This window comes from Eutrema salsugineum, unplaced genomic scaffold, assembly GCF_000478725.1.
Source record: "Eutrema salsugineum unplaced genomic scaffold, Eutsalg1_0 scaffold_7, whole genome shotgun sequence".
NCBI classification, from domain to species: Eukaryota; Viridiplantae; Streptophyta; class Magnoliopsida; order Brassicales; family Brassicaceae; genus Eutrema; species Eutrema salsugineum.
This window is the reverse complement of record NW_006256486.1, coordinates 13,686,744-13,758,832: the sequence shown is the minus strand read 5'-3', so window position 1 is coordinate 13,758,832 and position 72,089 is coordinate 13,686,744. Positions and strand designations below refer to the sequence as shown.

General features: G+C 33.9%; 4 protein-coding genes, 1 long non-coding RNA gene and 1 other non-coding gene across 6 annotated transcripts in view; 3 read left to right on the top strand and 3 right to left on the bottom strand.

Annotated features, from left to right (window-relative positions):
* LOC112083139 overlaps positions 1-165 on the top strand; it is a 961-nt gene extending 796 nt beyond the window's left edge. Inside the window, exon 4 of the mRNA XM_024150871.1 lies at positions 145-165. Coding sequence (XP_024006639.1) covers positions 145-165 — 21 coding nt within the window. The remainder of the gene's footprint in view (positions 1-144) is intronic.
* Positions 166-6,762: 6,597 nt separating this feature from the next.
* LOC112082901 lies at positions 6,763-8,407 on the bottom strand. Its single transcript, XM_024150581.1, has 8 exons — positions 8,397-8,407; positions 8,202-8,279; positions 8,024-8,110; positions 7,782-7,918; positions 7,528-7,706; positions 7,324-7,447; positions 7,068-7,241; positions 6,763-6,993 (listed from the first exon to the last, which is right to left on the bottom strand). Exons 4-8 carry the CDS (start codon positions 7,842-7,844, stop codon positions 6,979-6,981), a joined length of 555 nt encoding a protein of 184 aa, XP_024006349.1. The 5' UTR covers positions 7,845-7,918; positions 8,024-8,110; positions 8,202-8,279; positions 8,397-8,407; the 3' UTR covers positions 6,763-6,978.
* Positions 8,408-18,536: 10,129 nt separating this feature from the next.
* Positions 18,537-18,643, bottom strand: LOC112083212. The gene has a single exon (XR_002897509.1). It is a non-coding gene; the product is annotated as a small nucleolar RNA R71 (small nucleolar RNA).
* Positions 18,644-26,131: 7,488 nt separating this feature from the next.
* Positions 26,132-30,295, bottom strand: LOC18011109. Its single transcript, XR_002897429.1, has 4 exons — positions 29,717-30,295; positions 29,415-29,534; positions 29,072-29,305; positions 26,132-26,842 (listed from the first exon to the last, which is right to left on the bottom strand). It is a non-coding gene; the product is annotated as an uncharacterized LOC18011109 (long non-coding RNA).
* A 1,232-nt stretch (positions 30,296-31,527) lies between these two features.
* LOC18010947 (neurofilament medium polypeptide) lies at positions 31,528-34,458 on the top strand. The gene is given in 6 exon segments (XM_024150582.1): positions 31,528-31,818; positions 32,022-32,107; positions 32,246-33,508; positions 33,581-33,805; positions 33,913-34,040; positions 34,151-34,458. Coding segments are annotated over 6 exon segments (1,767 nt in total). The 5' UTR covers positions 31,528-31,815; the 3' UTR covers positions 34,213-34,458.
* A 24,395-nt stretch (positions 34,459-58,853) lies between these two features.
* Positions 58,854-64,097, top strand: LOC18010946 (serine carboxypeptidase-like 44). Its single transcript, XM_006393707.2, has 9 exons — positions 58,854-59,131; positions 59,670-59,777; positions 59,848-59,940; positions 60,049-60,230; positions 60,315-60,593; positions 62,905-63,038; positions 63,122-63,214; positions 63,321-63,438; positions 63,832-64,097. The coding sequence occupies exons 1-9, from the start codon at positions 58,867-58,869 to the stop codon at positions 63,997-63,999; spliced, it is 1,440 nt and encodes a 479-aa protein (XP_006393769.1). The 5' UTR covers positions 58,854-58,866; the 3' UTR covers positions 64,000-64,097.
* The last annotated feature ends 7,992 nt before the right edge of the window (positions 64,098-72,089 follow it).

The following is a 72,089-nucleotide window of genomic DNA, read 5'->3' as shown; positions in this document are numbered from 1 at the left end:
CAAGCAATTAAGTTTCAAAAGAAGGGTTTACCGCATGCACATATAGGCGAGGAAAGAGTTTATTTAACAATACAATATATGTTAACACGTCTTCCTACTTAGATTTTGAATATCTCAAAACTCTCTAATTGTCTAATTCTATAGGCGAGGAAAGAGTTTATTTAAGCGCTGTGATAACACCGTATTTTGACCACTTTTATGGATCGTTTTGAAATACTTTTTCTATGTTTTTAATTGCTTTTACGTACTTTTATTATGTTTTTCTAGTATTTGTAGTTCCAAGACTCTTTTCAGGTCACTTAGGGAAAAGCTTAACAAAATGGATAGAAAACCAGATTTCAGCTCAGAGTCAAACCGTCAGAAGTTCACCCCTGATTGAAGGCCTTCTCACCGTCTGATCCAGCTCAAATTTGGAGACCTTAAAGATGGAAGTATCAGCTTTCCAGCTTGGCAATCCAACGGTTCAATCAAAAGATACGCGAAGACCAAGATGTCCCGTAAACCAGCCGGCAAGCATTTCCACCCGCGGCCAACAAGCAATTTCCCGCGGTCAGGAGCATCCCGACCGCGGCAAACCACCCATTCCCCGCGGTCAGAGCACTCCCGACCGCGGCCATCAACCTCCGAGCCCAAAAGCCCATTTCTGAAGCCCACAATGATTCCTTCATTTGGAGAAACCCTAAGTGACGTCCAGAGAGGTCTTGAGCACTATAAATACATGTCTTAGGAACCCTAATCGATCATCATCTATCTTTCTTATTGTTTTAGAATAATTTTTTGCTTTAGCTTTTAGGGAGAGAGAGATTTGTTCTCTTGAACCCTTGTTCTTTCTTTTTCAATTTCGGTTTCTATTCTACTTCTTAATACTATGTCTTTGATTTCGTTCATTATGTCTGAGTAGTTTTATTGTTGGGATTAAGGGATTTTTGATGGGGATTTATATGTTCGATGAGGATTCCATTGGCTATTGAGCTGAATCTTAGAACTTTTTCTTCTGAATTCGTTTTTACTGCATGAGAGTAGCGTCATGAACTACAATCTGATCCAGATGCTTTGTGACATGAAAGTGTTCATCAGGTATCAAATCTAGTTTGTGAGAGCAAAACAAACATAGGAGTGGAAACCTACCTATGGCGATTTGTGAATTAGGACGAGTCTTAAACATAATGCATCTCTTCTCTTCCAGGGCCAGAGTGGAAACCTACTGGTCAGGGTTGAGAGAGATAGTTGTCTATGATCACGACAGTAGCGTATTCATACGTCCGTGACTCCAGTTCGAAAAGTTTAAGCTAAGATCTTACCAATTTACTCTCTAACAATTTTTTGAATCGTTCGTACCCCTGAGAAAACCTGAAGCCCCATTGATTTACATTGATTTTCTTTAAAGTTTTAGTTCAATATTGCCTTTCCTTTTTGGTTCATTTTCATTTAAGCATTAGAATATCCATTTTTATCATTTTTAGTTATTTTCGTTAAGTTTAGTTATTACGTCATTTAATTCCCGTATTCTCTTTTAATATTTTGTCTTTAGATTTTAAACACACTACCAAACCCCTACACAACCGTTTTTGTTCTATACTTCCTTACTTTAACTTATTTCAAAGGCTTTTTGCAGGAAAATATCCTCCTTCCCTGTGGATTCGATCCCTAAGTACTACAATTGATCAGCTGTGCACTTGCGGCTATTGATTTCAATTAGGGTAAAACTTGACACCCACACTCAACACCACATCACGCTGATATTATTGACCCATCGGAAAGAGTGGTAATTCCAGAAGATGATATAGATACTTTGGACAAAGATTTTCCAAAAGATATTGTCTACACACAAGAACTCTTGAACAGCATCAAAATTTCAGGCTTGCCTAATCATACACTGGTTCTGAAGATCGGAGCTCCTATTTTTTGCTTAGAAACATTGATCCAAAAAGAGGATTGTGCAATGGCACACGGCTTATTGTCACTCAGTTAGCAAATCACATTATCGAAGCAAGAGTGATTACAATAAAATCTAACAGTGAAGTAGACGAGAAAGATTTAATCCCAAGAATATTTGTTACTCCAGCCGATGCAAGATTCCCTTTCAAGATGTACAGAAGACAATTTTCAGTATCGCTTGCTTTTGTAATGATGATAAACAAAAGTCAATGTCAGACTTTGGAGAAGGTAGGATTGTATTTGCCAAAACCAGCTTTCTCTCATGGTCAACTTTACATTGCACTTTTAAGAGTCACACCGAGAAAGGACTTAAAGATATTGATCACTGACAACAAAGAAACACCACACAAAACCATAAAAAATATCGTCTACAAGGAGATTTTTGCCAACATATAGACTATATTTTTTAAATAATGCAAATATTATTTAGAGTAAGATATCAAACTGCATTGAAAGATTATTTCATTATTATTTACAAAGTTATTTAAAACGATTTTATGATTAAATTTAAAATTAATTTTGATTTTATATTTATCTCAGAATCAATTATTCACAATACACAAACTAAAAATTACTCTGTTTTAGTTCAATACTTTTTATTAATATGCTTAACTTCATTATTATCTAGGAGTGCTATACTATATATTATCTTTCATTTGATTAAAAATAGGCTACAAAAAATTATAAAAACAACTATGCACAACAATAGAGATACAATAACAAAGAAAAAAAACATCCAAAAGTTTAAAAAGACACATAATACTCCCTACCATTATCCTATGACAAAAAAAAAAAAAATACCTAAAACACCAAACATAATACATAACAAAAGATTTTAAACTCAAAAAAATAAACTCTGAATAACACAAACAAACCATGTCTAAAATAAGTAGAATAATAACCAAAAGATTTTGAAACAATTTAAACAAATTTTTTTTATATTAACATGCATTTTTCTACTCATTTTTAATCATTTAAACAATTTAAAAAATCGTCTACAAACAATAAAATGCATACTCAATAAAAAAGAAAAATCAAACTACTACTATATTTTCAAAAACTCAAATAAAAAATTAAATCATTCCGCCCTAGGAGCGGACAAGTTAACTAGTATTTCTTTATTGTTATGACTGTCTATTCTAGTTATTATAAGGGGACAGTTTTTTATTATTACAAGAGTTTGACCTATGCCTTATATTTATAGAAATTTTACTGTATATAAATTATCTGTTGAAAATGTTTTCTATTAGTAATTTTTTGTTTTATGAAATTTTTTTATGCTTAGCTAGTAACCTAGTACTTATAGTGAATAGATGATATAAAAGAGACTACGCAACTAAAGTATCATTCATAGCGACATACTGTATGTGTCTGCAATGTTAGTCTAAAAATCAAAAACTATGCTAATAATGTGAGAATCTGATCGCTCTGTCAACCATCTAATGTATCTTCGAGACCTTGAATTCCCAGGTATGTCCATGCGTTTATTGTGGCGGTTGTTGCTTCTTATCCTGCAGGTTCGCTGCTGGTTCATTGCCCTCTCCCACTTGCTCCTTCTCAACTCGCTGTCTCTAGGAGGGTGGTGGTACAAGTTCATGTCCAGCAATCATTAGTGTGAGAATCTGATCGGCATTACTATTAATCTGAGCCAAACGGCTATTAATCTGAGCCAAATGGCTATTAATCTGAGCCAAATGGCTATTAATCTGAGCCAATTGGCTATTAATCTGAGCCAAAGTAGTCAAAAGGTCGTTCCAAAAATCGGTTGCTATAAGAAGTCAAACACAGACAAAACAAAGAACACACGGTTTGAGATTAACGGAAGGCAAAAAGATAGAAACAGAGGGAAAATTAAAGTGAATAGATTTATTACTGGGAGAATTTGGTCGTGGGGCATTAGCAGAATCAGGAGTAGCAGAGAATTGTCCTTGAGGAAATTGTGATTATGATGGAGCAGCATCAGCATCTCTTTGGATATTTGCAGGAGTCCCCATTGCTAAAAGAAGCAAAAAAACAATGTCAACAAACAAATTCTTCAATTTGTATTAGGTACACACAGTGATAAACTGAAGGAACAAGGAAAGTTTATTTACAGAGACGAGAACGTTGTTGATCTTGCTTTTTTGCCCTCTTATCAGTGAATCTCTCTTGTATTATTGATCTTGTACTAGCCGTTCTTGGTGTCAAAGCTGTTAGCATTTTCATTCGTTATATTAATATAGATTCGTGATAATCTAAGATTTGTGATAATCTAAGATTTGTGATTATCTAAAATAAATTCTCTCTTATGTTCTCTTCTATATGGTATTTATTTTACTTTAGTAAAACTTTACCGTATAATCTATATTAGGTGGATAGCCTGCGACTCGCGCAGGAGGAGTGTTTTCTTTAAATTAAGGACGTATTAAATTAGTTCTTACATTTTGGAACATATACATTTCCTATGCAATATAGCCCACACTTATGTTATTGTATGTCAATAGATTCCGGATCCGGAAAAGGTTTAACTTGAGTTAAACTTCTTTTGTCAGTTGGATTTCATCCTTAAACTTTGTATGTTGTATGTAAAACAATTTGAACTCTGTGTAGTTTGGTTTATGTGTGTCGTCCACGTTAATATTTTAAGTATTTTATGAATTTATTATCAATACTTTTAAGTATTTATTATCCGTGATTATTCTTCCTGGTTGAAGTTACGATGAGTAAATCCTTTCTGAATCGAGTTAAACTTTGTCTGGATCGAGCTTAACCAAAAAAACCCTTCCCCGTTCGAGTAAAACTCTGTCCGGATCGAGTTTATCCGTGAAAATCTTTTCCGCGTTGAGTAAATCTCTGTCTTGTACGAGTTTATCCGAGAAAATCCTTCCTGGATCGAGTTAGACTTTGTCCGGATAAAGTTTATCCTAGTAAATCCTTCCCTGATCTAGTTAAACTTTGTTCGGACCTAGTTTGTATGAGAAGTACTTCCCGGTTGAAGTTACGATAAGAAAATTCTTCCCTGATCGAGTTTAACTTTGTCGGGATCGAGTTTATTCCAGAAAATCATTCCCGATAGGATCGAGTTTATCCGAGAAAATCCTTCCTGTATTGAGTAAAACTCTATCCGGATCGAGTTTATCCGAAAAAATTCTTCACAGATTGAGTTAAACTTTGTCCGGATCAAGCTTATCCTAGAAAATCCTTCCCAGATTGAGTTTTACTTTGTTTGGACCGAGTTTATTCGAGCAAACCCTTCCCGGATGAAGTTAAACTTTGTCCGGATCAAGTTTATCCAAGAAAATCCTTCTCGGTTTGAGTAAATCTCTGTCCGGATTGAGTAAAACTCTGTCCTGTTCGAGTTTATTCGAGAATATTCTTCCCGGATCGAGTTAGACTTTGTCGAGATCAAGTTTATCATTGAAAATCCTTCCCTGATCAATATACTTTTAAACTCAGATATGCGTGTAGTTGTCATTTTTAATATTACTGCAACTTGCATTAACCCGTGAAAACTAAAAATGGGTTTGTGTTTAACATTTTAAGTCTCATAAATCGGCTGAACAATTTCATATATATTCTCACATGGAATCGTGCTTAATTCTAGAACAAAAGAAGATACCATGGTTCTCTCAGTGAACACTATAATGTATCTGTTATCCGAAATCAGATATGAACTACGGTTATTATGAACGCCAAAATTCATAACCTCTATAATGTTTCCTTCACTTAAACAGCTTCCAAACATTGGTAGTAAGGACCCATGGACCATGGCTTGAATAGTATTCTCATGTGTATATGGTTAACAACATCATTATATAACCTCAATTTTTTTGAATCGTAAATAATATGAATAAACAGTGTCCCACTACTTTATAATGAAAGAAGGTAAAACGGTACCTTGTGATCGATTAGAAGCAAATTATTTCCCTTTGAGCGATTTTCATTAATAGGGCATGTTGATTCCCACTTTCTTAATACCCTAACAATGATACGACGACAGGACCGTTTGGTATTAATATGATCAAGAGTCAGATAATAATCCATGATGATGTTTGGAGCTAAATGCATACTTGAAATGCATATATAGGATTTGGCAGCTTAAATAATTCTGCATTAATAGTTCGCCGCAAGTTAAACTTTTTAAGTAGATAAGATTTGAAGATTTAAGGAATCTTTTATATATCATCATCAAAGGTAGATATAAATTTTCTTTGATATATTTGTTTTTTTTTTTTAATTTAGTTTAGGTAGATAATGATAATAACTGTTTTATAGATTACATATTGCACCGGTTTGTAAACGTATGATTAAATACCATAGAATATTCAACCTAAGGTTTGCAATTATTTGGATATATATATATATATATATATATATATATTTCAAATATTTTTCAATCCGATGTACAGTTAATGTAGATATTTCGTTATTCTCCTAAAATAAGTCGTAACAAATAAATAGGGGTCCGTTACGCAAGAGAATTTACCCTAACTATGGCTACTGATATTTTCGACATCATGTCTATAAATTTTTTTCTAATATAATCTCTAGTGTTTAGCTCCTTATGTTTTCGTGGTGCTTTCGCTTTTTGTATTTACCCAAATGCATCTACTTATTTATGCTCAACAGCCATTATACCCAAAGAATAGCTGTAAAACTTCCGCATACGTAATAAGAGAATATAATTATCTTGTAATGTGTGATCACAAATATCGTTTGTTTAATGATTTGTCCAATTCAAAAGTAATAAATCAATGTCACTTATCGAAGAACAGCGAAACTAAAGTAAAACTTCCAAAACCTGAAGAATGTAATAATTGTAAAGAATTTAAAACCCTAATTTTTTAAAATCTAAACTAAATCCAAAACACCTTTTTAAAAATTAAAACGCTTGAAAAATTCACTTCTGAATAGTAGTTATCCTTCCCCGCTTATCACTCCCATCCTTCTCATTAGTTTCGGGTGTTTGAATATCCAAATCAGAGTCCCTCTTCCAACCAACGGTGGCGTCATGACCGGACCATCATTTGATATTTGTAGTTCATCAACAACTTTCACCGGCTAAATACAGAAAATCTGTAAAAGGTTGAATCATTTTGTTTTAATAAATTACATTTGAATATATAATGAAAGTACTATTGATAACATACCGCTGGTAAAGAATAATCATCAAACTCTGCAAGCATGTCCTCATCATCAATAATTATCTCGACTCTGTAAGATGCTTTGGTGCTCTTCAGGTTGTTAGGAGATATACCAGTTTTAAAAAGAACACGTTTTCCGACCAGAGCGGCTAGAGCTTGAGGCAAAACGGAGGGTGGTTGCTGTTAAAAACATAAGGCATAAAAACTTATTAAACTTATAAAAATTCTTGAAAATGTAAAAGTATGTAAAAGTGTAAATTACCCCAGCAACTTCATTAGCTAACATATCGGCGGAGTTACGTAAAAAGGCACTTGCAACTGGTTCAAAGAATATAAACCTCAATTGTTCTTCCGAGTCATCAATAACACGAAGGACAAGCTTATATCTACAGAAACATTAGTAGGATCATATAAAGCTATAATTTTTTTTTAATTTTGAATAACTTTTGAAGTAAAAAATACGTACCTAGCTATAGCAGAAACAAGCTTATCACACTTACTACAATCAAACAGAGGAGGACTCCCATCGTCAGATTCGTTTTCAACTGGATGTACTGTTTTATTGCAGGTTGGGCAAGCAATATAATACCATTGGGGATTATACTCGACACTTTCCACCTTCGCAGGAAGGACACACTTAATGGCCTAAATAGAATTATTTTAAAACTAACAATTAACGTTTTTCAATCCTTAATACTATAACAAATGAACAAATAGTACCTCAGTGGCATAGATATTTCTATGAATGGTTTTTCTTGGATTTTTTTGCAAAGAACTCATCATGCCAAGAGTCGGTATTGGTTATCGTTGAGGGCGAACTTTGATTACTATTGATTAACAAATTGTCTTGAGGCAACCTAAATATATATATAAATATCATCAAATTTTATAATTAACCAATAAAATAGTTTTACAGAAATTAGATGAACTGTATAAACACAAGGTGAACCAATAAAACTCACACAAGGATCTGAAATCCTGACACTGTTGGGATAGTGGATCTAGGAGAAATTTTGTTGCGTTAAAGGCGTTTGATATACTGTAAACACCTGTACAACATTTTTTAAATTTGTATTCCATTATAAAGATGAAAAACCCTAAAAATTGACGATGTAAAAAAACAATATAAGGCTAGTATACCTTGCCATTTCGAAACACATCCCAATATGACGACACAAATAACCACAGATGAACTGTTTTTGGCAACATATTCTGAAACTGGATCCCCGAAATATCCCCATAGAGAACAAGTTAAGTGTCGATCAATGTGGTGGGAAATTCTGTCAAACAAACTATCATAAGGTTTTCCCAAAATTAAAATATTATGAAACTTACACAGGATCACGTAACACCACATCCAACTTTTTAGTTTTTTTGCCTTTAGCCAAAACATCTGAAGAGGTAAGACTAACAATTTGACCTACGACGTCTGAATACAAATAAAAAAGTATCAATATTACAGATTCATATTTTTCTTTTTTAAAATTTAAAGGAAGATTAAATATCAAACAGTAACCTATGAGAACAGTTTTATCGTATTTTCCGTTTTGAATACTTGGGAAATCTTTCAAATATTTGAAGGGCAAGTAACAATGAATAACTCAATTAGCACTAAATAGCACTAAATAAGGTGGAATACACAAAAGGAATAACATATGGTCCTAAATAACTCAAGCACTAAATAAGATGGAATTCATAAAAGGAAACTGAATATAACATATGGTCCTAAATAACTCAAGCACTAAATAATATGGAATTCAATGAACTTTATAGTCTAAGGGAATGTTTTAAAAATCAGAGATTGGGTCGCCACTTCCTTTGCTTTGGATCCCAAAGCCACTTTGAAGGAAATTCAGGATCTGTCAATCTCCTTCCTTCGTGATAAAGCTGATTGCATTCCATCCAAGTTTGTAATTTGCTTTTATGCCTACGTAAAGCAAGAGACCTCCATGCCGATTCGCAGGCTGATATATGCCTTTGTTTAAGTAATAAGAGTTAGAAAATATGTTGTAACCCTAAATCATATATAATATAATGAAAGAGAGGATAATTAAACCGATAATCTATATTATAATATGGTAATCTATATCACAAAATCAAACACATATCTGGAGATCTCATTAGAAGAGTCTAACTACACAATCAAATTTTGATGCCAACAAACAAGCACACCCCTATAATTTTTTCAAAGAAACTAATTAGTTCCATATCGAATGTGTAAAAAAGGGAGAGGATAAAAAAGCAAGAACAAGAGCTAAACCTAATACGTTAGTACTCAGGAAAAAAGTAGGAGGTTGTTGTCAATGTATGTGGTATATATATAGGCTAATGATATAACAAAATTCAGATTCAGATAAAATCGTGAATTTTAGAATTTTTTTACTATTACAACTTATATTTAATTGTGATTTTAGATTTTAGATTTAAACAATTTTTTTCTATTTTTTACTTTAAAAAAATTAAACAAATTTAAGATGAAGTAAAGGGTAACTAGCCACCCTGAGATTGAATGAGAGAGTTTTAAATCAAAATTTTACTTCGTTTATAATATATATGACTAGATTCTATCATGTGTATCTGCACGGAAACTATTTATAATTTATCAAATTTTGTAATATAATTTGTATTTTTTTTTTGTTTATAGATAATTTTCTAAGAAGTGATATATTCATTTTTCTGTTTATATATAATTTGTTTCTATTAGTTTATTTTTTGTAGTATATATATGACCGTGATTAAAAAAAAATTATTCTAACCTGTCTATTCATATTAATTCGAAAGTACAATGATTATAAAAACGTCATTATAACATGTTTTACAGATTTATTTCAACTCAATACAGTGCTAAGATCAAGACCTTGCGGACTGACAATGGAGGTGAATACACCCGTAATGAGTTCAAAGCCTTCGCAGCTAAACATGGGATCGTTGATGTGGTGTGTGTTGAGGGTTGTCAAGTTTTACCCTAAATGAAATCAATAGCCACAAGTGCACAGTTGATCGATTGTACTATTTAGGGATCGAATCCACAGGGAAGGAGGATCTTTTCCTGCAAAAGCCTTTGAAAGAAATATAAAGTAAGGAAGTTTAGAACCAAACGGTTTTGTGGGGGTTTTGGTGGTGTGTTTAAAATGTAAAAACGAAATCTAAAAAGAAACTACGGGAATTAAATGGCCTAATAACTAAACTTAACGAAAATGAATAAAAATGAGAAAAATGGATATTCTAATTGCTTAAATGAAAATTAACTAAAAAGGAATGAGAATATTGAACTAAAGCTTGAAATAAAAACGGTGTGAATCTATAGGAAAGAGGGCGTTGGGCTTCAGGGAAGTTTTCTCAGGGGTACGAACGATTCAAAACATTGCTAGAGAGTAAATTTGATAAGATCTTAGCTTAAACTTTTCGAACTGGAGTCACGGACGTATGAATACGCCACTGTCATGATCATAGACAACTATCTCTCAACCCTGACCAGTAGGTTTCCACTCTGGCCCTGGAAGAGAAGAGATGCATTATGTTTAAGACTCGTCAGCATTCACAAATCGCCCATAGGTAGGTTTCAACTCTTATGGTTGTTTTGCTCTCCCAAACTAGATCTGACACCGGATGAACACTTTCGTGTCACCAAGCATCTGGATCAGATTGTAGTTCATGACGCTACTCTCATGCAGTAAAAACGAATTCAGAAGAAAAAGTTCTAAGATTCGGCTCAAAAGCTCATGGAATCCTCATCGAACATATAAATCCCCATCAAAAAATCTCTTAATCCCAACAATAAAACTACTCAGACATGATGAACGAAATCAAAGACATAGTATTAAGAAGTAGAATAGAAACCGAAATTGAGAAAGAAAGAACAAGGGTTCAAGAGACAAATCTCTCTCTCCCTAAAAGCTAAAGCAAAAACAATAAAAGTATGAAGTAATAATTCGGTTCTTTTTTCTGAGATCATCGATTAGGGTTCCTAAAACATGTATTTATAGTGCTTAGGAAGTCACTTAGGGTTTCTCCAAATGAGGGAATCATTGTGGGCTTCAGAAATGGGCTTTTCGGCTCGGAGTTGGCTTGCCGCGGTCGAGAGGACTGTGACTGCGGGGAATGGACTGCTGGCCGCGGTCGGGATGCTTCTGACCGCGGGAGATGGCATGTTGGCCGCGGGTGGAATTGCTTGCCGGCTGGTTTACGGGACATCTTGCTCTTCGCGTATCTTTTGATTGAACAGTTGGATTGCCAAGCTGTAAAGTGTGCTGGAAAGCTGATACTTCCATCTTTAAGATCTCTAAATTTGAGCTGGATCAGACGGTGAGAAGGCCTTCAATCAAGGGTGAACTTCTGACGGTTTGACTCTGAGCTGAAATCTGGTTTTCTATCCATTTTGTTAAGCTTTTCTCTAAGTTACCTGAAAAGAGTTTTGGAACTAAAAATACTAGAAAAACGTGATAAAAGTACTTAAAAGCAATTAAAAACATAGAAAAAATATTTCTAAACGATCCATAAAAGTGGTCAAAATACGGTGTTATCAATCGTGCACCAGACTTCTTGTCCTTACACTCCCCAACAGAATGGTGTAGCTGCGCGCAAAAACCGTCTTCTGATGGAAGTAGCAAGGACTATGATGTTCCACAAAAATGTTCCAAAACACTTCTGGGGTGATGCTGTTTCAACCGCCTGTTATCTAATCAATCGTCTTCCAACCAAATGTCTTAAGGACATTTCACCATATGAAGTACTCAACAAAATTAAACCACCTGTTGATTTTCTAAAAGTTTTTGGTTATGTTTGTTATGTTCATGTTCCAGATGATCAAAGAAACAAACTTCAGCCAAAAAGCATAAAGTGCATATTTGTTGGTACTCCACAACTCAGAAAGGCTACAAATGTTAGAGCATCTCCAATGCTAAACCCCTTCATGGGGTTCATAGGAATATTATAATATTTTTTTTTTGAGTAATGAATAGTTTAGAACTCTATTCTTTTTTCTTCCTCCAATGCTGAACCTCTTCATGATTTATTTTGTTCACTATTTGATTCTTATTTGACAAAAAAGTAAAACCAACGTAAACAATTTATTACTCAAGCTTGTAAAACCCTTACATGAATCCGTAGCCAAAGACCGACATGTTTAAAAAAAAAAAATACAAGAGCATATCTGCATGTCCTGTATTTAAAGCTTGGTCACTTGCAATCACTGAAGCAAAACAAACAAAAAAGAACATTTGGATCATTAAGCTCGTCATAAAAGTGAAAGGAGTAGCTGTTTTGCAAGAACTAATGATGTAATGTTTGCCATGGTTTAACACAATGACTTGAGAGGTTTCGCACCTTGGTTTGGAGGGAAGATGAAACTCTGCTCAGAGACTTTTTCCTACAAGCCTGCTTAAAGGAAACGATGTTTCCATGAGAAGATGATGAAGGAGAGGGTTTAGGAGATCATAATGTTGAGAAACATTTGAGATTAAAACTCTTAAGTCTATGGATTAGAGGTTGAAAACATCTATTAAAATAATGGATGTGGTGTACCACTACTGCAAGAGACAATAGCTAAGACAAAAAAAAAAATCCAATGTAATATCTAAAACGGGATTTTAAGGGTTGAATAAGTACCTTACCTTCTACTTCTTTGTCCCAAGGCTCTTTCGTTCTCCTCTCTTCTCCTAAGCTGGAGACTGCTAACATGAGCCACCTTGAAGTCTTTCAATAACTGCTTAATCATGGCGCTTTTAACTGCGAGCTGGTTTGGATATTCTACAGAACCGATGGCTACCTGCAGAGAAGTTCTTGATCGTGAATCACGAAAGTGCAAGAACAAGAACTAAATAGGGACCAAAAAGCTGCAGAGAGCTGCATTATTGATAACAAAACAGCTGGATAATCCATTGCCAAGGAGATTACAATTAAATTACCACAGTTGTCTCTTTTACAACAAAAGAAGAATATTATGAAACCAAGTAAAATGGCTTCATTCACTAAAACTGGGGCACATTGCTACATTCTTTCTTCTTTTTTACAACGGAAAAGACCGTCTTCGTTGTAAATAAAAAAACAAACACAGAAGAAACAAAGTTAATAACCGTTTAGGTGTTAGACAGGTCCAGAGAGTAAAAAACGAATCTATGAGACATCACACCTGTATGTGAGTTTTGATGATCGCCTTTCTGATTAAAGTTGCTAGAAAGAATTCCCATTTCAGAACTCAGTAATCCAACCTAAAACTAGAGATTCAAAACAAGATAACAACAAAACATGTTTCAACGCAGAGCATCCTAATAAGATCATCTAATCAATCAATGACAAAAGTTAGAGGAACAATGGCGCTCACAGCGGTATAAGGCGCAAGAGGAGTGAAAGACAAGATGTCAATTTGATGCAGTAATTTCTTGAATCAGCAGCTTCAGGAGAATCAGGTTGGTTGCAGTAAACCACACGAGAGAAACCAGGTCGTCCAATACGTGAATGGTCTCTGGCTTGAAACAAGTTTTAGCAAATGTTAATGTGAAAAGCTTGCTTAATTATACCTTTCTTCTGCGTCTCCTCTCACCTCCTGCCATTGCCTCTCAGTTCACACCTACGAATAGATCCACACATAAGAATCAGACTTTGAGAACCTCAAAAATCATGGAAATTTTAATAAAGTTTGTTAATATGTATGTTTATCTACGCAAAACCGAACAAGAAAGGCCATATTTTTGTTGCGTCACAGTGAACAAATCTCTTCGCAATCGCAAAGTTAAGCATCTCGATTTGGCTTCAGCTGATTAGGTTTGAAGGTTTCTCTCAGGAATCTTTTTCTTATTGCTCTACGAAGAAGACGATACAAAGAACAGAGAAATTTGAGAAGAGAGAGAGAGAGCGTCCCAAAAAAAACGTCTCACTAATAGATTGCTGACACGTGGCTGATGAACCCTTCCAAAAGTGGGCTCTTGAAATCCTTCCCAAAGAACCGGTTCATCGCTTTTCTTTTATTTCTGATTTATTTTTAATCAAAAGATTCTCTATGAACCTCTCCTGAACCCTGCGTTGGAGATGGTCTTACAATCCAGAAACCAGGAAGATCTACGTATCTCCTGATATCAAATTCGATGAGGATACAAGGTTTTATGAAGAAAAGAATTGGAGCAAGCTAAAGGATTTGACTTCTTCTCACTCCAACCTTGCTCTCTGAAGCTTCTCCTCGACAATCTCAACTTGCCAAAGGAAGCTGAAGCTGTTCAGCCTACACCTGCACCATAATCTGAAGAGGAACATCAGCATGGTGTACCTGAGGTCAAACCTGATGATGATGAATCAGGAAGGGGGGAACAAGCAACAGTTCCAGATCATAATGACATTCCAGACCAGAATGAGGATCCATCCAAAGACTCCTATGAAGATGCCAACTCTCACGAAGACAATGAAACCTTGACTGATCCTGACGATCAAGATGACACTGGTGACAATGTTGAACAGGATTCTGATGCATATGATGATATTCAAAACGTTGAACAGCCATTCATGAAAATGACTCTCCTCCTGTACTTTGAAGAAGCACCAGGATCAAGAATGATCCCTCAAACTGGGTTAATACTCGTGTTTACTAGCTATAATAATCTTGCCTCTACTGCTGCTCATCCTATTCAAGATTATTGTTCTTTGGCTAACCTTCCTGATGATCATCAAGATTTTGTTAGCAAAATTGACCAAGTTGCGATCCCTCAGACGTATGAGTAAGCAAAGGATAGTGAGGTGTGGACAGAGGCCGTAAATGCAGAACATAGAGCCATGAAAAAAATAACACTTGGGATGTGGTTGATCTTCCAAAAGAAAAGAAACCAGTTGGCTCCAAATGGGTTTTCACAATCAAATATCACAGTAATGAGAGATCGAAAGGCACAAAGCTTGCTTGGTGGCTAAAGGCTTCACACAAACATATGAAGAAGACTATAAGGATACCTTTGTGCCTATTGCCAAACTCCATACAGTAAGAGTCCTTATTTCCCTTGCTACTAACCTCTCTTGGGATTTATGGCAAATGAATGTCAAAAATGCATTCCTTCAAGGTGAACTCGAAGAAGAAGTTTATATGAGACCCCCTCCTGGAATTGAGATTGAAGAAGGAAAAGTTCTCAAGCTCAAAAAGGCGATAGATGGTCTGAAACAATCTCCACGTGCTTGGTATCACAAACTCAGCATAACCCTCATTGGAAATGGCTTTAAAAGGCCAGAAGCTGATCATTCGCTTTTAACAGTTCAGGGGGGAAACAGGTATTGTCATTGTCCTTATTTATGTTGATGATATCATTATTTCGGGCAATGACAAAGAAGGTATTCAAAATACCAAGTCTGCTCTTAAATCTGCCTTTGATATTAAAGACTTGGGTGAACTACAATACTTTCTTGGCATAGAAGTATAAAGTTCTAATGAATGACTATTTCTATCTCAAAGAAAGTACACACTTGATCTTTTGAGTGAAACAGGAAAGCTTGGAGCCTGATCAAAGAGAAGTACAAAGACTCTCGAGAGGGGGAACCTGAAGGAGAACCCTATGACAACATCGGACAATACCGAAGAATTGTGGGTAATCTCATTTATCTGACAATTACTCGTCCTGATTTATGTTTTTCTGTGAACCAGGTCAGCCAACACATGCAAGCTCCAACAACCTACCACTGGAATATGGTTGAGAATCCTAAAGTACTTGAAGGGAACTCATGACAAAGGCATTTGGATGCAGAAGAATGGCCATACTGAAATTATTGGTTATTGTGATGCTGATTGGACTGGAGACAAAACAGACAGGAAATCAACCGGAGGCTATTGAAAATTCGTTGGTGGTAACTTGGTCACTTGGAGAAGCAAGAAGCAAAAGTTTGTGTCAAGATCAAGCACTGAAGCTGAGTACCGGTCTATGGCTGACACTACGGATATGCTCATTTTGCTTAAAGCATTGCTATTGGACCTTGGAGTTAAGACACTGCAGCCTATCATTATGCATTGTGATGCAGCCTATCATTATGCATTGTGATAATCAAGCTGCGATTCACATTGCCTCCAACTCTGTGTTTCATGAGCGCACCAAACACATAGAAGTAGACTGCCATCATATTCGTGAGAAGGTTGAACCCGAGATCATCTGCCCAGCTTACACTAAGAGTCCTGATGAACTTGCGGATATCTTTACCAAGGCAGCTAATTCAAAGGTGTGCAACTTCATTCAAGGCAAGCTTGGCTTAATTGATCTACACCAGCTAAGCTTGAGGGGGAATGTTGGAATGTGACTATTGCACTCTTTTTCCCTTATCCATGGTTTTTTCCATTGAGTTTTCCTGGTAAGGTTTTTAATGAGGCAACATCTTTGGTCCATTCAACTCTGTATTTATTATGTCACCCAGAATTAAATGCAACAGGCTCCTCTCTCTCCTACACACATAAGGGACGAAATTCAAATCTTATTCTTTCTCCTTCATGCACATCTTCTCATTTATTATTGTAACAGCTAGTTTTATTCTCTATATATTTGTATTTCCTTGTACAAATCAGATTAAGAGAAATAATATACAATTTCTCTCTATTCTCTTTGTTCTACAACTCTTTCTTTTATACTTCCCCATAGTTTTCTACAACCCAAACTTGTATTCTCTCACAGTCAGCTCTATGTTGTTAATTCAAGAGTAACATCAGGAAAAAGTTTGAAAATACTTATTACCGACAAGAAAGAAGTACCACAAAGGAAAACAATGAATTTTCTCTACAAGAAAGTTTATGCTAAAAATTAGTGCTTAATCGACATGTTTACAAAAACTATAAAAAATCCTTTTTGTTTTCATTCTTTATAATGATTTCTGTTTAGAGATACTTGTCACTTTTATATCGATTTCTGAATTAAAGTAATGCGTTGCACTCTTTTACATATTTCTTTGTTTAACAGACATTGGTTGGTGATAACACCTGATTTTGACTACTTTTATCGATCCCTTTCAGTTTCTTATGCAGGTATTTTCACTCAGTTTTAAAGATTTTATAAGTGTTTTCCATGTTTTGGAGCTTTTCAGGAAACTTGGGACTTTGGAGTGCATTTTGGAGCAAAATAACATTTTTGGATAAATTCAGGCCGTCAAAAGTTTAGCAACCAATTAAGACCTTCTCACCGTCTGATTATCTCCAAATTTGGAGACATTATAGAGGACACAACCAGATTTCCAACACATTTGAAATTAAAGCAATCCACCAATTAGATCTCCAGATAATATCCAACGGCCGATCAACACAAGTTCAGTCAAGCACGGTGCTTTCACCTGCGGCCAGCCTTCTTCCCACCGCGACTCAAGAGGTTTCACCCCCGGTGGACCTATGTCCAAACCTCAGGAGCCCAACTAAGGCCCAAGACACTTCCTGCACCTAATTTACAAGCCCTAGACGCCCAAGACTTGGAGAAAAACTATAAATACTCATTTTTAGATCTTTTGTAAGGGAGCCTCTTTCTTCTCCCTGTGGATTCGATCTCTAAGTACTACTGCGTTTGCTGTGCACTTACAGCTTGTCTAGGGTAAAACTTGTGTTGGCCACTGCACCCACATCAAGTTTTTGGCGCCGTTGCTGGGGATTTGTCGTTGTTGACTTGATTTCTTAATCTAATTTCAATCTTAAACCTCAAGATTTTTGAGTTTTGCTGGAGATTTTCTAACTTCTCTTTTTATCTTTGCTTTCTTTGCTCACAGGTGCATGAAAACTAGGAGAAATCCTGACGACATCGTATTGCCCTTAGACGAGATTGACAAACACGAAAGAGCACTTAGGAAACTCAGACGAAGAACGCTCAAGATGGCCAATCTGAATGCCCATCCGGAAGATCTTTTAAACCGTGATCAGGAGGATCACATTGGAGATGATAACCATGATTCTATTCATGGTGATGACCTAGATGCTGCCCATGAAATAGATGGCTAGCCACAACTCGATGAAGAGGGAAACCGAGTCCCTGCAAATGCCGCTCCAGCCGCTGATAACCGAAGAAGACAATACCAGGTCTATCCAAAAGAAAGAAAGAATGATGAAAACATTGTTTCACCTAATGAAGAGAAGCCAATCGACCCATACAGCTTGCCAATCCTGCGAGAAGACAGCCTCAGAATATACTCATTGCCGATTTCGATGCACCTCACCATCACTTCCAAAACAGATCAGCTATTCAAATTCCTGTTCCAATAGGAGATCATTAGATAAAACCTCAGATTGTCTCTTTGGTGAAACAGAATCAATTCTGTGGAATCTCTACTGAGCATCCCATGGACCACATTGATCTTTTTGAAGAAATACCTGGGATGGTGAGAACAACTCCAGAAACTGTAGACTATGTGAAGTGTAAGCTCTTTCCTTTCTCTCTAAGTGAAAAGCTTGTAGATGGTTTTAACCTATGCCATCTGGTTCTATTACTTCATGGGAAGAATGCAAGTCAGCTTTTTTGAACCACTTCTACACCAAGTCAAGATCGAACCAGCTGAGAAACAAGATACAAAGTTTCCAACAAGGCCCCAATAGAATCATTCTATGAAGCCTGGGAGCGATTCAAAGAGTATGAGAGAGACTGCCTTCATCATGGTTTCTCTGGAGCAAACCTGCTAAGCACCTTTTACAGAGGATTACAGAAGAAGTATCAACTTTCTCTTGACACTGTCAGCAATGGAGATTTCAGTTCGAAAACCATACCACAAGGGAGAGCACTCATTGAAAATCTAGTTGTAGCTAACAGCAACAACAACCCTGAGTATGACAGATCAAGAAGACTATCACTAGTCATGAATTAAGGGAGATCGCTGAGCTAAAAAGCATGGTAAGTCAACTTCTTAAGTCTCAAAATAAAAATATACATGCTTGTGATACTTTTGCAGGAAATGAAGAAGATGGAAGATATGAAGAAGATGACATGTACCAAGAAGAAGAAATCAATTTCATGGGAGCTCCGGCATACCATAACTGATTCAGCCCAACTTTCAACAACAACTTCAGGAATGCTGGTGCCAACTTTAACAATCTCTCATACAGGAATCAAGGAGCCGAGAACCAGCCTTATCCGCAGTAGAAAAGGAAATTTCCAAACAAGTTCCAAAATGGGAACTATGGAGGAGGAAACTTCCAACAAAGACCACCTTTCAATCTTCAACAAGCACATACCAGCTCATTAGAAGCAACCCTTTCCCAGCTAAGCAACCAAGTAAAATCGCTTGAACAAACTATGATGCAGACAACTCAAGGCAATGAGAAGTCAATCACGGAAATGGGAGTGAGGATCGATTGTATGTACAATGACTTGAATGGGAAGTTTGAATCTCTTGCAATCCATGTCAAGAAGTTGGAACATTAGATAGGCCAGACTACAGATTCAATGAAGAGACAACCAGGAGTCTTACCAGAAAGAGTGGAAGATAATCCAAAGAAGTTTTGCAATGCTATGATAGCAGTTTTGGAAGAAGAACCTGTCGCAGACTAATGAAAATTTGACACCTCTCATGAAGGAATCTAAAACCGAGCATGAGATAAGCCAAGTCATTCTGATTAAGGTACCCAAATGCTTGCCTAACCAAAGACTCAAAAAGTCTAAGGATCCAGGGCGTTTTTCTTTCATTAGTTCAATTTCTGGAATTGAATTTTCAGATTGTTTTTGTGGTTCTGGTGCTAATGTGAATGTTATGTCAAAATCTGTTACTGAGAGATTTGGTATAAGAACATTTGTCTCATCTCCAGTAAGGATAATCTTTGGTGATTCATCTCAAAAGAGGACAAATTGAATGATCCAGGACTTGCCACTGGTCATTGGAAACAAAATTATCCCAACCGATTTCCAAGTATTAGAGATGGACAAATACAAAGAAAGACCCTTGATATTTGGTCGCCCATTCTTAGCTATTGTAGGTGCTGTTATTGACCATGCAAATTGCTGTTTAGTTTTCTTAAATGTGGACAGGAAAAAAGTTATATAAGACCACACCGGATCAAGCTCCAAACCGCAAGGATAAGAGCAAAGAGAAGATGTTGGATGACAAAAAGAAACTAAAAGCACTTGCATCCAGGAAATTTGAGAAGATCAAGATAGTGGTGCCACCAGACATCATCAAGGAGAAAGAGAAAAATCTTGAAGAAATTGTTGAGAGGACAAGACATGTCTTCAAAGATGCAAAAATCTTTAAGAAAGGAAAAGAGATTGTGATTTAAGATGAAGGAGATCCAAAGTTCAGCCTAAGGATCCCAAGGACTCTTACTTCGAGAGATCCTACCTCTTTTTCTCAATCCTAATCCTGCCAAGAGTCTAGCTAAAATACTTTAAACAAAAGCGCTTAATGGGAGGCAACCCATTTGGTATGATTTTATTTTCCTTTTATTTCTTTTCTATTTGATTTTTTTTATTTTCTTTTTATGCATTTCAAGCTTTCATAAAACCCATAAAAAACCAAAAACATTAAAAAAAAACCAGAAAATACAAAAAGATAGGAGGAGGAAACAGGAAAAAGGGAGAAACCGGGAACCCCCGGGAAGCAATTTCTGCTGTCGCGATCAATTCAGCCGCGGCCGGACCATCATTTATTGCGGCCCACGTCCCTCGGCCACGACCAAACCGGCCTTTGCCGGGGCCACGCACACCTGACTCGCGGCTGGGCTTGGTTTTGCTCCCAGGTTTGTTTTCCCAAATTCCCGTGAACCGAAACTTCAAAATCCTGACTTATTCCGGGATTGAACCGGAAAGTTCCCGAAGCATAATTTTCGTGCTAAACACACCAAGGAAAGTCTTCTAAACTTTTAAAAATAAATTTTTCTTAAGAAAAACGCCTTTTAAAAAGAAAAAGAGGATTTAAAAGATCAAAAAAGTCTTTCTCTTTATCTTCCCCAACAAGCTTGGAGATTTTGAGAAAAGACCAGATTTCAAACTTGACACACTTGCTTGAAATTTTCGAATCTGTCTCACTTTTTTTCAAAGGAGATTCCAAATCTATCATCACATAACACTTTCACCAAAGGTATGGTACCAAATTTCTCACTTTTTCTTAAGAACTCAAACTTAGGGTTTTCTTAGAATGAATAGAAATTCACCTTAGGATGATTGGAGATTGTCTTTGAACTTAAGACTAGACTACTGGGTAGTTTAATTTCATGATTAAACACTTAGACCATAGAGATTTTAAATTTTCGAAAATCTGAGATTTGAGACTTTGAGCAAATCGAAATTTGGAGATCTGTTTGATTCAGCTTTGCAAATCTGGATTGTTTGGTTCTTGTTGATAGAAAACCAGATTAGATTACATGTGAGTGAGCATTAACATCATCTTGATTTAGAAATCTCATGTGTTGAACATCAATATATCGAACTTGACCAGAAATTCTTAGATTTTGCAATGTTTGATGCATTTACAGCTTGTTTGTCATGTGAATGTGTTTGTGATAACTCCATGAACACCTTGATCATAAAAATCGATACCAAAGCAGCTTGATTTACTCTTTGTCTCGAGAATCTCGTTTTTGCAGGTCATGAATCTCTCTCAAGTTCGACTGATTCGAACCAAGACGAGTTCTCATGCAAAAAAGCCCCATTCACAGGAGACATATGACGCATTAAACGAGACACAACTGAGTGATGACGAACCTCTATCCACCTTCATTACCGCGCAAAGAAGAATCTTTTCAGGAGAGATTGAAAGAGCCTCCACTCAGCTATCTGTACCTCGGAAAGCATGTCTTCCTCCAGGCCGAAAGTGAAGTTTGTTGGTAAAGCCATTGACCCAGACATCAACTACTTGGCGCAGCTTGAGAAGCTGAAGATCAAGCCAACTCCAGCAATAGACTACTCAGCTCTTGAGATGCTTGATATCAATATGGTATCTTGATAGGCTTGGGATGAGATCATTCATGGAGTAGAGATTTCAGACCTATAAGAGCCACACCAAGGAGTTCCTTGCATCAACAACTTTGAGCTACAAGAAGAGAGCTACTCCTAGAGCTCTAGATGGCAAACTCTCCTTCTCTATTGGAGGTCATCTCTACTCTCTTACCATCTTAGAGATATGTGATACTTTGAAGTTGCCTTATTATGATGAGATTGCATTGGAGAAGGATCCAGATGAAGATCTTTGGAAACTGATGGATTATGGAGTTTATGACAAAGGAGGTCCAAGGAATCATTACTTTCTCATCCTGTTCTCCGCTATGTGAATAAGCTACTAGCACACACTGTGTTTTCGCGAGCCAACCAAGCGAATGTCCTTAAGCCAGAGTTGGTGACACTACAGTTACCATTCGCAGATCACCCCAGGTTTCTTTGCTTTGCTTGTATCATTTCAAGGAATCTATTGAACGTTAAGCATGAGATGCTTACATCTGATTGTCAGGACTACTCACCAGCTTTTGGGAGCATCATTACTTCGCTTATGATAGCAGCAGGAGTTGATTTTTTAGCTGAGACACCTCTTAGAGAGGACTGGTTTGATATCTCCCAGTTCTCTAGAGACAAGACTATCACCAGAGCCAAGATGGACCCAGTTGAATTTGCTTACAAGTTCTGCACCAGTTCCACCGAGTACAGGGTTCTTCTACCATCGGATTCAATGCCCCGTCTCCGAGAAGGAGCAGACCCGGGATGGAAACCAGAGACTAGCGACTTCCTACCATATTTTCCACTCTTACCTCTAACCATGAAGCAATTTCTGGCTGCAAAAGCCAAGAGAGAGGTAGCTGCAAACAGCAGGAGACTTCAGCCTGCACCATCTTCATTAAGAGCCAGTTCTTCTCAGATTAGCGCATCCACTAGGAGTGATGCAGACTTTGCAGATTTTAAGAAGAAGCTTGACAAGCAAGAGAAGATCAACAGGCACATGAAGAGGCTACTGAAGAAGAACCTCCGGTTTGATGATGACTCCTCTGCCACAGTGACATATGACAGCCATGAGACATAGGCGCCTATCCATCACCACATCATACCCACGGTTCTATCACCATTTTTCTTTTCTTTTATTTTAGACGCTCTTGCTTTTATTTCACCATTTTCTCACCAACTTTTTCACACTGGGGACAGTGTGATTTAAGTCTGGGGGAGGATGTTTATCCGTACTAATCTATTTTTCTTTGTTTCTTATCTTTTTTGCAAATTTTTAAATTTGTATGCTTACTAAAAGACCTTAAGTATTTTTCAGGAATGTTTGACACAAACTATGATGAGTAAGACTCATGTGCTTCTAGACTTTACATGCTAGTTTATTTTGTGGTTAGTACTAGACTAGGCGGTAGCTAGAGTACTTGCACTACGAACTCCCACAAAAGGATTTCTATTCATTGAGACTTTTTCTGCTAGGATAGACTAGCTCATTTCACTAAAACATAATATTGACATCTAATTTTCTCATCATTGGCTTTAGCAGGCATCATGATACACATCTAGGACATCTTCACCTCATTGTTACCCGTCTTTGTTGTCCTAAATGGCCAGTTCATCTTTAGCTGGTACCACACCCTTTACCCAAAACCATCATTTCAAACTTCATGCATTCTCTCTTTAGCTCATTTGGCAGATATGTGCAAAAACGCCGGAGAGAGGAACAACATGGTTTTCAGTCACTCAAGAGAAGGACTGAAAAAATTTGGGAAAGTAGAGCATCAAGAATCTATTAAAGTAGAATGGTGCCTCAAAAAGCTTGAACTTAAAGGTACATTTCGTGCCCCTTAAGACTCTACATCCAAAGGCATTTTTCCCTTTCGAAAAGAAAAAAATGAAAGGAAAAGAAAAACAAAAAGCCTAAAAGAGTCTAGGATGGCCGAAATTATCTGAAGCAAGGGCTACAAGTATTCATTTGTGAGCATTGGTTTTAAAACCTGGACAAAAATCTAAGTCTGGGGGAGTCATGAGGAGAACCTGAAGAAAGGAGATCAAGAATCTTAAGGCAAGAAGAATATGATTGGAAACTGTGGATATCAACAGCTCCACCCTCTCTTGCTGTTTTGCATAATGTCTTGTCTTTTCAGAAAAGCTAACCCTAAACACTAAGAACCTCACCTTCTAAACAGCCATTTTGAATATCTAGCCTTGACTGCTTTACTAAAGTCTTTTTGATGAGAACCACTGGAACTTATAAATGAATGTTAAGAGCTAGTTGACTGGGAGATAGGTTTAAGTATCCAGATTTTTGCATGACGGATCAACGGACTAGTTATGCATGTGTTTTGGTGAGAATTTTTTAGACTATCCCTGATTTGAGCATAATGACTAACTTTGGTTTAGAAACATGGTCTCTAAGATTTTGTTAGTTCCTGCGATTTTCAAACCTCTTTTCCAGGTTCAGATCTTTGGTTTTGTTTGAGGACAAACAAAGGTTTAAGTCTGGGGGAGTTGATAACACCTGATTTTGACCACATTTATGAATCACTTTCAGTATCTTATGCAGGTGTTTTCACTCAGTTTTAAAGGTTTTATAAGTGTTTTCCATGTTTTGGAGTTTTTTAAAAGGCTTTTCAGGAAACTTGGAACTTTGGAATGCATTTTGGAGCAAAAGTACATTTTTGGATAAATTCAGACCATCAGAAGTTTGGCAGCCAATGAAGACCTTTTCACCGTCTGATCATCCCCAAATTTGGAGACATTATAGAGGAGACAACCAGCTTTCCAACACAGTTGGAATCAAAGCAATCCACCGGTTAGATCTCCAGATAATATCCAACGACCAATCAACACAAGTCCAGTCAAGCACGGGTGCTTTCATCCGCGGCCAGCCTTCTTCCCACCGCGGCTCAAGAGGTTTCACCTCCGGTGGACCTATGTCTGAACCTCAGAAGCCCAACTAAGGCCCAAGACACTTCCTGCACCCAATTTACAAGCCCTAGACGCCCAAGACTTGGAGAAAAACTATAAGTACTCATTTTTAGGTCTTTTGTAAGGGAGCCTCTTTCTTCTCCTTGAGAGAGAACTCATTTGTAGTTTTAGGTTTTATTTTTATGCATCTGTAGAAGCTTTTCATCGCTACTCTGTCTTCAATAAGAGAAGGTTTTCTGCAACTTTTGTTCCTTTACTTTTCTTCTTTCTAGTTCTAAACCGATGATGATGTCTATCTCAGCCATGTCAGAGTAGTCACCTAGTTGGGTGAAAGGATAATCCAAAGGGACCCCATGTTCGAATGACATCTAGGTTTTTAGGAAAAAAGATTTCGATTTTTTAAAATGATTCTCCCATTCATCCAAATCTCTAAGCGGTAATTCTGGATTGATCAACCAGAATCCGATCATAGGTTAAATCCGAGCCACGAGAGTGTTGTATCTGGGTTGCCTGAACTGGATCTTATGGACGTCACCGTCGTAGGAGACGAAAGCTACCTACGGAGGATACGTAAGCCGAGATGGATTCTGATCGATCTACAAAGCATGATTTTGTTCTGGCATGAGAGCAAGAGTTAATTGCCATGAACAAGTGATTAGATGATTAGGGTGACGAGAGTTGGCTAATCTTACATGTGTTTATCCTAGTTTCAGAGTCATAGAAAATCTTTGCCTGAATTCCTTGTGTTTTAGAACATGAACCCTATGAACCTTGAACCCAGCACCGTTTTTCATATAATTTTCAACCGATTTTTATTTCCAGCTTTTTAATTCTCTGCATAATTAGATTTAATGACAAACCAAAACCCATTTTTATTAGATTATGTTTACGATTGTTTTTAGCATCAGTTAGAAGTCCTCAACACACAAATCTCTATGGATTCGATTTTTAAGTACTACTGCGTTTGTTGTGCACTTGCAACTTGTCTAGGGTAAAACTTGTGTTGCCCACCGCACCCACATCAGTTGGCACTAACGAATGGATGTTATTTATTTGAACAAACAAATTTAACATATAATCTTTACAAAGGAATTTTGATCAAAGAGTAAAGTTAAGGCTGAAAAACAACTATACCAATACGAACTTTAATTTTTTTCTGCAGCTATTGAACACTAGCAGACAAGAGTGTAACTACCAAAATATGAAAAAAAAACGTCAAATACATTTTAAATCGAAAACTCCACAAGCTATAGGTGTATTTTGAAAGCAAATAGAAGTATCAAATTACAACACTAACAATCATGTGATAGCAGAACATACTTATAAATTTTATACAAGAAAACAATAACACAATACTAATGAAAACATATAAAATAACAATTCGAGTCCGCACAAGGTGCAAGCCAAGTTTAGATCTGAGATTTTTTCTGTCTAGTCTAATCATATACAGAACTATATTTTTAATTATTATTAATATCTAGTCAGGTATAATCTTGTTTAGTCAAACGCATACACACATTTTTTTTTGTCAACCATTTGATTTGATGAAAACCCAAGGGGCAATTACAGAGGGTGAGTTTAGCCCACAAATACATTACAAGCGCAGAGCGAATTATGATATGTATTACAAACAAAAGGCATGAAGAACACGTGTCTATACAAGTGTTGATATTGAATATACTAGGAATTGCAAGCGGTGCCGCATTGCAAGCGGTGCCGCATTGCAAGCGGTGCCGCATTGCAAGCTTCGCCGGAACCAACTTTCCGTGAAATTAATCTTCCTCCGACGACAACATCTAGCAAAAGCAACCACTTGATTGAAGATCACAACACCCTCAACTCCTTTCGCATAGATTAATGTGAGTTTGAAACAAAGATCTGTGAGCCGTCCAATCGAAAATAGCTCAGGAAGTCGTGGCAAGGCTAGATGTCAGAGCAGTCGCAAAACGCTCTTCTGTTCTGTTCTATGCCATCCAACTAGCTTCTTAAATCTCAATTCACTTGCATCCGAAGAACCTTCACCAAACACTGATATTACGGCCACCACCAGTAGGGGATGTGAAGATATGGGCTTTGGATCAATATTATTCACTTGGGCCAGAAGTTTCAGACAAAGCCATAAAGCCTAACATATATGGTTCATGTATGTCATTATGTGTTACAAGTCGGCTATGGTTTTTTTGGATATAAGAAGTCGTGAGTTGAAGCAAACCCTAAGATAGAAACTAGAGAAAAAAGAGACGTAGTACAAGCAAGAGAAACAGACGGAGAGAGAACAAAGGAGAGAGAAGAGAAAAAGGGAATCCAAGATAGCAACGAAGGAAGTTCGAGTCTTCTTTGTCGTGTGCTGTGATTCAAAGTTTCTTTTCTTCTATTGTTCTAATCTGTGACTTGTACTTGAACACAAAGAGAGCGCCGGTTAGTGCGTTTGTGTATTCTTTGATTGATAGTATAGGTTGTGGGAGACGGTTCCCACCCCAGACGTAGCGGTTCGAAGCCGTGAACTGGGTGATCAAACTTTTGTGTCATTTAAGTTTCTAATCATCTAATAGATCCTAAGATCTAAGCACTCAGGATAAGTTAAAAACCCTTACAAGTGGTATCAGAGCATCCAGGTCTGGTTGTGAGTGCTTAAGGATTAGATTAGAAACTCAATGATGACGACACAAAAGATGGAGGTGAGCATGTTCGACGGATCAGGTGATTTTGTGATCTGGAAGAAAAGGATGCTCGCGTACTTAACCGTTCAAGGTTTGAAAGATGTTCTTACGGAACCGACATCCAAAGACGTGGATGAAAAAGATCCAGAGGCAATAAAGAAAAAGAGCAAAGATGAAGCTTCCAGGCTGGAGCGAGATGAAAAGGCTTTGAATCTTATTTTCATGTGTGTTGGAGATCATGTCTTAAGGAAACTAGACAAGTGCGTAACCGCAGCTCAAGCGTGGGCTACTCTTGAGAGGCTTTACATGGCAAAGACTTTGCCTAATCGGGTCCATTTTCAGCTTAAAGTGTATTCTTTTAGAATGCAGGATTCAAGATCAATTGATCAGAATGTAGATGACTTCTTGAAGCTGATTGCAGATTTGAGCAACCTCAACATTGAGATACCAGAAGAAGTTCAAGCAATACTGCTACTCAACTCTCTTCCCCCTAGGTATGATTCTTTAAAAGATACTCTTAAGTATAGTAGGGAAGCTATTGAGTTGGAGGAAGTAGCTAGTGCTGCAAAATCTAAGGAGAGAGAGCTGGCTGAAAATGAAAAGCTTTCAAGATCAGATGGAGAAGGGTTATATGTTGAGGCTAGAGGCAGATCAGAAAAGAGGTCAGAGAATGGAAGAGGAAGGTCTAAGAGTAGAGGAAAGAAAAACAACAAAGGTTGCTTTGTTTGTGGAGATGAAGGACATTGGAAACGGGATTGTCCTCATAGAAAGAAACCTGCAGACTCTGCAAATGTTGCAACAGATTCAAAAGAACCAATGGTGTTAAGTGTCAGTTCGCAAGATACTAAGAAAGAATGGATTATGGACTCGGGATGTTCATACCATAGTACATCAGACAAAGAAGTCTTGTTTGACTTCAAGGAGTTTGATGGTGGTAAAGTTCTGATGGCTAATAACACTCATTGTGACATCAAAGGAATGGGAAGGATTCAAATTCAGAACCCAGATGGTTCTGTAGTGATACTCAAGGATGTGAAATACATACCAGAGGTGAGTAGGAATCTTATTTCTTATGGGATGTTAGAGAAATCAGGTTGCAGTTATGCAGGAGGTAACTTCAAAGTTCAGTTCTACAAAGGCAAGAAGAAGGTAATATCTGGAAAATATTAAGGTGGTTTGTATTATCTTCAAGGCACAGTTTCTAAAGTTGACGTGAACATGCCAAAAGCTGAGGTAGAAGTGAAAAAGAAGAAGTTAAAGAAGGTGACATTCAGTGAGAATCTGATTCAAGGACCTACTCCATATCGTTTTGAAACAAGAGATTTATTAGCTGAAGGTGGAGACTCTTCTTCATCAGAAGAATCTAAAAAGGTGGCTGAAATTAAGTCTAAGAAAGTTTCAAGGGATTTGCAAGAAATCAGAAGCTTTAATGAAAATCTGAGCATGGAGTTTAAGGAGAATGGCGTGGGAAAGGTTTCAGAGATATTGGGCACAGGTATTTTTGGAGGTAGAGCTAAAGGGGATCTAGTTCTATCTACGATTCAAACAAGTCAAGGCATAGCAGATGTTGTAACTGAAGCAGTACCTGGACAGAAAGCTCAGGTTTGCTGCGACCTTCTCAACCTAGTTTGAAGGGTGGTGCAGCTCCAGGTAACTCCATTATCGACAGTGTGCTCTCGCAGGAAGAAGAACATAGAAACAAGTCCATATTCGGAGATGTTCTTATGTCGATAAAATAAAATCAGTTTGATTAATGGGTTAGAGGAGTTACCTGGAGGCAGCTGGAATTACGGTGAGGACACTTTGATTCCAGGTGGAGCTGTAGACAGATTCAAGAGAATACAAGTAAGTCGTGTATGTTCTTGAATCAGGGAATAAGTCGGGAGCAAGAGTAAGAGATTTTGGTGAGAATGAGTTACATAAAATACCAGAAGGATAAGAGAACAGTGATTCTCGGAAGCAGTTACAAGAAGAAATCATAAAACAATATTATGATTTCACGGGACTCAGAAGCTATGGTGAAGAGATGTTAGCTTCAGGTGGAGTAACTGCAAAAGTGATTCATAAAAGGGTTGATTCAAAGTTCAGTGCACATGAGATGAATTAACAGGTCGACAAGGATGAATCAGAAAGATAACTCATAGACATCAAGTTGGGATTTTCAGTGTCTCGGAAATATCAGTTGATACAGAGACAAGCAAGGATAGATGGTTCAGGTCAAGAGGGTTACCTGGAATCATCGGAACAACGAACAAGACGACTTGGTTCGTTGGTGAGGTTACAAAGAGTAACAGCAAAGAGGAATCGCAAGAGATGAAATTTTTTTTTTCTAGTCTGAGAAAAATTTGCATCTAGTTTCACTATCGGAAAGAATCAAAGAGGAACTGAGGCTTTAGGGCTTGAATGGTGACGTGTGAAGGCAGTTGAAGATAGCAGAGAGTGTCGACGGCGACGACATCACCGGAAATGAAAAACCCAGGTTGATCTCTTGAAATTGCGATCGAGAGAGATGATGGGAAATTGGTGACAAGGATCGAAATTGGTTGAACCCAATGATGTCGCAAGCTTCAGAGTTTGTCAGAGGTGGTCGAGGTTTGAGAGTTCGCCGGAGTTGAAGTTGCAGAATGGGATTTGCATCTCAGGCGAAGTAGAAGCTTCGATCTCGTCATCGGGTAAAGGGAAAGGCCGCAGAGGTTTTTGCGAGGGTAATGGCGCTCAGCGACGACACAGAAATTGCGGGAGTTCGCTTCACAGTGGTGGTCGGAGATTGAAACCAGCATCGAGAAAGTAAGCTTTGCTTTTGTCGTCAATGAAGAAGAAAACGTGAAAAGAAGATGATGGGAAGGTGGGCCTTAGCAAACCAAAGCCCAAGGTGGAGATTGTGAAGATATGGGCTTTGGATCAATATTATTCACTTGGGCCAGAAGTTTCAGACAAAGCCATAAAGCCTAACATATATGGTTCACGTACGTCATTATGCGTTACAAGTCGGTTATGGTTTTTTTGGATATAAAAAGAAGTCGTGAGTTGAAGCAAACCCTAAGATAGAAACTAGAGAAAAAAGAGATGTAGTACAAGCAAGAGAAACAGACGGAGAGAGAACAAAGGAGAGAAAAGAGAAAAAGGGAATCCAAGAGAGCAACGAAGGAAGTTCGAGTCTTCTTTGTCGTGTGCTGTGATTCAAAGTTTCTTTTCTTCTATTGTTCTAATCTGTGACTTGTACTTGAACACAAAGAGAGCACCGGTTAGTGCGTTTGTGTATTCTTTGATTGATAGTGGAGGTTGTAGGAGACGGTTCCCACCCCAAACTGGGTGATTAAACTTTTGTGTCATTTAAGTTTCTAATCATCTAATAGATCTTAAGATCTAAGCACTCAGGATAAGTTAAAAACTCTTACAGGGAATGAAGAAATTACTCTCATTCTGCCAGGAATCCGAGCTGAACACGAATACGAGACATCTGATCAATACACAGTTTTTTCCTTCTGAAAAGAGCTGAAAAAGGAAACAAACATCCTAACTATACAAAAAAAAAATCTGAACGAAGTCGGAACAAAGATATCCAAACATAATTGGGACAAAAGATATCCATAATAAAACGGAATTTATTGTCCGAATTTTATCGGAAAGAACCCGATTAAAATAGGAGAATATGTTACAATAGAAAACTCATACGCCTATCTTGATTGTACACACATTTTCTCATTATTATTGTGTTGACTTTTTTTTTTACTTTTTCTGAGTAAAAGTAAGATTTCGAAAACAAAAAACGTAAGTATGGGTGACAGGGTGAGTCCTCCTACCAAAGTCTAAGTGTCTAAGATGACCGGTTAAGCTTGAACCAAGGAAAGGAAACGCTTCGACCCTAGAGGTTCACCTACGCTACAAAAGAAGATTCATTTTTGCGACTTTTATACATTATGAACCGACCAGGACGGACAGGATCGGATCACTTTAGACCGATTGAGATGCCTGTGTCTATTTTCCTCTGTCTATGAAATTAAAAGGGTCATGCTGGGATTTTCCTTTAATTAAATCAGGAAACAAACTGAAAAGCCAAAAGACGAATAGGTTTCAAAATCTCACTGGGGACATGCATTGTAACCGGAGAGAGTAAGAGCTCCGAAGTTGGTCACTGCATTGAACAATCGAGTTCCTGAATAATCAGAGATTTGAAATTCAGGCAGTCTGTCTTAAACCCTTACCAAAACCACCCAAATCAACCAGAACCCTAATCCTAATTGCCCCGAAATCGCTTCCTTCTGGACTTTCTTGTTGCTTCGGATCATCGGAAGAATATTTGTACTGAAAAATTTCTCAGTTAAAAAAATGGTAACTTTCTCTCTCATTTCTTTTTTTTGGTGTTTTGGGTTTTTGGGGTTGATGCTCGTCTCTTTTGCGACTTTGTTTCTTTATTTGTGAATTCCGATGGTTGATGTTTGGGGTTAATGTTAGTGAGATATCGCTTTGAATATTGATTCAAAACTGTGGAAAAAGAATCGATCTTTCCTCTAAAAATCCGGTTGCTTTTTCAGGTGACTGTTTGTCAGACTTGTGGCGACCGTGGTTTCGATGAGCAGCTCGTATATTGCGATTCTTGTAAGGTTGAAGCTGTGCACCGGTGAGTTTTGGTTATTGACCTGAATCGTGTTTCAAAATGCCTACAGTAGAGAAACGGATTTTGTTTTGGCTCGTCTGTGTTATTGTCTTTGTAAGTTCTCGGTGTTGTGCTTATACATCTTTGCACTTGTTTATCCAGTTACTGTTTGGGCATAACGCCTGTTCCTTTTGCGGATTACATAACTTGGTTCTGTGAGGACTGTGATGCGAGTGACAGTGGCTCTGATTGCCAAGAAGTTGATCAGACTGATACGCTTGGAGATATCTTGAAAAAGAAGGAGACGAACGCGAATGAGAGCGAAGAGAGCAGGTATCACACACCACCGGGTTTCTCTGTTGATGATCCTGAGCTCCAGGATATTAGCAATGTTGAATCTTTAGAGGTGTCTTCTCCGCCAGTTTTGCAAACAATGGAGGAGTCTGAGAGAAGAGAACGCTCAGACAGTGTAAAATCTGATGAACTGACTGGTTTAGTAAGAAATGAAGCATCTGTCTCGGAAGCCGGAAATGGAGCATCTGTCTCGGAGCAGGGTGAGAAAGAGAAGAAGAAAAAGAAGAAGAAGAAGACGACTAAGAAGAAGAAAGGAAAGAGTAATCACTCCAAGCCGATTTTATCTGTTGAGGACCATGAGCTCCCGGATGCCACCAATGTTGTACCTGTGTAGGTGTCTAAGAAGCGACAAAGCTCTGATGAATTAGTACGAAATGAAGCATCTTTCTTAGAGGCCGGAAATGGAGCATCCGTCTCGGAGCAGGGTGAGAAAAAAAAGAAGAAGAAGAAGAAGAAAAGAAAGAGCATTACTCACTCCCTGCCGAGTTTACCTGTTGAAGACCATAAGCTCCCGGATGATACCAATGTTGAACCTGTGGAGGTGTCGAAGAAGCGACAAAGGTCTGATGAATCGAACGGCTTAGTAAGAAATGAAGTATCGGTACTGGAGAAGAGGGATAAAAAGAAGAAGAAGAAGAAGAAGAAGAAGAAGAAGACGAACAAGGAGGTGAAGACGAATGAAGGGAGCAGCAATCACACATTGCCGGTTTTAGATGGTGAGAACCATGGGCTCCAGGATAACACCAAAGAAACAACGAATGACTATAAGAGATTAGATAGTGGAAAACCTCATGAATTGACTGGTTTAGCGAAAAGTGGAGCATCTGTCTCGGAGGCAGGAAATTCATCTACTGAGCCAGATCATAGTTCTTGTACCAGCAAGAAAAAAAAATTAAGTTCTGGCAACATACGGGTTACTAGTAAAGAGACACAGTTAGATGCTGAGAACAATTCTTGCAAATTGGCTGAATCAATTATGCCTCAAACTTCTGAGAAGTTGACAGCTATGGATATCAACTCTCCGGCACTCAATAATGATAGAGCACAACCAATCTGTAAACCGATATGGAGGTAAAGAAAAACAATGCTCTCTAGTTTAGACATTCATCAGTTGAATTCTGATATGTTTTTGTCAATTGCTAGGGGATCAATGTTTCTAAAAAACGGAAACAGTTGTAGCATTGATGGGCTTGTTGCTCACTTATCAACCTTAGCCTGCGGTAAAGTCCATGAGAAGGCAAGTTCATTACACGCTCTTCTCTCTGCTGAAATGTTTCCCAGGTTGGAAATATGGCCAGATAGCTTTCTGAAGGATGGACCACCTACGGATGAAAGTATCGCTCTTTACTTCTTCCCTTCCAGTGAAAGGTATATCACACACTTAAACAAAATCTCAGTGACATCTTAATTTTTCTTTTCTCGCTATGCATATGTTGTAAAAGTGTCGTCTTTTATTTTATGTTTCTGGTTTCCAGTAAGGATGAAAAGGTATACTATTCCCTTGTTGGTGAAATGAAGAAAAATGATTTGGCAATGAGATGCGTGCTTGACAATGTGGACCTTCTACTCTTCACCTCTTATCAGTTACCGATGCATTGTTGGAGTAAGTTAGATCTTTTTATCTGTAATGTCACTTTTATTTCTACTATAGTTCGTTCATTCATTATTTCGCATGAATTGTTGTGATCTAAGAAGGCTGAGTTTCGTTTGCAGCTTTTTACTCGAAGGAGTACCTGTGGGGCATTTTCAGGCGCAGAAAGATTTCTCGACGTTAGTCACTAGACTCTCACTACCTTTGACAGTTTCTGAATTGGAGCTAGGTTTAACTCACAGATGAAAAATCTTAACGAGGACTTGCAGAAACTTCCTACACCTTTTGTCTAGCACATATCTGGTTTTGGTTGTCCAAATGTTTTGAAAGTTTGCCAGCTACTGTGTAGAAGCTACCCTAGATGGCATTGTCTTTTGAGGCTATTTTTAATGGATTTGTGCAACCGGTTATTCAAATCAGTGATAACTTTGAGATCTTCTTGATTGTAGAACTTGATATTGATCCAATTGATTCAATATATCATAAAGAAGAATATTAGTTGACGGACTTGAATAGCTCAATAGAGCCTAGGAGTAGAACGAAAGATTTTGAGTGATAAAGGACACTCTAGAGGCTGATTTGCTGGTGTCATATCAATGTTTCTCCGGATCTTAAAAAGATGTATATGCAATGAAAACCTCGCCGGTTCAGTTGAATTAAGCTCGATTCGTATCTCTATTCCACTGGCTATTTTCTTTTCTGGACCTATTTATCTTTCCAAATCCAAGTCTATGTACTACTCTTAATAGAAATAAATGCCTCTAGACAAAACACAAACATATGATTCTCTAAGATAATTGTAGGTTTAATAGTAGACAGACAAATGAAAGACAATATTATGCAAACGTAATGTCACTCCTCGTCGTTATGGTGATGATCAGGTATGCACATCACCAATTGCTATCAAATATTATATAATAAAATATTATTGAATTTTTGATTTGATACAAGATCATAAAGCCATATTCCTAAATATTTTAATCCTTGTCCCAATAGTATATCTATGAGAATATTTTTCATTTGAGTTCACACACTTTATTTAATAACCGGATTTTTTTGACCCACAACAAATAACAAATAGTTCGTAAGATACATGCAAAATATTTTTAACTAGATGTTTGGTCTCTTTTGTTGCAAATCTCTGTTATATTCTATAAAAAAAATTCGTACTTTTAATTTTATACAATTTTTAGGTACTGTTCGATAGAAAATCAGGAACAAATTTTATATCCTCTCTCTGATAATCCACCTTTTCTAGATAGTGATCTATTTGATGATGAACTTAATGACCCAATTGATGATGGCAATGAGGCGATTGGGAACCAAAACATACTAAAAAAGAACATCAACTGATTAGTGAGTACAACGCAGCTCACAGATAAATATGCAATCCGCAATCCGACCACCCGTATCAAAGGATAGAGATTCTGAACTTAAGGTACATTACTTTGGTTTACTTAAACAACAAAAATACAATACTAGGGTTTACTTAAATTTGTAAACCCTAGTATCTGCAACTGATTAGTGAGTACAACGCAGCTCACAGATAAATATGCAATCCGACCACTCGTACCAAAGGATAGAGATTCTGAACCTAAGGTACACTACTTTGGTTTACTTAAACAACAAAAATACAATATGTATTTGATGTTGCTAGGGTTGATGTCGCAGGAGAAGTTTTAAATTTGTAAACCTTAGTATCTGCAAGTGCACAACAATGTGATGTAGTACTTAGGGTGTCGATCCACAGGGAAAATTGTCTTTTCTGCAAAAAATTTAAATTGGATGAGTAAACGGATTAGTAGATGAATGAGGGTTTTTGTGTCACGCAAATTGTAAAGAATGCAATGTGAAAATAAAACAAGACTAAGCTATAATAAAACGAATGTTGGACTGGCAGGGATATCGAACGTATAAATAAATTATGTATAGAGAACATATAAAGAAATTCGAAACTCTCTCTCCATGACTGTTATCGAATAAAAGATCACAAAAATATTTTTGTTTGCAAAACAAAACTCTTAAAGCGGAGATAATTATGTTCATCTAGAATAAAAAGTTCTACTACCGTGTCAAATAGTATAAATAAATATTATTGAGTTGTTAATTTGATACAAGATCTTCTTTCTTTACATGGCTTATTATTTATAATCGTCTCACAACAGGTGATCCTATACTCGCTTGGAATACGTGAGTGATGTGGTTGGAGTGGACAACTACAAGTTTTACCCTAAACAAAGCTGCAAGTGCACAACAAACGCTAGTACTTAGGGATTGAATCCATAGGGATTTGTGTGTTGAAGACTCCTAACTGATACTAAAAATAATTGTAGACCTAATAAGATTAATGGAGGTTTTGGTTGTCACTAATTCTAATAAACTAAGCAGAAAATAAAACTTGAAAGAAGTCAGTTGAAAAGCAATAGAAAAACGGCGCTGGGCTTAGGGTTTATCTCTAGGGTTCATGATAACATAAGAAATCTAGATAAGGATTTTATATGACTCTGGAACTAGAATAGTCACTCATAAGATTAGCCAACTCTCGTCACCTTAATCAGCTAATCACTCTAACTAGACAAGTAACTTTTGTTTCTTACCGCAAAAGAAATCATGCAATCTTGATCGGAATTCATTTCGGCTCACTCCCCATCCGTAGGTAGCTTTCGTCTCCTATGACAGTTACATCCATAAGATCCAGTTCAGGGAATCTGATACATCACTCTCATGGCTCTGATTCAACCTTAGATTGGACACTGGGTGATCAATCCAGCATACAACATTAAAAACGGGATGAATGGGAGAGTCATGTAAAAATCAAAATCCTTAGTCTAAGAAACCTAGATCAGTCATCGATCATTAGGTCCTTTTCGATGGCCTTTTTACCTAACAAGGTAACTACTCAGACATGGCTGAGCTTGGCATCATCATTGGTTTTAAAAACAAAAGCAATAAAGTAAAGAGATAGAAGATGAGAAAAGTTTCTCTTATTGAAGACAAGTTTGGCAAGAAAGCCTTCTACAAAAGCATAAAAGTAAAACTTAAAACTAAAATGAAGTACTCTCTCTAAAGCATGAAAGAGGCTTGATTACAAAAGACCTAAAGACAATATTTATAGTCTCTCATATCTTTTAGGCATCTAGGGTTTATAGAATAAGTGCAGGAAATGACTTGGGCCTTGGTTGGGCTTCTGAGGCTCAAAATTAATTCCACCACGGGTAAGAGAGGCTGGGACGCGGTGCAGGATGCTTTAGCCGCGGGTGAGAGCTACTTCACCTTTCCAGACTGTTGGATTGCATTGATTTCTAGTGCATTGGAAAGCTAGTTGTCTCTTCTATTATATCTCCAAATTTGGGATGATCAGACGGTGCGAAAGTCTTCATTTGTTACCAAAATTTTGACGGCCTGAATTTATCCAAAAATATATGTTTACTCCAAAATGCACTCTAAAAGTCCAAGTTTCTTGAAAGTCTTTTAAAACTCAAAAACATAGAAATCACCTATAAAAAAAACAAAAACTGAGAGAAAACACAAACATAAAACATTAAAAATGATCCATAAAAATGGTAAAAATTCGCTGTTATCAGTGAGCTAGTTCAAATTGTGTTCTATGCCAAGATCCTATGGAAATAATCAGAAAAAGAATCATTTTTTTTTTATAAATGTTATCGGCTGATCCAGTCAGCTGATGTTGGAATGCACCAAAGTGCTCAAGTACGAGTGGACTGATAACTCAGGTTCAATGGTTCAACGAACACTATAAGCTTCGAGCGGATTCGGGTCAACGGACCATGAGATCTATGAGATCCAGCGGATTACCATACTGCCTATCTCGAGTTTTGAATGTCTTCCGACTAATACCAAAGATACTCAGATGCCTGTTACTAACTACCATATAAACTGTCTGGACTTTAGGTCCAAATCCAAACTTTTTACACAAAGGTGTTTTTGTTTCTAGAGAGGATTGAACCGAGTGAAGTGATGTAACACCCCCAAACGGTCTTTCATATAACTATCACAATGATGTGGGCAATCATCTGTTTTTTCACATTTAGCTTCTCTAAAGACGTATGGACAAGTATCATGATGAGTCTTCTCTGATCCAGACTTACTAAAGATATTGGGATCGACGCTATCACTCATATCAGATACAAGCCAAGATCGAATTCAGCTATCACTCATATTTCTCATAAGGTATGTTATTCAGGAAATAATCCTTTTTCTTTGGAGAGAAAGGAACTCAAAGAGATATAGAGAAACACCAAGAATAATAGACCATCTAATCAGAATCATCAACAAACAAGTGCAAAATCGGATAATGTCAATCAGAGCTTTGGGTGATCGGAAATACGAAGGTAGTATGGGGATGTGGTTCAGTGCAAGACTAGCTATATATAAAATCTATTTAATACTCGAACTAAATGATAGTAAAAATGATTTGTGTTTGCAATATATATGAATAAATTTTACATTTATTCAAAAAAAAAAAGATTTGATACAAAATCATAAAACTCATATTTTTAATTTTTTTAATATTTATCCTAATAAAATATCTACAAAAATATTCTTGAGTTGGGTTCACGAGTTTTATTTCATTATTGGGTTCCTTTGCCACACAACACTTGAATCACAAGTTATACGTCTTGCTCTCCAAAATATCTTTGATAGTATTCCATGGATGTGAAAATTGATTCGTGCAATTATGTAAGAATTCCTCTGAAATGAGCTGATTAAAAACTATACTCTACTCATGTTCTATGATTCTATCTTGAGACCTAAAAAAATCGAAGACAAATTTCACTACATGTATTGAAACTAAAATTAACTAGCGAATGAAAAATTCTTTTAAAGTGATAAGGGTGTGTTAGATTTCGTTCATGATTAGCGTGGCTTGTGGATCCTATTTACTTTCATCGGTGCTTTGAACATTAGATAGACCAATTTAGGAGAACTGGTTATATTAAATTGAATTTGGATTTTTCAACATTCTGCTGCTCAGGTTTTTTTTATTTATATACTTTTTATTGTTATTGTTCTCGAAATATTAAGATGATTGGTTTTCAGGACTTGAAACACGTTTCTACTCTTCTTATACAAAAGAATCATGGCTCGTTCATTGCAATGAAAAACATGACTTTCCGAACTTTATGTTTGATTTTTGTTCATAATTATTTACTAGATAATAAACTGCATATATACCAGTACAGGATAAACGTTGTTATACACTGAAATTTGAAATATACAAAATAGAAAATAAATAATAAATAATAATTTAAATGTTCTTGATTCAAGTATGTTGAATTATAATTTTAAAAGTTTTTACTGAAAAGATAAATTTGTCGACCTTTCGCATTTTATGTTTCCTATGAATTTTCGTGAAAAGTAACACCTTTAATTCATTCCAAATTGAATCTGTTTCAATTAGCTATTTACTTCACTGCAACAAAACAACAAACAACTCTCATTTATCTTAGTTGTATTTCACTCTTGCAATCTCGTTGTGTGACATTTGGTCTTTGTAAATTTGATATTTAGATTATTATAACTTTTGATGTGATTTTGCAGTAGTTTTAGTTATGATTAATACTACCGCAAGATAAAAAAATCTTAGTTGACTAATACATCTTTTTTTTTTAGGTAAAAACTAATACATCTTAGTTGACTAATACATCTTGTAATGGCTGATACATCTTGTAACGACTAAAACATTTTGCAATAAGGCGACTAATTCATCTTAGTTGACGATAACAACATAAGCTGATATTTGAGAACTCAATTTGTTTTATACTAAGTTTTCATTCTTTTTCCGCTGCAAGATATAAAAATTAGGCCTAAAAATTATATAGAAAAAGGTGAAAAGCCAACGATCTTGTAATGGCTGAAAAGCCAACTATCTTATCAACTTCGTAGTATATTAATTTTTAGAGAGGTAAAAAAGTTATTGTCAACATGAACCTGAAGAATAGAACCAAACAAAAGCGCATATATACAATACAAGTCCACATGCCTTCGAGTATCATCCTATCTGCAAATTTTGTTTCCCAAGGGAGCTTTAACTTCATCACTGACTCTTCTCTCGGTTGTAGCTTTGTAACCCCCATCACCTCCTACGTTAAACTTTTGTAAGTATACATAATATATGTATATATATAGTTTTTAGTAATTTAAGAAAAACACATTTTATAGTCTGAGCTTTTGATGACGTATATGGGACCGCCAACGACGTTCCAATAAGAGAACCACCATTACTTGGAGAAGAAACCACATAACATAAAATAAAAAAAATCTTTCCAACTATCAATCTGTTGCAAAATAGTGTATCCGACCGTTCCATCTACCTGAAAAACCGTAATATAATTTTTTATATAAATAATTTTTTTTGTAATCACGAGAACAGAGATTTTACTATCCAATAATCTTATAAAGTGAGTTTAGTTATCAAATAGTCTTCGTTGGATATCCCCTAGAGTACTGAATATAGCCATCAAGTAGCCTGTTCACTGGGTTTTCTAATAATGTTTTTTTTTTTTTGTAGATATGTTATGAGGTTTTTTTTGGTTTTTGAAATGAAGTTTTTTGTTTGTTTGGTTAATTAGGAAGTTCCAAATCATGATCAAAGTAATATTTTTAGGTTGATAGAATGATAGTAGTCGTCAAATAACTTACTCACCAAATTTAATGAATATAAAACATAGCACTATTTAGACTAGCCAAGTAGTACGAAAGTATTTCTAGTATTAATCAAATTCATAAGAGAAAATTTTTAGATCTTTTTTCCAAGCTCTATGCCAGTAAACCACCACTATTTGGTTATATAAATAAAAAAGTAGAGTCATATACATAGAAATTCTTGAGTTGCGCTATCATGAGAGAAAGAGTCGAGAATCAAGATGAGATCTGATTGTGATGCATGCAAACTTGTATCTTCTTTATTTGGAAACAACAGAATTACAGTTTGGTGTATGCCAACCATCACGTGCAGGTTCAATAAATGTGACCACCGTTGTGTTTATTCTAAATTCTTTTTGACAAAGACGTTTATTCTAAATTCTCGTCTGCTCTGTTTAATGCTAAGTTTGATAACGCAATACATTAACTTATAAATCTTGGTTTTTGAATGATATTAACCAGAAAGTAAAAAAGAAAATTAATATATAGAAAAGGTTCTTTAATATTGTTCATACAAAGAGCTAAAAAATCAAATAAATTAAACTACAAATGGCTGGAAAAACATACGATAAAAATAGCACCGCAAAAACCGCAAAAACACACAATAAATATGCTGCCAACCACTGGCTCAGATCTGATATTTAGGTTAAAATCTTTGTTGGCAGCTAGGTTTAGAGAGAAATGGAAGAAAATGGATGAAAAATACAATACAAAAAATATATGTTTTACATAATTTATTTTATATATTTTAATTAGTTATAAATGATATAAAATATTTTTTTATCAATTCAAAAAATGATTTTGAAAATGGTGATGCAAATATTTTACATCTGTTATTTCAAATTTTTGCATAAATTCTTATAACTGATGTTAATATGTATCAGTTTAAAAAAAGATGTTACAATTTACATCAATTGATGTAATTAATGCTAATATTTGTTACGGTTATAGAAATGATGTCAAATGATTTGTTACAGTTATAGAAATGATGTTAAATATTTTTTACAATTATTTTTATAATTGATGTTAAATATTTGTCCACAAATAAATCCAGTTAAATGATACATAAATTTCGTAACTATTATTTTTAAAACATGTAAATATGATTCGATTGAACTTCAATATACTTTACTAATTGTTTAAACTTTTTATGTAGTAAATAATATTTAGTGTTGATGGAGTTTAATCTTATTTCAACCCATTTTAAACTTAGTAGTTAATACTTAATACAAAGTGATAGAGTTTTATAGGATACAAGTTTTCTTTACTTCATCCTCTTTATCAATGTGGGACAAAATATAAGAGATCATGCTGCCAGCGATGAAGAAATGTTTGAAAAACACAAGAGCCTGAGTACCACGGTGTTTTTAGGGCTACTTCTTTGCCATTGAAGATTTATTTCTGCCGGACAACCGTTGCGTATGAGATTTATGATTTTCCAGAAATAGTGCATGAAAAATATTTGACTGATTTCAAGCGTATCAAGGACGGCAAGGTGGACAGAAATCTTCATTTCGGTATGTTTTTTTATTGTTTAATTATATGAAACGTAATACGTTTAATTTTATTATTAATTTCTTGATGCTGTTATTGAAGATGTTATTGGACAAATTGTGACGGTGGGGAGTATTGAATTTGTTCAAATTAAAGGCAAAAGAATCGGCAAATTGTGGATTACACTACGTGATACCAAGTAAGTGTTGATATTTTTTGTATATTTTAAAAATATTTTTAAAATGCGTCTCTGATCTATACTCAATCCTCAAGCGATGTTCACCTTAAATGTACTTTATGGGGAGAATGTGCATTGATGACCGTTGAGTACATTAAACAACATCTGGAATCTGTCGTGGTTTGTCTGATGCGCTTTGTCCGTATTCAAGAGTTCAAACGTGAGTTCTCAATATATTATAGTCCACATAGTTGTCATATAACTGTTAACAAGTTATGCGAAATCTTGAAATTTTCTTATGTTTTTGTAGGTGTTATTTCAGTATCCAACTCTTTCAACTCCACTAAAATTATGTTTGATACTGACAACAAGATCGTCAAAGACTTCAAAGATAGGTATGTTGTCGGTAATATATACACTTATCATATCTTAAAACAGTATTGTATTAACCATATATCCTTTTCAAATATAGGTTGCCTAAAGACAACCAAGTAGTTGTTCACGCTGATCAGGGTTATTCGGATTTAACCATTACCGAGTGGGATCCTAGATCAGAGGTAATATGTCCTCTGTAATTGTATGTAGTAATATACGTCATGTTTTACAGCAATTTTGAAGTTCTGCAAAAATTTAAATTGTTTTTCAATTAATCTTTGATGCTTTCAGGACATTTATAATACTTTCTTTGGATCGTCACATCATGCAAACAATCAGATGAATAGTAATGGCATTAGTGAAGACCCCTCCGCGAAATCTATGAGTAACAAGCGTCCTAGGAAGTAATTCTATTACAATTTTAAAAATCCTGGAATATCGAACAATTAGGGTTTAGGTTGTATTTTTTCAGTAATATCTTATTATCTTTTTAATGATGTTCTTTAATATTTTGTATTCCTGCTTCAAATAATTATCCTTTAGATGTTTAATTTCATCTACATGATGTTCAAAGTTGCAATTCTTCATGATAATCCCCTTTTATTGTCAATACTAACCTAACAACCAAATGTTGATTTTGAATCAACGACAAATTTACAACGACTCGCATAGCTGTTTATATTAAATGTAAATTTATGAGGTTGGTAATTATTTGAGAAAATAATGTCAAATGAAGAATTGAATCTATTTAATATTTTACACTTTTTGTTTAATGTCAAACTTTTTGTTTAATCTGGCTCAATCATATTCATCAATATATTTGAAAATGGAAATATGTGTATTCTATAAAGATACATATGGCTGTATCAGATATCACATATTATTAGCATTTAAGTTTCGATAGCAAAATGGGGATAACAATAAATTTTTCCATTTAATGACTTGAGTAGTGGAATATACATTTATTCCAAAATTCTCAGAATATTTTATTATAGTTCATAAATGGAAGGTAGATCCGTTATGACTAAACAACCGCAATTTGAATTGACAATACGTAATCTTAGGAAACCAATTAATTTAAACAAGATCTTTCTATTGAAAAAGAATTACATAGATTTTTAATCGACTATTTTGAAATTTGAAAGAGTCATACACAGGTCAAGGTAAAATATGGCTTCTGAGGATAACTCATCTAACAAGGAGAACTCACCTCCACTCTTGAAACGTTAGTTCACATGTAATCATATGGCTGTTTATATGACCGTTAGATCTCAACTATTTTATGTCCAATCAGGTGGGAGACGTAGGTGTTCAAGTATTGGACAATCTTCTAATGAAACGCAAAGTAACAATGGAAAAAGTCAATGCATCTAACATGGAGATGATTCCCCACCCCTCCGAAAACGTAAGTATTATTCCTGATACTCAACCTTTCATAAGCATATTAAGAAAATCCCTAATGTTTAGTACTTAATAATCTAGAAAATAAATATTCTTATAAGGTATCCTGTTCTGTAGGTGGTCGACCTAAGATTTCTCAAACCTCACCACCCTTACAAAAGTGTAATGTGTTATCAAGCTGAGTAGTTTTCTACATACATAGACAATATGTTTTCATTTCTGTAATTATTTTGAACATATTAAAACCATAAATTACCGCATATATTGTCCAGGCGGTAGACGAAGGCAATTCCAAGACTCACCATATGCTGATAACTCATCTACGATAACCCACACAAATCAACAAAATACCGATACATTATTCGATATAACAAACCAATCAGGTAGATATCGTAATTGTTTTTTGTTAATTTGTATGTGTGATCTCAAATGAATATCTATTTCATAGTGTCTGTTCTCAATTTCTTTTTTTTTAAAATAACTTAGATGATCCTAGAAGTCCTTTGTCTGACGTCACAAATTATCAAAGTTTGTTATCAACTCTATGTACATTACAAACAGCTTTCAGCACAAGTTAGCTTATTTTATACTTTACTTATCTTTTTCATTAACAGTTACGAGAAGACAAACAAGATCTCAAACAACCACTAAAAAAAATAAAGGTTTACAAACGTATGGATCTGAGCCTGATGATTCCAGAGTACGACCATAGAACTCCAGATCGAATTTAATTAAAGAGCATCCTCAAGGTATTTGTATGATGTTGTCCAATTTTTAATATATATGATTATACAAAATCCACTACATAAAATTGACCGCTATTGTTTCTATCTTATAGCTTATCAAAATAGATATGAGGTTCACAGCGATGACGAAAATGATGACTATGATGACAATATTAATCCTAATTATGACGAAGGTGAAACTTCAGAAATTGCAATGGAAGTTGATAACGTGGATGCAGATGTAAATATACAACAGATAACCGTTCCCAATGTGTTTGGATCAACCACAAGATTTCAATTTGGAGTTCAACCAAATAGTAAGTATAAATAATATATGTTTATAACTTTTTTGCATATATAACACTATAATGTTAATTATTTCTTGACAGAATATTATGATGATGGAGATCCAAATTTCGAATGTGGATATTGTGGAGCTTATTTTTGGTATGGAGAGCGGATAAGAAAATCCAGGAGACAATTGATACCCATATTCACGCTTTGCTGTAAGCAGGGGAAAATTGTCCTCCCTAAACTTAGAATCCTCCAATGGAGTTAATTGAATTGTTATGCAAAGGGGATGCGTTGAGTAAACATTTTCGTGAGTTCATCAGAGCATACAATATGATGTTCTCTTTCACGTCATTAGGTGGAAGAATAGATTACACCATTAACAATGGTCGTGGTCCGTATGTCTTCAAAATGAATGGGGAGAATTATCATCAAATTGGTGATATGGTGCCAGACGTTGGAGAGATGCCTAAATTTTTGCAACTTTACATCCATGACATTCTTAATGAGCTATACAATAGAATAGCTGCTTATGGGTACGTATTAGATTCATTTCCCAATACTTTATGTTTATCTAATTAAAGACATAATATGTGTATACTTTATTGAATAATACATATTTGTCATATTCTTAGGACTATGGGAATGGAGTCCGATAATTTCAAGTTTACTGTCTTGGAAATATTGAAGAAGATGCTTGACAAAGTCAATCCATACGTCAAGGTATTTAGACAAGCTAGAGATAGATATGAGGCTGATGGAGGGGTGACTTTCCAATTGAGGTTGATAGAAGGAAGATCTGCTGATGGAAGAATTCATAATATTCCTACTTCGGATGAATATGGAAACTAGAGACATCATTATTGAGTCCAGTACGGACGGAGGATTCCAAAGGATTAGTGAATTACATCCTGCATATCTTCCTCTTCAATATCCTTTATTGTTCCCATATGGCGAGGACGGTTTCCACCTGAAGATTCCAATTGCGTATGAAGAATCCGAGGCTAAAAAACGTAAATCAGTAACAATGCGAGAGTTTTTTGCATTCCGGATTTGTGAGAGACGTGGTGAGGCTCCTACAATCAATCGATCAGGTAGACTTTTTCAACAGTTTCTTGTGGATGCGTATACCATGATAGAGTCCAGTAGACTACGTTATCTGTGGTTCAACCAGAAAAAGATTCGTTGTAATAACTATACAACTATAAAGAACGCATCTGAAGCGGGTGCCAAAAATCTTAGTTCAGAAGGTCCAAGAATTTATATGCCGGCGAGTTTTACCAATGGACCACGGTATATGAATCAGCACTATCTGGACGCTATGGCCATATGCAAATATTTTGGTTTTCCGGATTTGTTCATTACATTTACGTGCAATCCAAAATGGCCCGAGATTACACGGTATCTCCAGAAATATAACCTGATAACAGAGGATAGGCCAGACATTATGTGCCGGGTTTTTAAGATGAAGTTGGATAATCTAATGACTGATCTAACAAAGAAAAAAGGCGTTATTTTTGGTCCAACAGCTGCCGGTATGTTTTATTTTTATAGTAATCCATTGGTGAAATTATGTCATTTAATTTATTCATCATAGTCATACCATGTTTTAATTTATTATAATGTCTTTCAGCTATGTACACGATAGAGTTCCAGAAGAAGGGTTTGCCACACGCCCATATTTTGTTATTCTTGAAAGATAAGAATAAATTACGAACTACTGATGATATTGATAAGTACATCAGCACTGAGATTCCCGATAAGAAAACAGATCCAGACCTTTATAATATTGTTGGTGAAAATATGATGCATGGACCATGTGGAGCTGCTAAACCAGACAATGTTTGCATGGTGAACGGAAAATGCTCAAAGAGTTTTCCAAGACCTTTCAATGATGAAACTTCGATGGATTCAAACGGCTTTCCATCATACCGGAGGCGCAGGGATAATAGGTTTTTCACCAAAAATGGTATAAATCTTGACAATGGATATGTTGTTCCATACAATAGGGATCTTATGCTACGTTATCGTGCACATAAAAATGTTGAGTGGTCCACTCAAACGCGTGCTGTGAAATATCTTTTCAAATATATTCATAAGGGTCCTGACTATGTCTATGCGGCTTTAGACAAAGATGAGGATGGAGTTGTGGATGAAATTAAGAATTATTATAACTGCAGGTATATTTGCAATAATCTTATATATTATATGGCCTATATGATTATAATATTTTAGAGACGTTTAAATTTTTTTTCCCTAAAATGTAGATATGTCTCGGCTTGCGAAGCAAATGGAGAATTTTAGGTTTTCCAACTCATTATAGGAGTGTTTCGGTGGAAAAACTTTGCTTCCATCTCCCGAACCGTGAAGTTTATATCCATGATGAAGACGAACCTCTTGAGTCTATTTTGAAACGAGTTGGTGTTAGTGTTTCAATGTTTCTAGGTTGGTTTGAAGCATGTAAAAAATATCCAGATGCGTAAGCTAACTTATGCAGAGCTACCAACACAATTTGTTTGGCATCTAAAGGATAGAGAGTGGAAGCCTCGAAACGAAGCTTTGGTATTGGAAGGATTGCTCATATCCATCCAAACGGTGACGAGATGTACTATCTGAGGATGTTAATTAATATAGTCAGAGGTCCAAATGATATTAAAACAGTTGATGGCGTTGTCTTTAATACTTTCAAAGAAGCGTGTGATGCGTTAGGATTGTTGGATGATGACAAAGAATATATCGAAGGCATCAAAAAAGCTAGCATTTGGGCTTCAGGATGGTATCTCAGGCTGTTTTTCAGTATAATGTTGCTAGGTGATTGTTTAACACAACCTGGTGTAGTCTAGGAAGCAACTTGAGAGTACTTGACTGATGATATACTTTACAGACGTCGTCTTGAAAGTGGATATGAAGGTATAGAACAGTTGTAATTATTTAATACATGAAGCTTGCTCTACAAGATACAATTTCCAACTTGTTATTGTTTCAGGTTTGAATCTATCGACCGAGCAGATTAAAAATATAGCATTGCAAGAGATTCAGGATTTCTTAGAAAGCAGAGGACGTTCACTAAAGAAATGGAACTGTATGCCAAAACCAGATAATTTCATGGAGTACAACGGCAACCGATTGATTGATGATGAACTCAAGTAAAATGTTGAGGATCAAAGAAAAGAGAATGAGAGACTTCTGGCTATGATAATAGATGAGCAGAAAGGTGTTTATGAAGAGATTTTGGATGCTGTTTTGAACAACAAAGGTGGTGTTTTCTTTGTATATGGTTTTGGAGGTACTGGTAAACCATTTCTTTAGAGTTGCCTTTCAACCGCTATTCGATCTAGAGGTAAGATAGTTATCAACACTGCATCGAGTGGGATTGCTGCTCTGTTGTTAGAAGGTGGTAGAACAGCACATTCGAGGTTCAGAATCCCAATCAATCCAGATGGATTTACACAATGTAATATGCCTCATGCATCAGATCTTGCCAATTTGATGAAAAGTGCTGACCTTATTGTATGGGATGAGGCTCCGATGATGAGCAAGTACTGTTTCGAAAACTTAGATAGAAGTTTAAATGATATCATCAGATTACCTGTGAGAAAACCATTTGGTGGGAAGGTGGTTGTTTTTGGAGGTGACTTCCGCCAGATACTTCTGGTAATTCCTCCTGCTGGCCGATCAGAAACAGTTATGGCAACAATTAATTCTTCAGCACTATGGGATGATTGTAAAGTTTTACAACTTACAAAGAATATGAGGTTGCTTGGTGGACTAAGTGATGTCGCTGCCGCTGAACTTAAGGCATTCTCTGAATGGATATTAGCTGTTGGTGATGGTAAAGTCAATACTCCAAATGATGGCGTTGTGGATATTGACATTCCAGAAGATTTATTGATCAAAGATGGTGGCGATCCGATGAAAACTATAGTTAAAGAAGTGTATGGAAACTTAATAAGTAGTCAACATGCTGAAGACTTTTATCAACATCGTGCTATTTTGAGTCCCACAAACGAAGATGTTGATCAAATTAACGATTATATGTTGTCATTGCTGCCAGGTAACATATTATTTATACAGATTATACGTACTATATATATATATATATATTTATTGGTCCTTTGATTGAATCCCACTACATATAATAAAGTAATTAATTTCTTATAATGTATATTTATAGGTGAATTACATACTTACCTGAGCGCTGACAGCATTGCACCCAGTGACAAAGACCCATCTAATAAAGTAACATATCCTACAAAGTTTTTAAATGGAATCCAATTTTCTGGATTGCCCAAACATTGTTTGAAACTTAAGATAGGTGCACCAGTTATGTGTTTGCGTAACATTGATCCTAAGGGAGGTCTATGTAACGGCACTAGATTGATTGTTACACACTTAGCTCGCCATGTTATAGAGGGTAGAATCATAACAGGAACCGATAAGGTTGGAGATAAGTTTCTCATTCCTAGAATGTTCGTTACACCTCCGGAAATGAGTTTTCCTTTTAGAATGCGTCGAATAAAATTTCCTGTGACATTGGCTTTTGCAATGACAATCAACAAAAGCCAGGGTCAATCTCTTCAAAATGTTGGTTTATTCCTACCTAGACCAGTATTCTCACATGGAAAGCTATATGTTGCATTATCAAGGGTGAAGGTTAGGTCTGGTTTGAAGATTTTGATTACTGATAAGAGTGGTAACGTGCAGACGAAGATAACTAATGTTGTGTACAAAGACGTGTTCAGTAAGATTTTTAGACGCTTTTTACGACAATCTGTTTAGGTTTTTATGCGATTTGTAAACATTATCAAAATAGCCTTGTCCGCACTGGCCCAATGTCATTCTGAACCAGCCTTAATGCTTTCCATTGTTTTATACAGTATTTTTGTAATGTGATTTTCGGAGATATAGTCAAGCATGATTGAGGTATTTAAAAAAATACTAAATATATGATAAATAATAAATGACTAACTATCATAGATATTAACTACATTTTATTTAATATACGGCAAATTAAATAAGTTACAAGTAATCAAACGTACTATCATTTATTCTTTGTATATAAACAAAACTTTTTTAACTACTTAGCATAACGTAATCTTATGAGAATGTACCGGCGAAATTTTACTCAGACAATAATTGGAAAGTTTGATAATTAAGAGGTTATAATGGATAGTAGAATCTGGAAGTTATATATCCGACATTATCGAGGACCACGTATATTGCTAGAAACGGAGATAGTTCAGTTTATGTAATTATTTACTTCATCTATTATACTGTTCTTGTCAGGGAATTTCTGTTAGTTATTAATGAAATTTTTTGTTTAGTACTATAACTAATGTAAAACCATTAATTTTCTGTTGTCACGATGGGTATGAATATTATGGTTGACTTATTTTCTGACCCATATGTGAAAGCTACAAATACATTAATCTAATTATTATGTCAATTTCTAATTGATCTGTATTCTTTATGATTCTATTTTCTTTGTCGTGTTACATATGCCTTATTTATTATGTATACTTGAACTCTGTAACTGAAGAACAAATGACAATAAGTATATATGTATTGATCCTCCCTTTATTTTGTTTCCCATTTAAAATGTTCAAGGGTTGGAATCGTGTAAACAAGACTAATAACAGTATATTTCGCAGTGAGAAGTTTATATAAATTCCATCTATTTTGGTAATATTAAATATGATAAAGTGATTTTGTTTAAATATATTTGGAAACTCATAATTCTAATTTCCTTTCTCAAATACTGGGAGTTCTTGAGTTGACATATATCTCCTCTATTAAATACTGCACCGTAAAACTTTATTCTCATTTATACGACTTACCTCTTTGCTTTTCCAATCAGCATTTATTTCTCACTTACCCAACTAACGCAACAGTTATTTACCCTTTACTAATTACCAAAAATCACAATCTTTTAAATTAACAACTTTAAGTTTATTCCACTCTTTCTATCCAAAACTCAGAGATCTCCTCCTTTTGTCGATCACAAAACTACACAGCAACAACTGCTAAAGAAATCACTGTTTCAAAATTTTTGATGGCAAACTATCTCAAACTTGATAAACTTTCCCTCAATGCTCCTCACCCAACGATAATCGTTAAAGTTATTCGACGATGGCAGGAATTCAACGTCGACAAAAGGCGATTTGAAACACACTTGATTCTTGGCGATGAGAATGTAAGTGTAGTTTACCATAACTTTTATTAATACAAATTACTTTAGTCAGTCTAGGATTTTTATTTATAACTTATGTTATCGTTGGTATATATTGTTAGGGTTATAAGGTTGAGGTGGCCATCGATTTGGATCTCATGCCCGTCCTCACACAAAAGTTTAAAGAAGGAGAGTGGAATGCGGTTTCCTTATTTCAAATCGTCCATGCTTCTGGCTCATTCAAGAATACTATCAACAACCATTTCATCATCATGCATGAACACACCGTTGTAACCAAAATCTCTGCCCGCAACCCTAAGCATATGATGGATTTCATCCTCTTCGAAAATATCATCAACCAGAAGATATGCTCTCAGTATTCTGTCGGTTTGTATTCTGAACCATCATGATTTGTTAGAGGATAATGTTATCCCGTATATTTTATTTAATAGAACATATTATCGCAGACTTGATAGGTGTTATTATCTTTGTTGGTGACTTGAAGAGTTTAGAAAATGATCCTGATGCTTTGGTACATGGACCATGGAGCAATTTGGAAATTGAAATACGGGACATGAAGTAAGTAGTTAAGTTATTAGCAATATGACATAATAAGAATATCAGTCACTGAAAACAGCTTCAGTGAATTTATAGTTGAGCTGACTGGAAAAACAGCAGTGGAATTTTGGAGAAAGTGGGAAGAAATTGGAACATATGAAACGGTGTTGACTCTTAGGATGTTTCGCGTTTTCTATGATTCTCAAGGTTATTCGTATTTACTTTGCTGAGTTAACATCTACTACTATGATACCTAATGTTTTAATGATCCTCATATGGAAAAATGATTAATATATAGGATTATATTTTGTTATAGGCGGCTTCTTCATCAGAAATGCTGGTGACCAATCTGAAGTACTTTTTAATCCACATATTAAAGAAGTTTCAGATTTTCTAGATTGGTATAACACTAATCTAAGTAAACCTCTATTCAGTTTACATTGTATTTCTGGTTTAGGTAATTATATTCCTTCAGTTTTTCAGGTTACCATTTACTAATATCCATGGAGATCCAAGCTGGCCCTGAAATCCTACATCAACTCCAATTTTATTTCATCTTAAACTCTACTATATCTGTTTGAATTCCCATATATTTGGGGATAATGTTGAACCTTTTTATTTTTTTGCTGAATCTTTAGAGATTTGGTCGGTTTATGGTTTTTATCTTATTTTTTTGAACCTTGCTTATAATTATGCTTTTTGAACTTCTCATAATATTTTTTAACATACGCTAACTATTTGCTATTAATGGTGTTATATCAATTTCTAAAGTTTGTAGAGCAAGCACTTTTAATTTAGGTTCTAAAATTCTGGTTTAGAAACAGAATAATAGTATAAATTATAATGAGTGTTTAATGGAAGATTACAATGTCTTCCATTTAACAAACCTATTGTTACCATAAACAGAAATGCAATTATAGAAGTTGATATATTGTATATATTATGTCCTTACTTAATTTACCGAACCCGATATTATTTAGAGTTAATGACCCAATATACGTTTTATGTAGAATTCATGGTTGGAAATATTTGGAACCCTAAATTATTGCCTTCTTGATAAGTTTACAATATATATACAAACACTAACAACTTATTTAGTCTTGACATCTTTTCGGAAAATGGAACCACTTGATTACATTGAAGACTTGAACAGCAGGTCAACTGAATGGTGCATCCGTGTGAAACTCGTGAGAAAGTGGTTTGAATATATACCACATCAGGGCGTATCATTAGAATTGTTTCTTGCTGATGCGAAGGTAAATTTTATCTTTTATGGTATCACTAATAAACCACATTAATTCACATATATTCTTTTCTCTACCAAAATATTCAAATTCTTTCATTTGTAAAGGACCATACAATACGCGCTCGGGTTAGACGACAATTTCATGATTTATTCGAACCTCTGCTAACGGAAGGTTCATGGTTTGATATTGAAGATTTTGTTGTCAAGAGGTTATGCAGAAATGAAAGCAGAAATTCAAACAATTTTTTTATCCAATTTATAATATCCACCTCCGTCAAGAAAATTTTATCTGTTCAAGGTTTGTTGTTTTTATTATTTATATCGATTATAGAGAACTACATATTTTATTCAACATTTTTTTGCAGTTATCAGAACAGCAATTAATGGATTACAATGCTCCTATGAATAATTCATGTTACTATACATAATAATTTCAGTGTTTTTAATGTATTTGCGTCTTTGATTTTTCCTTTATAAACCAATAATATATTTCTTTTTTTAATGTCATTTATCGATTCTCAGTTAATTGACTTAATGTTTACAAGCACTATGACATGTTCTTTATACCGAATTATCACAATTTCTCAAACAAGATACATCGTTACAATTATGGGTTCTTTAGGTTCTATATGTGATCTTCATAATGTTTTCACTTTTCTTAAAACAGAAATAGGATACATACAACACTGAGCTTAAAATATAGGTACATCATACAATTCGACCAAATACAATTAACATTATATCCAATAAAATTACTAATTTATAAAACTGGCCCGCACGCTTCTAGCAATTAACATTATCTCCGATTTTTGAAAAGAACTTTAGATAATCGCTGCGATGAGAAATAATAAAACTAACAATCCTACAAAATTGGAAAATCGTTATAGTTCAAATTAAAAAATCCAAATTAAAATGTTTGTATTTCTTACACAATATTCGTTCTCATTCGAGGTAAATAACAATTTTTTCACGTAATTAGAGTTTTTCCTATAAATTTCAGTGAATAATAAAAAATAAAAAAAGCCAAAAATTATGGAAAACGATATACAATTCGGAATGAATTTACTAAATGAATTTACATTTTGAAATAAATGAATACAAATGTTTTTCTGATTTATCACCATTTCCAAATGAATTTATATTTCGAAATTAATGAATACATCTTCGCATATAATTTATAAAATATGTTCATATATGTCATATTCCGATGAATAACTTACGATTTACGAACATAAAATTAATGTATATATTCATAATTTCATGTATTCTTCATTTACACTTTTTCATTATACATACCTAATTATAATTACTTAATCAGTTATACATCACTTATTGTTTATATTTACATCAAACAAAATATAACCAATTGTAAGACACAATCCAATTCTTGAACTAATAACATACCATTCAGCCCAAATGTGGTAACACTGTACCCACATACAATGTCAATTATCAAATTTATAAAATTCAACCCAATAAACTTAACAATATACCCAATACAATAAAATTTTATAAAAAAATATTCAAGCATGCATGCGTGCGGGCCAGTATTCTAGTTTTATTTTATAGGTTATTACATATTGTAATATTACAAATTAAAAAAATAATTAAGCTTAGAAATAATTTAAACAACAAAAATAATTAAGCTTAGAAATTATTATAGAGATTTGTTTCCATTAAAGATGTTATTTTATTTATAATATTTTAAAATTAATAATTAATCTTATTCAAACAGAAAAATCGATGAGATCTTGTAATATATATCAAAATAAAAGTTGAAAATATTTTTTAGTTTTATAGAAAGTTTGACACGAGAAATGTTTTTTTAATACTGACCTCAAAAAACAAAGTCATTTAATTGTGTATATTATATTTATATTTTCAAAATTATAGATTTTTGTGGGTTAACTATAACAATATTTTAAATAACTACAAATAGTATAAAGTAAACAGGTTAATCCAATATAACAGCTTTTTTTCGTCTATAATTTTTTTCGAACTTTGGAGTGTCGAAGATAAAGCTGACAGACTAGTGACACTAGAATTACGATTTGACAGTTCTATAGATATAATTAATTTCAGTTAAAAATAATTTTTTTTTAAATTTCAAAACAATTTTTTAAGAAAATTTATTATACATTATATAACTAACGGAATTAAATCCTAGTTTACATGTATTCATGATACACACTAGCTGCTGCACTCGATAAATACCGTATGTCATTTAAGTGTTTTACTAAATGTTCTCGTTATAGCTTTCATTCACACAAATTCACTTGAGTACATAAAGGTGGTCAACCTGCCTAAAAATATAATCTCTCGTTAATTATTATTTAACCACGTACCAAATCATTTATGTAGTCCTCTATAATACATTCCACGATGATCTGTCCGGAATCTGAAGAATTGTTGTCATGAATTCAGTTCTTGGAAGAAGACTGACACTTTTTCAGGATTAGGTGATATTGTGTCTAAGAAAATATTTAAAAAAATTCAAGGAATCTTTATGTAATATTATCTCTATTTTATGTTTCACTGTCTAATTTCTTTATAGAAAATATAAGATGGTGTCCAAATTGGTGAAAATGGTGTTAGTACCAAAAAAACTTCTTTTGTTTTCAATACATCTGGAGAAATTTAGGAAAAATATATTTTTTTTTTATATTCATATCACGCTAAAAAATACAATGACTGTAATACAAAATGCTCGAGTCTATCCATCTGATATATCTATTATATTAAAACAGAAGCACTTTTAGTATTTGCTTCCAAACATTCCTAATTTTTTTTAAGTATTTAAAAATAATTTCAATAATTATTTATATTTAATTTCGAAAATTAGTTATTATTTTAAATATTTTTAGATTTCCTTAAATATAAATAATTTAGATTTGATTTGATTTGATTTAAATTAATAAATCAGATATTAATTTATATTTGATTTAAATATTCTAATTTAAATAATTTCAATATTATTAAAAAAATTTATCAAAAATATCTAGAATTTCGAAAAAAAAATAATTCGCATATGAAAAATAATGGCTATATTTGAAATATAAAATATTTATGATGATGTAAATGATATGATATTTATGTTGATTATATTAAATATTTACAATTATAATTTTTATATAAATAAATAATAAAATAATAGGTAAAAGTTAAATGTATAATTTAAATATTAAAAATTTATTTTTAGTAATTCATAGAACTGAAAATATATATAAAAAACGGGTTAAAAATATTTTGGTAACTAAAATCACTAATTTTGATGTATATCAAAAATATATTTTTTCACACAAAATAAAAACATAAAAATTAAAAATTATTGCATACATTTATTATAGATTAAATTTTAGATAACTATAATGCTAAATAATACTGTTAATATATCTCAAAATTTTAACAAATATTTATATTATAAGGTAATATGAAAGGACAAGTTAGAATTATGTTTTTATAATAGTTCATTTTAAATAAATATGAGCGGATGAGTTAAAATTATATTTTTATAATCATAATTAATTCTAATACTATAAAAAATATTAAAATATATATTTAAACACAAAAATAAATATTTTCACTTATTAAAAATATATTTATAAAAATAATTATATATAAACTTAAAAACATAAATTATATTATAAAATTCGTTAAACAATAAAAAATATTTCCGTGCGGATGCACGGGTTAGAATCTAGTTTTCTGTTTATTAACAGAGGTGTTTTATCTGTTGAAAGCAAATATTACTCCAGATTAGGCGATTAAGTATCGATGTAATCAACCTTTAAACTTTTTTTTTGGTAAAGCCCATAGTATCTTGCTTACATTTTTTTTCTTCTAAGTTTTCTCGCTTATGATATAAGTATGTGTCTTATTGTTAAAAAAAAAATTTCCTGCAGGTTAGGCGATTAAGTAATGATGTAATCAACCCCTAGTATCTTACTTGTAATCTTTTTTCTTCTAAGTTTTATCATTTACGATATTAATCACTGTATTGTCATGATGCTGAAATGCTATCTTTAGTACAATATTTTGTTTTTAAAAACCAGATCTACGTAGGCCTCCAGGAGCATGTCACTCTTCTAGTTTGTTCTTAGTTCTTATTTTCTTGTTATCTTCTTGCCGATTAACCCTATTTTTTATTAGTGTAATTTAGACCCCATTTTTATGTGTAATTTTTATTTTTTTAATTTCTAAAATATATGTATATCAATTTATATAAATTTTGAAATTTGAGACAACAATGTGTTGTAACTCGTTTTTGGACAAATGCTTTTAAACCATATTTTGGTGGCGTTTCGGGCAACTCAGTTGTCAAAATGACTGGAAATTAGAATCATTGGATTCTTTGTTATGAGCATTATGAGATAGTGTATTGATATGTCAAAAACAAATTAATTTGGTTTGAATGAGAAATGGATATTTAAACTTTGTGACTTTAAAAGCTTGTGAAACTTAAAAATTGGGCTAAGTGTACAAACTAGCAAATGTCCTATGTTAGAGAATTTGAGGTGAAATCTCTTGTATATATAGTGGAGAACTCATAACAAGGTTTGAAAGCTCTGGATACACAATGGTGTATTTGGAGGAGAGGAGATATGGAATTGAGCTCATGTTTTGGGTCTTGGTAAATGGGTCTATGGCCATGGATGATCCTTTTTGCAGCCTATTTTAATTTTGTATCTGATCAATATAGAGTTAAATACGATTAAGCTGAAAAGTATCCTTAAGCTAAAAAATCTCAAAATCCTAGCAGTGAGAGAGAGAGAGAGAGAGAAAAAAAAAAGGGAGATGTTTTTTTTTTGGATCCAGACCGATGGCCGAAGACTTTCCAGCTCCTACATCGGCTTGGTTGGTTTCTACTACTATTTTTCTTTTGATTTGTTTAATTTTTTTTTTTTTTAAATTAGATCTGGCAAAGTTTTTGTATGTTTTTCATGGAATTTTTCAATGAATTTGAGAAGACAAAAGTTCTGGTTAAATTGGCTGTTTCGAAGAAGTAATTGACAGTAGAAGCGGATGGTGGCAACGATTTTTCCCATCTTCAATCGCTGATGGTGTATTCGGTGTTGATAGATTTATCGTCGCAAACCACAGCTACTCTAGAAGGCGGCTTCAATATAGATTCATAATTAATCGATTGTTTGGAATCTCAAAGACTCCTGCTACAGAAATAAAATGAGTTTGATAGCTGTGGTCAATTCAGTCTGAAACGTTGACAGATGTTTTTGGATTTTTATGAAGATCATCTTATTGAAGATTTAATCAGTTCAAATGCAAAAGTGGAGCATTCAACTATAGAATCGTTAGTTATACATTGGCCAATGTTGTTATTTATCTCGGATGTGAATCCTTTTGAAGGTGTTGTTGTAAACCTTTTGGTGTGTTGTTTTTCTTAATAAAGTATTAATCAAGGTTAAAAAAATACAAAAATTGAATCAAATTTATTGATTTTTTTATAACCATTCCTCTCCATAATGGCTCTGATTAATGATCGCTGATTAATGATCGTTAATCTCCCTTTCGCACACCGATAAAGGTTTATCATATATCAATCACACCCAAAATTATATTACTTAGACTGAAAAACTATGGTGTTAAAAATAGTGATAAAATAGTGGATAAGATTTGTTTGTGTGTATATATATACGTAACTAATACATGTGCACATGGCACAGAAACAAGAGCGGAAGTTAGAAAGAAAGACCAAGCGAAAAAAAAAAGAGAGAGAAATGGCGAGCGGTAAGTGGAGGTTCTTGGTGGGAGCACTAATGGTGATGGTGGTGCAGTGTTCGTGGGGGTATAATCGTAATTTAGCTGAGGGATATCCCGAAGAAGATCTGGTGACGAAGCTACCTGGGCAACCGAAAGTGGCATTCAGACAATTCGCTGGTTATGTAGATGTCGACGTCAGAGCTGGTCGGAGCCTCTTCTATTACTTCGTCGAAGCTGAGAAGCAACCACACACTAAACCTTTAACCCTTTGGCTTAATGGAGGTTTGCTTACTCTGTCTCTTGTTTCTCTCGTTGTAGTTTGTACTGTCTAGGCCTCGGAATTTTCAAACCGAACCTAACCTAGCAGAACCAAACTTTTTAGTTTCTGGTTTCTCTTCGGTTTGAAGGTCTGAACTGATCGATGACAATAATAGCTTTCAGAATTGAGATCGGTTATCGATACGGTTTGCTTCGGCAATGGTTCTTTGATTTGTTTTTGTTTTTTTCAATTATACTAAATTAAATAAAAATTTACAAAAATATACGTAAATTTCTGAATTGAATAACCAAACCAAACTGAATTAACCGAATATAACCGAAACTACTCAATTTTAATTGGATTTTAACACAAAAACCAGAAATTTGGTTATATTCGGTATATATATATATTCAATGATTTTTGCCTTGTCGGCTACATCATAAAGCTGATTTCGATTTTGTGGCTTAAAAGGTAACTAAACCATTTAATTTTTGAAGGATTTTGTGTCCAGATGCAATTCGGTTTAATTAAAACTGAATTAAAACTGAGAAATTGTTGCAGGACCAGGCTGTTCTTCCATTGGAGGAGGAGCTTTCACAGAGTTGGGTCCATTTTACCCCACTGGAGATGGTCGTGGCCTTCGTAGAAATCCCAAATCTTGGAACAAAGGTCTCTCTCCCTCTCTTCTTATATCTTTCAACAAGGACAAAGTTTTTTTAACTTAAATATTGTGATGTAGCCTCAAATCTGTTGTTTGTGGATTCACCGGCTGGAGTAGGATGGTCTTATTCAAATACAACTTCCGACTACACTACTGGCGATGAATCCACCGGTATTATGTAATTTACACATGATTAAATTATCTTTTGTCATGAACTCATGATCAATGCTTTCTAAACAAAAAAAAAGACTTGTTCTTGAATGATGTTATCAATATTAGCCAAGGATATGCTGGTGTTCATGTTAAGATGGTTAGAAAAGTTTCCAGCATTCAAGACTCAAAACCTCTTTCTCGCCGGCGAAAGCTACGCTGGACATTATATACCTCAACTAGCTGATGTAATACTTGATTACAACGCGCGACGCTCAAACAGATTTAAGTTCAAGCTTAAAGGCATTGCAGTAAGTAATAAGAACTATACCAAAAAAAAAAAAAAGCCTTTTCTCAAATCTCTGTTTTTGATTGATTCCTCTGTTTTTGATCAGATCGGGAATCCACTTCTGAAGCTTGACCGTGATGTTCCGGCCGTATATGAGTTCTTCTGGTCACACGGGATGATCTCTGATGAACTTGGCCTCACTATCATGGACCAATGTGACTTTGAAGATTACACATTCTCAAGTTCACACAACATAAGCAAACCTTGCGAAGACGCAGTGAGTAAAGCCGGAACCATCATTACTCAATACGTCAATTACTACGACGTCCTCCTTGATGTCTGCTACCCAACCCTTTTCGAGCAAGAGCTCAGGCTCAAGAAAATGGTAAGGAAAAAAAAAGAACGAGTTTTTTCCCCAAGACTTTTGTTAGACGTTTATATGTTAATTTCCGGTATTATTAAATTATATCATATTTTATTTCCCTAAATGAATACACTATTTCAGTATTGAACAAAATTATTTTGCTGATTAAAAACCCTAGACGCAAATGTATATATAAAGTAACTATGTTTTGTTTACCAAAACAAAATGTTTTATGAATAAGTGAATTTTTTTCTTAAATATGTAAATATGAAAGAATTTCGCATATAAATGCAAAAAAATGTGTTTATATCCATATATTGGTTTTTCTGTCTACATGTTGTAATAGAAGAAAAATCGAAAATGGAGTAAAACTTTGTTTTAGTTTCGACCTTTTTTTGCAAAACTTTGTTTTTAGTATATCTTTGTAGGACTGGAACGGAACCGAATATCTGGATTTTTTTAAGGTATCTGGATCCGAATTCGGATTCGCCGGATAATCAATTTTACTACCCGGATCCGGATCCAAAAACTCTGGATATCCGGATATCCGGTTTGAACCGAATATTTACGGATATCTGACTGGATATCCGGTTTCATTGATTAAAAAAAATTTTCAATTTTTAAAAATTATAATGAGATAACATATATAATTAAAATGTATCAACATAGTAAAAATTACAAATACCAAAAATTAAAAAGCATTCAAGTAGCATTCAAATAGCACAAAAATAGTAATAAAGAAGATAATATCTTCATATTCATGTGTTATCCATTTTCATGTTCTTCTCTCACAATCTGAAATAGAAAATTATCATGCAATATGAATTTCAATAATATTATCAAAATAAATAAATACTTAATAAACGGATAACGGATAACGGATATCCGATTTCAAAATTTTTTATTATCCGGATCTGTATCCAAAATAACCGAATACTTAATTTCACTATCCGAATCTGGATCCGAACTACACGGATATTTGGTTTTTACGGATCAGATATGATCGGATATCGGATCGGAGACCGGATACCGGATAATAATTCGGGAAATTGCATTTAATAACCATCAAACAAACTATAAGTTAAAAACTAACCAAAAAAAAATCTAAACATGATATTCTTTGTATATTCTATATTAATACATTTTTACTCTTTTCCTTTTTTTTTCCTCTTTTTCTCTTTTTCTCTCCTTCTTCCTCTCTATTTCCTTCCTCTTCCCTCTTTTTTTCGTTCTCTCACACTGAGCTCCACATTATTTTCTACACCCACACCATCGTCATTATCATCTTTCTCTCTCTCTATTTCCTTCCTCCTCTCTCCCTCCATCATCCTTTCTCTTTCTTTCGTTTTCTCACACAGTGCTCCACATTTTTCTCTGCATCCACACCACCGTCATTATTAACTTCACCGAAAAATCAAAAAAAAAAATTCAATTTCCACCAGATTATATGTTTCTCCCCCCTTGATTCTCATTTTATCCTCCCACAATATTCTCCCCATTGTCTCCTCAGATAATCCCCAACTCATTTAATATTGATGTAATCGATTAAATTTTCATATCTTATTGTACTCATCTCCTCTCCCCGTCTATTATACTTATCAAATCCATACTATTTTATATTTTTTTGTATTTTGATCAATGTAAATATTTATAATATTCAATTCAAATCCTAATATGTAATGTATTCAAAAAAGTCGGCCTATATATAAAACACATAGATTATCTATATATAAAATATTTTGACTCCCCAAAACCAGTTAAAAAATATTTTGACTCCCTAATATTTTTATATAAATAGACCTGTTATATTATTGATTAAATATAGACTTTCTATGTTATTAGTGTCATTATTGACATATGAAAAAAAAATATGGGTTTATTTTTCGAAATTAAAGTCATGTTAGACTTTAATAGTAGTGTACATGAATTCAAAATAGACTTGTTATGTTATTGGTGATACTATTCACGTTGAAAAAATATGTTAGTTTTCAATAATTTAAATCATGTTAGACGTGAAAATATATCAGTATTTTTTATGTAATTATACAAAATTGAATTAACTAATAGGATGTTAATAACAGAAAAAATAAAATCTATGGGGTAACAATCTGTACAGTAAATAGATTGTCTATATATGTGTTAAAGAGGATAAAATCGTCCAAAAAGCTGGTCAATTGTTACTTGCTTAATTTTGATATATTCATGGCTATATTCTTAATACTTTATTGAGATTTGGTTTTTCATTTAATTGACCCTAATAATTCCAGCCCTATATCCTTGTGTTAATATTTGTTGACAACCAAAAAAAAAATGCTTTAAAAATGGTTTTTAGGGCACAAAAATGAGTGTTGGGGTGGACGTGTGCATGAGCTATGAAGAGCAGTTGTATTTAACTCTTCCTGAGGTTCAAAAGGCTCTTCATGCTAACCGAACTCATCTGCCATATTCATGGTCTATGTGCAGTGGGTAATGTTTAATTTGAGCCATCTCTATTCTCGATCTCAAAAAAAAAATTATTCTAACTCTATGGTTATGTTTTACCTTCACAGTCTCTTGAACTACGATGATACTGACGGGAACAGAAACATACTTCCGATTATTAAGAGAATCGTGAAGAGCAAAATCCCTGTTTGGGTCTTCAGGTAAATGTAAATTAATCATTCCATTATTTAGACCTTTCTTTTACTTCTGAAATTTGTAGTTAAACTTTTACACACAATGTTCTTTTTTCAAATCGAAAAAATGTAGTGGGGATGAAGATTCTGTAATTCCACTTCTTGGTTCAAGGACTTTGGTACGAGGTCTTGCTGAGGAACTCAACTTCAACACCACAGTTCCTTATGGAGCTTGGTTCCACAAAGGACAGGTTTGTTCCACAGAAAACCTTAAGTATGCTCAGCCCTTAATTTTGAGCAATCGAGATTTTTTTGTTTTGTTTGGTTACGTTCGATTTCTTTGGCATTCGATTCGGTTTTGTGAAAAGTACATTTGGTTTGTTTTTTCGTATAAAAGGTGAGAAAGTATGAAAATAAAATTAATTATCTAATATAAATCTATGAAATTCACTTTTAATCGACTATCTTCAATTCTGTTATACTGAATTTGATTTTTGTTTTTGTTTTGGCTTTGTTAATGTGATGTAAAAAATTTACTAACGTTATTTTTCTTTTAAATGTTTGGTTCGGTTTCAGTATTTCGATTTTGAGTTTGTTCCGTTACGTATGTCTATCCTAAATGTAATTTTTTTGACGTGTGGTAGGTCGGCGGATGGGTAATAGAGTATGGGAATCTATTGACATTCGCAACGGTCAGAGGAGCGGCTCATATGGTGTCGTACGCACAGCCTTCACGAGCTTTGCATTTGTTCACCAGCTTTGTGCTTGGCCGGAGATTGCCAAACAAATCGCCTCCTCCTCTTCATGATTGAAGGGAAAGGCTTCTCTCTTTTTTGACTTTCTTGGTCAAAATAGTGGTTTAAGTCTATAGATAATGTAGGGGATATTTTGTTCTTTCTTTATGTGTTTTTGATATAGTGGAGGATCCATATTATGTTGCGCCTAGTGTTGGGCTTTGGTGTAAAACACTTTTTCCAAAACCGAGAAACAAATTCTCGGATTCAAAATTTGTAATATCTAAAAATATCCAAATTTGTTTTTAAACCAAGTAAAATGTTATCTCTTCTCATGATGCCACATCATTTTCTCAAACTCTAAAATTTTGACACATCATCAATTCATTTATTAATTTATAATTTATTATATTTTGTGTTATTATACTTTAATTCTCATGATAACTATCATCTATTAATTTAACAAGAATATGAAAAGACAATCTTTATAAATAATAGTTTATATATTAATTCATTTATTCATTATTATTTTAAATGATTTATTTTATTTATATGATTTGATAGATATGAATAGTAAACCATAAAATTTTAAGATAGCCGGATTTGGATCTAGTTTTGCCAAAACCGAGAAACAAATTCTCGGATCCAAAATTTTTAATATCTAAAAATATCCAAATTTATTTTAAAACCGTTATAAACACTAGAATATAACAAAAGACATAATTTTAAAGAAAAATAGAATAATAGATCATAAAATTAAATGCATATTAACGGGTAAAGAATATTCGCACGAGTTTCAAAAAGCTTGAGTGACAATTATATCATTTCCTATTTTAATTATTTTTGTTATTTGTAATAGCATATCATGTAATAATTTACAAAATAAAAATTATTTTTTAAAATGACTACTTAAATAATAATATAAAGATGTGAGAATGCATATTTTGTGAAACAAATTGTGGTATCACAAAATGTTAATATGTTCAACCTAATCTTTAAAACATAAAATGGGTGAAGTTTCCCTTAAAAATTATACAGAGCTCAGGTTAGAGATGTGACATTGAGAGTGGCTAAAAAAAAAGAAAAACCTGAGAAAGATAGAAATTTTAACCGATCTAATATGTTGTGTGTGGTTCAACATGTTGCATTGATGAGAGAGAACATGAGAGGGAAAAGGAGAGTGAGAGAGAGAGGGAGAGGGAGATGAAGATGGAGAAGGAGATGGAGAGGGAGAGGGAGAGGGAGATGCAGAGATAAATGGGTGTGGAGAAAAAGAGAGATTATGAATATATTTTAGAAATACGTTAGAGAATCGAGATATTTTTAAATAATTAATTGCCTATTACATATATTTTTTTCTGAATTCAACAATCAAGAATTGTATATATTCGAAAATCATAAACCCACATAAATATAAAGATATCTACAAACGAAATTTGATATTGAAGTTTTAACTGATATATTTGATTATTTTCTAAATATTATATATTAAATTATTAAATACTATAAATATATATAAAAAATTGAAATACAAAATCTAATGAAAAAAATTGATATTGTAGAGATTTCTTTTAAATATATCAACAAATACAATATAAAATTCCGCGCGGATCAACCCCTAGTATTCTTATATAGAAGAAGAAACACTTGATCCATGCTTTGATTATGCTTGTTATAAAACTAAATGGATTTCTTATTCCTTGATACGATCTTCACAAGATGCAACACTCTAAGGCTGGTAACGGATTGATAATCCCTGATTTCAATGAATCGAGAAGCCAGATGGTAAGGCGTGAGGCAAGTCTTGAAGATTCTTAGGCTCCAAACTCACAACGAGCAATGAAACAAGGAGGTGGGCAACGCTGATTGATAAAATTCGCGGAACAAGATGTCAAGGCGTGAGAAATGAATTTTCAAAAATCTTTGAGCTCTAAACTCGACTTAAAACGTTTCTACGAAACAACGGAATGAAGGATGCGTCAAGCGGAGTGAAGAACACTTGATTAACCAAAGAGATTTGTTGGCTAAACTACCAAGAAATCAAAAGTTCACAATGAACAAATTTAAAGGAGAAGGCTTCTCACTTTAAAGAAAACGATTTTTATATATATAAAAAAAGAGGAATGAATTTTGATCCAAAGATCTACAGAGTTTATATAGACAAAAGAGTAGAAAGAGCCAAACTCGATAAAGTAAAAATAAATAAGGACAGAAATAAATAAACGTTTCTAAGATCCATGATCACATCATTCCTTAATTTCTCTTTTATGATCTATTTTGATTGAGAAGAGATCCAAATCTTTTTCACTTTCTTTTAATCTCTTATGTGCATGTGTTAAAACCTTTTATTATTCCTCATTTAGGATAAGGCTAAAGACATCTATTATGGGAGGTAAAGAGAACCAAACTTCCTCATCAAATTTTACTTATCAGTTGCTCGCCAAGTTTTACTTATTAGCTTGCTCACCGAGTTTCTTAGCTTGTTCATCAAGTTTTATATATGACCCACCCCATTTCTCATATATATATATATGACAATTAATAAATATTTTAGTAATATCATAAGGTAAAGAAAAAGATTATCAATACACCTGAATTCTAATATCTTTAATAAAAAAGATTCATTCTAGTGTCATCTTTTATATTAAAATTTCAAATATTAATACGAACTTGATCTTTACAGGCACATATATCAGATAAACAGAAATAATCTTACATTTGGCCCTTTTGGTTATACGCATTCAATATCGTAGTTTTTATTCATTTTCGAAAAAAACTAGGATTAGTGGTGTTGATGTTTATCTCTTTTATATAAGTTATTTGATTCAATCTTTATCAGTAGTGATTGTATAAGTAGGATCCACATTTGCTTTTTGATATTCAGTTTTTCAATTATAAAGGTGAAAGAGCTTTCTTTATCAAATTAATATAGCCTCATGATCTATTCTTCCACTTAAAAAGGACCATATTTATCCCAAACAACTATGAAGTCACAAAACCCATTAAAATTATAAAACTTATATTGAAAATATGTTACTGAAACATCGTTTTCCAGCAATGAAGTTACTTAAATTTCACTATGACATACTCATGGTGTTTTTTTGGAATGAATTGGGACAGTTAATTAGAAGTATATGAAATAGCAAATTTAGTATTCGTGAAGGTTAGTAAAATTTATAGTCATTAGAAATGATATGTGAAAGTATAAAACCATCTTAATCTTATTTTTGTGTGTTTGATGATCTACATACCAAAATCTCTGGATGTTGGAATAACTCAATAAATGCATCTTACGGTTATCTTTTTAATCGTAACTCATAGGCTTGAATCTTTCAGTTTATAGATGTTGATAAGAATTATGTGCCTTTTTGTTATTCTATAGATATATTTCTGCTTATAACAACTTATTCCATTAAAAGTTGCATTTTTAACACATGTCTTTTTTAATTTTATTTATACATTAATTCATTAATGAATACATGAATACTTTACGGAATCAGCAGAGAAACATGTCGCAGATATAAAACTAGCAATGCAGAGATAGAGAAACGACTATCTGAAAATCTCATTAATCCTTAACGAGATCCAAGAGGCACAAAACTCCATACAAGAACTCATGTCTGAGTCTAGACAGTGGAAAGAGACCAATAAACTAAGAAACATTCCACTAAAGACCTAGTACTTTACGCAAGTACGCTATTTAACTTGTTAATTAGATTTTAACTCCGTGCATCCGTATGGAAATATTTTTTATTATTTAACAAATTTTATAATATAATTTATGTTTTTGAGTTTATATATAATTATTTTTATAAATATATTTTTTAATAAGTGAAAATATTTATTTTTGTGTTTAGATATATTTTTAATATTATTTATAGTATTAAAATTAATTATAATTATAAAAATATAATTTTAACTCGTCCATTCATATTAATTCAAAATAAACTATTATAAAAACATAATTCTAACTTATCCGTTCATATTACCATATAATATAAATATTTGTTAAAAATTTGAGATATAATAACATTATTATTTAGCATTATAGTTTTCTAATATTTGATCTATAATAAGTGTATGCAATGATTTTTTTTTTCCGTCTGAAACTTCATTGAAGTGAGATAAAAGGAACCATAGTCATGAGAACATTACATAAAACGAGTATCCACTCTAAGGGAAGAGTGTTTGAGATACTCAAAAATTAAAAACCTTGGTGAATCAAATGATGTAACCACGAAGGTCCTCCTATAGCGAGATATGATTGGAATCTCCCGTCACGAGTCACCCTCTTAGAGATTTCCCTAGCCACTCGATTTGCTCCTATCGTTTCAAGTTCAAAGGAACATACGGAGAAAAAACCTTGAAGATGTTTGATGTAATCCGTGACGGGAGATGTTTAATTTTTATGTTTTTATTTTGTGTGAAAAAATATATTTTCGATATACATGTATGATTCAAAATTAGTGATTTTAATTACCAAAATATCTTTAACCCGTTTTTTATATATTTTCAGTTCTATGAATTATTAAAAATATATTTCTAATATTTAAATTATACATTTGACTTTTACCTATTATTTTATTATTAATTTGTAAATAAATCATATCATAAATATTTTATATAGTCAACATAAATATCATATCAATTACATCATCATAAATATTTTATATTTCAAATATGGCCATTATATTTCATATGTGAATTATTTTTTTTTTTTCAAAAATTCTAAGTATTTTTGATAAAAAATTTTTAATAGTATAGAATTATTTAAATTAGAATATTTAAATCAATATTTAAATTAGAATATTTAAATCAAATATAAATTAATATCTTATTTATTAATTTAAATCAAATCAAATCTAATCTAAATTACTTATATTTAAGGTAATCTAAAAAGATTTAAATTAATAACTAATTTTCGAAATTAAATATAAATAATTATTAAAATTATTTTTAAATACTTAAAAAAAATGAAGAATGTTTGGAAGCAAGTACTAAAATTGCTTCTGTTTTAATATAATAGATTAGTCAGCTTTAATTAAACTTTTGGTCATTAAACATTGTGGAATTTTAAGAAATCTATACTATTAAAAGTGATACACATTTGAACTCTGCAGAGAATATTTTAAACACTATATCCAAATACTCCTTATTTTATTGAAAATATATTTTATCTATATTATTAAAAGAGATACATGTTTAGACTCTACATAGACTCTAAATATTGAATATATTTAAATTTAACTCCAAAAATATAGATATTAATTTTTTGGATTTTCTTAAATATCTATATTATTATTTTTGGTTAATTTGAATTTCCTAAAATATAGGTTAATTAATGAAATATTAATAAAAATTATTTTATTTATATTTATAATTAATTCTAAAAATTTTAAATATTAATTTTGATTATTTTAGATTTTCTCAAATATAAGTAATATATTACTTATCAGAAAATTCAAAACTTAGTTTTTAATGTATCTTTATTTTTAAAAATATAATTTAGATTTAATTTAGATATTCAATTTAGATATATGAATTTAAATTATATAGTAATATGAACAGACGAATAAGGATAATTTTATTTATAATCACTGTCTTTTGCGAGTTGGTTTGTCAAAACATACAAAGTAGTTATCTAATTTGAGGTAGATTAAAGGAAAGATAAACTCGTTTTAACATTTAAATATATATTGGTTGTATAGTAATATAGATTCATATAATAACAAAATTTACAATTAATATTACATTGGTATATACTTAACTAACTCATCTATTCTATTATACTAAAATATACCATATCACAATATCATATAAATTTTATAACAATTTTTATCTTTGTTAGATAAAAAACATTGGTATCATTTAAAGTTACAAAAATCCCATGATCATGAAAATTTTTAATAAAATCAAACTATTTTTGTTAGTGTTTAATCTACATAAGAACATTTTCATACAAAAAATTATATATAAAAAATTATTACTCCGCATACAGCACCTATTAGTTAGAATCTAATTCTCATAGAACGGGTTATATATATGATATAAACATCAAAAAACCTATTGCAAAACAAATCAACAAAATACTATTTTCTTACTAAAACTTAAAAATCACAAATTCATTATATATGAAACAATCAATAGCTGTTCTCCACAAACCACAAGGATATAGGGAGTCTCTATTTTATTTTCGGGCAAGTCGTTTTATGTACGGGTATTGTTCTTTATTGATGGTTAGAAACTTCACTGAATTCCTCAGCTAACCCCAAAACATTGTTGAAAAAGCCCTCTTTTTATATAAAGAGGGCTTTAATGGAATTACTGGGGAAACGAATCCAAGAAAGCCTTTTAGTTGCAGAATTGAAAACTATGCCGAATCCAGCAAACAACAATCCCATTTTTTTCCGCAGTTCTCCTGTGTGTGGAACATTGGCCTCTGAGTTTTGGACAGTAAAGGGGAAGGGAGAAGCAGGGCGGGGTTGCGGGAACCGACCGTGACTCTTTGCTTTGTGTCCTGTGCAACAATTGAAGTGATGAGGCGTTCCTCTCTGAGTAAGAAATATACCTCAGGAAGTAGGGCTCCTATTGAAAGGTTTCCCTCCCTCAAAAGGGGTCGTATTCAAACGGATACTCTAGAAGGCTGAGATAATAGTAAGAGTTCGAGCAGGTAGCTGAGCGAACAAACTAATCTTTCAATGAGGATACTACATCTATCCATACTAGGGATTACAGTTTTTTTGTTCTTGCTTCCTTTTCAGCACACTCCTGCTTTTGAAAGTGAGAAGGGACCTACACTAGTATATAAAGCTTTCACCCTCTCCTTAAATATATCTTATTTCTCATTCTCAGTTTGTATATTTCAAGATTTACTCTTGGAAAAACTTGGATGATTTTGTATATTTCAAAAAGTTAGTTTTTAAAAAACTATTTAATTTTCACAATAAATTAACAAATTAATCAATTTTCATTTACATTCTTAGAAATTACAAATATAACATATTTAATCATAAACATTTAAAAACAATCATAATTCAGTCTACAAAAAAATTTGATCTCGTGTGGACGCACAGATTAAAATCTAGTTGTACTAGAAAATTCCACCATGCAAAATGGAATAAACCTTTGTTAGTATTGGCCCCCCTAAGGTGATTGTGTGACAAGTTCCCGCAAACAAACAGAAGGAACGGAGTTAAGTGATGTAGTTCACAAGAAATTGAGTTAATTTTACTTACCAGGTAGTCAGATTAGTGAGTAGTATAATCTCTTTGCTGAAGAAGCATGTCAAACATTGGTTTGCAAGGTAACTGAAAGAGGTTAAACAACAATTATACATGAATTTACTAGCTACAATTATGCGCCTATAATGTCTCACTCACATTTCAGATATAACTAGGAAAGATCCTAGTGGGTATGGCTTGCATTTCAGTCGTTCCCAGCTACTAGAAAGGCAGAGACCCTGTTCCAATGAATTATGTCCGAAGTTCCAAGTGAATCTTTCAGTGCCTCCATAACTATCACTGAAAAAAAAACAACCACCCAGAATAATTAACAGTTTGCAAAAAATACCCAACATAACATTGTCTTGGTAATGCAGAAGCTTCTTTATTTAAGGTACCTTGTTCAGGTTAAGTGGCCATATCCATAGGGGATTGGCATAGTTCTCAGGTCCAGTACAAAAACATAAAGGGAAAACAAAGCAGAATGGGTGAGTGAAAATGAAAAAATAGAGACTGTAAATGGCGATCAATCTCTCTATTTCACTTATGAGACTATAAACACAAATAAGGAGCGAATGAGATTATAAACGCAGATTGTAGCAGTAAGACTATAAACTTCTCTATCTTATATTCGATCCAAGAAGGATGTGCATATAATCCACTTGTGCAATTTTAGAATTTCATCTAACCTCACCTTAACCATGCTGCTAACACCAAATCAATAGTGTGCACCTTCTTTGTATCACTACTATCAATACTCTGTTGCAAGCTCTCCTTCCTATCTATAGGACCCAGTTTTTACATGTACTTCAACTATTAGTGAAGTCTTTCTCTTGTGTTTTATTTCCATAGTTTCAGCAAATTTCTTATTCTCATTCCTTCTATTAGCTTTCCAGCAACAAGCCTTTAGATGCCTTGATTCGCTATTTCCTCCAATGAATTTTAGCA

Bases quoted from the DNA above. Each gene is read 5' to 3' on its own strand.
- LOC112082901 (XM_024150581.1), bottom strand. From the start codon at position 7,844: ATGATGAGTTCTTTGCAAAAAAATCCAAGAAAAACCATTCATAGAAAT. The intron at 7,707-7,781 runs GTACTATTTGTT...AATTCTATTTAG, and splicing joins GAAATATCTATGCCACTGAG to GCCATTAAGTGTGTCCTTCC. The intron at 7,242-7,323 runs GTAATTTACACT...TGTTTTTAACAG, and splicing joins TAGCTAATGAAGTTGCTGGG to CAACCACCCTCCGTTTTGCC.
- LOC18010946 (XM_006393707.2), top strand. From the start codon at position 58,867: ATGGCGAGCGGTAAGTGGAGGTTCTTGGTGGGAGCACTAATGGTGATG. The intron at 59,132-59,669 runs GTTTGCTTACTC...AAATTGTTGCAG, and splicing joins AACCCTTTGGCTTAATGGAG to GACCAGGCTGTTCTTCCATT. The intron at 59,941-60,048 runs GTATTATGTAAT...TATCAATATTAG, and splicing joins TACTGGCGATGAATCCACCG to CCAAGGATATGCTGGTGTTC.